Genomic DNA, 72,089 nt, shown 5'->3' with positions numbered 1-72,089 from the left:
CACATCTTCTCTTATCAGATACTCCACCAGGTGGAAAGATTTCCTGGCTCGTTCACAAAATTCAACATGACCCACGGTTTAGCTTGCTCTATATGTGAGTAGAGCTTAAGTGGCAATCACCCATCAGGTAAAATACTTTCTATAGAAAAATGCATTTTCTACCCTGTCTCAGGTTTTCAGAAGCGCTTCCACCTCTGGGACCATAGGTGTAGCTAGGGGTTGAAGGGAGGCCAGAAGGACAGAGTAGTTAATTTTTGACCACCATTAACTCCTAAATTTTCTAGTATTGTTCAAAACAATAATATAATAACTTTCACACAAATATACAATGAACTCATGCCAAAGATTTTTAGCTCATTAATTAGTGAGACAAGTAGGATATTACCATAGGGTCAAATAATTCAAGGAACCACACATATATGGACTACAAGGAGTGCTGAGATGAATTTGCACAGAAATGCTAAAGGCTCTAAGCATATGGCAATAATCAATTACATTTCATCAGACCAAATTAGTTTGCTTTTTAATAGGTAAGAGTCATTTTCATTATTATCGGCTTTCTACAACTTGCAGAATTATAAAGAAGCTTAAAAACAGTGAAGAGTGGATATAACAACAAGAGTACATTAGATGGGACACCCAGTAACTTCTCTTTTATCTGTTTAAAGTGTTTCACAATTTGTCCCAACATTTTAACAACAGTCCTTTCAGGTCACTCATATCCCTGAAATACTGAATTCCAGATAGCAGTTCCCACACTGTCTCTAGGGTTGTCCAATAGAAATATAACATAAACCACAAATGCAGCCATATATGGTATTTTTAATTTTCTGGAAACCACTGTAGGGGGATGACCACCCCATACTACATTTTAAAAAATCAGTTACAATTAATTTTAATAAAATATTTAAGAAAACATGCAAAATATCATTTCAACATGTAATCATAAGAATGAAATATTAATAAAGTATTTTGTATCCTCTTTTTCATGCTAAGTTTTCAAAAGCCAGTGTATGTTTTGCAATTACAGCACATCTTAATTCAGAAAAACCACATTTCAGATGTTTTACTGGCCACATGTGGCCCATGGCTACCAGACAGCACAGGGCTATATAAATCAAACATTCGTGAGCTAGCCAAGTTTTGCATTTCTTGAAATATTAATTAAAATGTTTAGGTATGTCCCAACTCTTCCATGCCCATTGTTTTCAAGGTAGCTGGGTTACCGGGTTTCCTCACATGGGAATGAAGCATGATCAATGCCCAAGGAAACCATAATTTGAAATGTTTGTCTAGTGTGGCCCCATGAATTTTCTCATTAGCAGTCTGCACCATTGTCTTTTCCCAGGGAGACCATACATACCCCTGTGATGTGAGAGAGAGAGAGAGTAATGAGCACACAGGGACTCGGTGGGAACCATAATAATAAACATAAGGTTGCCTTGCCTGTCACCTGAGCAAGACGGTGCCTGTCAAAAATATTAGCTTTTTCATTTTCATATCACCCTTCTGAAGTAAAGAGAGAAGGGACTTTTCTCATAATCTCTCTTTCACTGCAGAAAGAAAAGAGAAATTTTTCTTCTTAGCAAGGAAGTAACTTAAGTGTACCCACTCAGCGTCTTATGTATTGCACAGGTCTCAACTGGGCACAGATAAATCCAATTCAAAGTCCTGCCTCTAGGAGGGAGGAAGACCCATCCTTATAGCGAGGCCGCCAGAGCAGCCTGCCGGGTGCAGCACCACGTCACTAGAGCCGGGCAGGGGTGAGGAAGAGGGAAAAGCAGGGAACTCAGCTCCACCGCAGAGCAGGGAGGACACTGGGTCCCTCCCTCTTTAAGCCAGCATGCTCAGAATCTCTGTTTATGTATTTGCTTCTCTTTGTGGGCTCTTCTTGTCACAGGGATTTCTGAAAAAAGGGATGAAAGTTTCAGGGCCAGACAACACACTAGGATCCCCAATAAAAACTTTATTTCAGAGAATTCCAGAATAACACTTACTGTATTCTGGCATTTTATATAACCTGAGCTAGGAGAATAAGCCATAGGGCTGGGTGTAAATGTGTGTGTGGGGTGGGGAGAGAGAGAGAGAAAGAATAGCTCAAGACTGTCCTGAGCTCCAACATCTTTCTTCCCTCCTCATTTTCTTAGGACCCCAGGGACCAAAATCAGTGCTCCAGGAACTTGTGGCTCCCAAAACAACCTTTCACAGTCCTCCCCTCATACCATTTTTTGAACTTTCAGAAGAATATACAAACTTTTCTGTTCCCCAGCTATTTTGACTCTGACGGCCAGCATTTACAATTGTCACTTCCTGTGCATGAATGGCACTTTTACACCTGGGGGACAGTCATCCCATTCAACTGGCAAGTTTTCATCTGTATTTAACATTAGCTGCTAAATAATAACCTATTGAAGGACTAGGCCTGATCATGTTTGTATAAGGAGGGGAGCCGTTAAGAGAAGACTACATGTGCTGAATTCAAGAAGGGGGCTATTTCTTTCCTACTATAAACAGAAATGATTATAAAACCAGAACCCAGAAGAGTTCCTCACCCTTCACTTTGGCGTGAGGGGTTTCATTTCTCTGCAGAGGCCTCCTCTCTGAGTGCTGACTTCCCCAGGTTTTTACTGCATTCCAGGGAGGGAGATAGAAACCAAAGCAAACAGAGTGCCCCCAAAGGACCCTCTCCTCCCTCCAAAAAGCTTCTATTTTTAATTCTCTGCAGCTTTTAAAACAGTGAAATGGGAAGGTTTCAACAGTCTGTGGTGGAAGAGAATTCCTGCTTTCTCTAAGGACACCCTCTTTAGATAATCCCCCACTGGCAGCGGGACCCTGGGGCAAGGACTGGGCAAAGGGGTTTTCCTGGCAGCTTCTCTTCAGCACACTCTGTCATCTCAACTTTTAACATCTATGTTTTACTCTCTGGGCAGGAGTAGAAGGCATGTTTTGAACTGGTGGCAAAATGTACCTACCTTTCTGTCTGAGCATCTGTCTCTAATGCTAAAAAGTGGTGCTTGGTACTTTGTATGGGTACTTGACTTTCAGCCAGGGATCCCTAAGCTCTCTGTAGGACTTCTCACATCCACCCCACATCCACCCCACAAGGTGGGTGGCAAACGGCGAGCCCAGTTTTTTTGTCAGGTGGGGAAACAGGGCAGACCCATAGCACATGGTAAGTTAGTTTTCCCAAGCATGTATGGGGGAATGTTACGGCAAATGTAAACATTCTTTGCATGGCTCTGTCTGGTTTGTGGGCTCATAGTTACTCTGACCCAAACACACATTACAGCATATCGTCACGTAGGCATCAGATATGCCTTTTCTGCCCAGGTTCCAGGACATTCATTTGGCAAATGGTCCCTAAACTTCAGCCACATACCATGCCCTCTGATTCCCAGTAGCCTGCCCTGTCCCCACACAGGTCTTCTGAGGTTGAAACAGCACTGGACACGCCTGATCACAGGAACCACAAGGAAGAACAGAATGTCTTAGTGTTTCCTCTGCTTCATCCCCGGCTGCCGTTGTAGAGCTACTCCCGTGTACCCCCAGGGCCCACTTTCAGTAAAGCATACTCAAGGCAATTGGCCACAGAAAGTACTAGACCCAAATAACCGCTCAGGGTTCTTAAGGACAGGTCTTGAAGCATAGGAGGATGCGCCAAGTAAGCTGTAGGCATGAAAGTGATGAGAAGGGCTCCAACATAGTGGAGAGCTAGGCAGCCGAGATTTCAAAGCTATTTCTACCTCCTAATGTTACAACCATTAAATCAAGAATTTAATTCTTTAGCCAAAATGCCCTGTTTCCTAATAGAGTTCTTACTTGGCAAAACATTGCTTATAAATATCTCCTGCTCTTTTCTCTTCTCTCTAGCTTCCAGAGTTCAACCAAAGCCCATTTTATATTAAATAAGGAACAAAGCAACAGAAACTAAAAGAACAAATGTGTTTGGGCTCATCCCTTGTCATGTCATTTCATATCAACTTTGAATCCAAGAAAGCTTAATAGTAATTCAGCCATGAACCTGCTGCATAACCTGGGGGAAATTTGGAGCATACGTTTTTGACTCATTTATTCTTGACGCATCACAAAAGGTTGCTGCTTTAAAAAAAAAAAGTTCTATTTGATGTTTAAGAAAATATTTCAACCTTTTAAAATAAACCTTTTAAAGTCTTTCTCTATTCACAATAGGATGCTACAGAATGCTAAGAGAATAGGAACTCGAAGGCAGGAAGGTTCAGGGACAGTTCAAAACTTGGAGCCATGAATCTACAGAGTTCAAAAGTTGGCAAAGTGAACCCTCTCATCCGTACCCACAAATAATAAATAACAATCACAACAAGGAAAAGGAGGAAGGGGAAAGCCACTGGAAAGCTATAACTTATCCCGTCTCCAGCCTTACAGCTCTCTCCAATAAAACAGGATTCTTCGGAGAATTTAGGCTGTGCTGCCTGCAGGGAGCTGACATTGTCTTCTGTCGTAAATTACCTTGCTGGGGTAAGCTTTCCTCCAGGTCCAGCAGACAGGCAGCTCTGTAAGACCCATCACCCAGCTCCGTGCTTCTTAAATTATCCTTCATCTGGCTGTGACATCTGAAAAGCTAGAGGGAGAATGATCACCCCCAAATTTGACCTTCCCACTAGGTCTTTTTTTATAAAGCAATACAAGAGATAGACACAATAGCATTCAATTTGCAAACAAAAATTGAAGGAAAAATAGGGCTTTCTATGTACTTCTTCAAATAAACAGTACAATGTTTTCAAACTTGTTCACCTAAAGAGTTTTTTCATTAAAAATGTGACCCTAAGTCCTTTTCTCAACTAAGATAGCCATAGTGACACAGAAAATCATTAGAAGCGGGGACTGGAGGGAGCCTTAACTTTTCCCCTTCGTTCTCACTTTGCAATCAACAGCCTTGCTGCAGCTTCCCCACCGTATTCAGAAGTGTACACACACAGACAGATGTGTGCATACAAACATCTGAGGACCTAGAATATTTGAGTAGATGACTGTAGTACCTTGAAATGCGATCAAGCCTGGAGAGTAGGTACCAGGCCAAGAGAAATAACTCCTATGCATAAAAAGCTCCTCAATAAATCAGTAAGTCTTTTCTTCCATATGTCACCTGACATGTTTAATTTGTCTGCTTTGACGGGACTGTGGCGAGTGGAGCTGACCGCTGGTAAAATTAGAATGGGCTTTTGTGAAGGGCAGGCCATCAGGTGTGGATGGACACAGTGAAGGGCTACAGAGAGTAGGCATCTTACAAATGCCTGCAGGCCAGCTTTGTGTGATGGATGCCCCAAAAGAAGGGAACAAATATTTCAGATGTTACCAGTTTAAAGCACATCAAGCTAATGGGCAGACACGGTAATAGTCACGTTGTCCAAGAAATTCAACTTCTTCCTTCCCTCATTTACTTCTCCTTGGAATTCAGTCTTTGTCACAGATAATGAGAAATGTGATAGATCCATTCACTTCCACGTTAGCATTTTAATTCTGGAACACAACTTACTCCAGAGACAGGGAAATGTACTTTTCGCAATGTCTGCACCTTCTGAACAAGGAGGTGGATTCATTTGTGTCAGGCTGGCTAATCTTGGATCTGGTCATACAGCTTGTGGTAAAGGAAAGAGCTTTTTACTTGAAGAAGGAACACACCTAGACTCTGCCAATGAAATGGCTTTTAAATATCTGTACTTTGCTTAAGAAGCAGAATCCTGGTCACTAGCCATGAAGCCCAGTGCTTATTCCCCTGCACCTGCTGGGACACCCTGGTTGCCCTCACCACCTTAGCATCAAAGAAGGTGAGATTATCTCCACTTCCAAGTCTTTATATAAAGTGATCGTTCAATCCTACCCTGCAATGTAGGAATCAGCCATACCCAGTTTTGCAGAGAAATAAACCGAGAGATAGAGATCAAGTCATTACGCAAAATTATCTAGCAGTGAGACCTCCACTCAAATCCAGGGCACCTGCCCAGCTACCTACATATGGGAAAAATTCCCTCAGAGACTCTTTTGACAAGATTATTTAAGGCAAATGACTATTCAGTTTTCCCGCACCATATATATTTCCATATATATATATATATATATGGAAATGAGCAAAAATAATTAAGATATTTATGCTCATTTCCTTTTTCTCTTTTAATTCAATTGAAGTGTAATGCACACTTTGGATTTAAAAATACAGAGGAACCAGAGATCAAATTTCTAGCATCTGTTGGATCATAGAAAAAGCAAGGGAATTCCAGAAAACATCTGCTTCATTGACTTTGCTAAAGCCTTTGACTGTGTGGATCAAAACAAACTGTAGAAAATTCTTAAAGAGATGGAAATACCAGACCACTCACCAGTCTCCTGAGAAACCTGTATGTAGGACAAGAAGCAATAGTTAGAACTGGACATAGAACAACAGACTGGTTCAACATTGGGAAAGGAGTATGTCAAGGCTGTATATTGTCACCCTGCTTATTTAACTATACACAGAGTACATCATTCAAAATGCCAGGCTGGATGGATCACAAGTTGGAATCAAGATTGCTGGGAGAAATATCAATAACCTCAGATATGCAGATGATACCACTCTAATGGCAGAAAGCAATGAGGAACTAATGAGCCTCTTGACAAAGGTAAAAGAGGAGAATAGAAAAGCTGGCCTAAAACTCAATATTAAAAAATGAAGATCATGTCATCTGGTCCATCACTTCATGGCAAATAGATGGGGAGAAAGTGGAAATAGTGACAGATTTTATTTTCTTGGGCTCCCAAATCACAGCAGATGGTGACTGCAGCCATGAAATTAAAAGACGCTTGCTTCTTGGAAGAAAAGCTATGACAAACTGAGACAGAGTTTTAAAAAGAAGAGACAGCACTTTGTCAACAAAGGTCCATATAGTCAAAGCTATGGTTTTTCCAGTAGTCATGTACAGATATGAGAGTTGGACCATAAAGAAGGCTGAGCCCTGAAGAATTGATGCTTTCAAATTGTGTTGCTGGAGAAAACTCTTGAGAGTCCTTTGAAGAGCAAGATCAAACCAGTCAATTCTAAAGGAAATCAATCCTGAATATTCACTAGGAAGGTCTGATGGTAAGCTGAAGCTCCAATATTTTGGCCACCTGATGCAAAGAGCTGACTCATTAGAAAAGACCTTGATGCTAAGAAAGATTGAGGGCAGGAGATGGGGGCGACAGAGGATGAAATGGTTGGATGGCATCACTGACTCAATGGACATGAGTTTGAGCAAACTCCAGGAGATAGTGAAGGACAGAGAAGCCTGGTGTGCTGCAGCTCATAGGGTCACAAAGAGTTGGACACGACTTAGCAACTGAACAACAGTACATACATAAAAGTGCACGAGTAGTCAGTGCCCCAGGGTCATGTATGCATGTGAGAGTTGGACTGTGAAGAAAGCTGAGCACCTAAGAATTGATGCTTTTGAACTGTGGTGTTGGAGAAGACTCTTGAGAGTCCCTTGGACTGCAAGGAGATCCAACCAGTCCATTCTGAAGGAGATCAGTCCTGGGTGTTCATTGGAAGGACTGATGTTGAAGCTGAAACTCCAACACTTTGGCCACCTGATGCAAAGAGCTGACTCATTTAAAAAGACCCTGATGCTGGGAAAGATTGAGGGCAGGAGGAGTAGGGGATGACAGAGGATGAGATGGTTGGATGGCATCACCAACTCAATGGACATGGGTTTGGGTGGACTCTGGGAGTTGGTGATGGACAGGGAGGCCTGGCGTGCTGCAGTTCATGGGGTCGCAAAGAGTTGGACATGACTGAGCGACTGAACTGAATGGAACTGAGTCAGTGCCACAGATTTTTACAAGATGCCTGAACCCAGCAGCTGGATCAAGAAACAGGTCATTTCCAACAAGCCTCTCTTCTGCCCTCCTTCAAGTCATTACTCTCCCATCCCGCCAACCATTATATTCCTGTCTCCTTTTTTGCCAGGGGTGATGGGTTTCTCTGTGTGTGTGTAGTATTTGGTTGTGTGTGTGTGTGTGTGTGTGTGTGTGTGTGTGTGTGTGTGAATGTATAGTATTTCGTTATAAGCATGTACTTTGGAGCCAGGCTGGGCTGCCTGGGTTGAAATCCTGCTATACGGTTTACAAACTATATATTGTTGGGCAACTTACTTCCCCTATGACTCAATTTCCTCAACTTTAAAATGGGAATATTAACAGAACCTATCTCGAAAGCTCGCAGTAAAGATTAAATGCTGTGGTTCATTTAAAGAGCTTAGATCAAGGTAGATAGAGAAGCTCAGAGTAAGCCCTCAGAAAGCACTGGCTATTTTGGTTGGACACTTCTCCCTTCTCAGAGACTGTTTATGGAAGACCAAGACGGTTCAAAGACAGTAGAGCAAGGGAGAGGAAGAGAGAGGAATTCCAACCAAGCATGTGCTTTCTGTTATATATCTCTAGGTTGGGGAGAGGATCAGAGTTGAACAGGTGGAAGAAGAGCTAAACCAAACAGTTCTCCAGTCATACAGAATCAAGTGTTTAGAGTAAAACTGATATTTGAAACATTATATATTTTCTCTTCAGTCCTATATATGCTTCCTACATGTGAAGGTATAACAGAAATACTTTTTGAGACAATCCATGAACTTTCCATGACTCCCAGTGGTCCAGAATTGAATGCATTTTAAAATTTCCTACAATAGAAAAAGAAAATGAGTGTGAGGTTTTTTTTCTACCCATTTCACAATTAATTCCCAACATAACTTTTTAGGTAGGACAGACTCAGGTATTTTTCCATATCACATTTCTTTATATTTTTGCATCATTTGAAACATTTTTTACCTATTTAATTTAAAACTTCTCAAAATCATCTGCTGTGTAAATCAAAAGTAAATAGCTCATTTAAAGAGCATTTTCCAAGAAATCAGGAGCTTAAAAAAAAAAAAAAAAAAAACCAAAAACGTAAGATTGACAATTTGCTGGGCAAATTTCCTTTTTCACCTCCAGTCCAAAAAATGCATTCACTGAGGCATCTATATATTTTATGAAATGCTTAACCAAGTTATGTTGGTTAAAAAAGAAAACAGAAGAATAAAAACACATTTCATGTAACATTGAAAATGATACGCCTATAATAGCAATTTGAATAATGAGTTGATTACAATAAAGAATTGGCACCACTTAGGTTTCCAACAATTATGAAGTAGGTTGAAGCCTGATGTATTGATTTGTTGTTTTACTTGGATGTAGGGAAACTCAAAATGGATAGGAAAAGAGACATGAACTTGATTCCATCTGTCTGTCTCTCTGTTTCTGTCTCTCTCACCATTGCTTCTCCAAGTTTTCTTTTGATACTTGATTTCAAGGTAAGCAGATCAGAGATAACTATTAAACTCTAACGCTGCACACTTTCCAGTTCTTGACCTTTTTAATGCAGCAAAAAGAATCTTCTTTAATATGCACAGAGCTTTTCAACAACGTGGCCACTGGCTAGCCAGGCCCTCTGTCTGAAAGGAATGAAATGCTTCCTTCCTGGGTGGCTGCCTATGAGCTGGAACAGCACATGATGTTCAAGATAAGAAAACGGAAGTTCCAAGCATGGAGCTTGCGTGGTTTAGCCAAATGAGGTAAAATAAGAAAAGAAGGACAGTAAGAAGCTGCCTTATTTGCAGCACAGTGTCAGAGCCAGCACAGGGGTTTGGGGTTGGTTAGCATCTTTCTCATCCTAAGTGGGAAGACCTTGTCCCTGCTCCTTAGCTCTGCGTGGATATAAATATGAGATGAAGCAGCCTTGTTGCCTTTTAGGGATATCATAAACACCGAAGAGATCATTATAAAGTGATTCTTAATGCCCTTGAACTTGCTTTGAAAGATAAAGTAAATTGAGTTTATAATTTCCAGTCCAGCAGCTGAAGGTTGTGTTCACTCATTTCTAAAACCAGGGATTAAGATTTGAGCCCTTGGATCCCTCCACCCTCTTAGATCAGCAGTCCCCAAGCTTTTTGGCCCCAGGGACCGGATTCATGGAAGACAATTTTTCCACTGCCAGCAGGGAGAAAGGGATGGTTTAATGTTCATCCTCTGCTCACCTCCTGCTGTGTGGCCTGGTTCCTAACAGGTCATGGATTGGTACTATGGGTTGGGGACCCCTGTTAGACAGCTGGGTTCACTCTGAACAGGATGCTGGCCAGCATCTCAGTCATGGCAACTGGTCTCTAGACTGACTCAGGCTGACACACTCAGGGACCACAAGCCCAGCTCCTGTCCAGAACAAATTCTGGTCATTACAGCCTTCTTCTGAACCTCTGGCTTTCTCATTTGTAAAATGGGGATGATGACTATTAATTCCTGCCACATGGGGGTATCTCTGCTCAACCTGCTGCAACCTATAGGTGAACAGGGTAACAGAACCATGACCCTCAGCAAGTCACTTCATGCCCTGGCTCTCCATTTCCTCATCTGTAAAGACCCACTTCATAGTGAGCTCAACAGCATAAAAGTCAATAAATTGTTACTACTGACTTGGCTCCTTTTGCTTTGCTTTGAATTTTTCAGTCGTTCTTCTGCTCACAGGAATCCAACAAGAGCCAGTGATGCCCAAGCTTTATTCCTGGGTCTCTTCCATGGACGCAACTTAAATTCTTCCCCTTGTAAATCAAGGAGCTCCCACCTACTCAAGTCCCCCTGTCCAGCTGAAGCTCACATAGGACTGCTGACCTCACATCAGGGGAAGGTGGGGTTGGGATATGGGCTGACCCCAGCCAGGGTGCTGGTTTGTCTCCACTTTCTACTCAGTCTTGTCTCAGGAAGCCATTGCTAAGTAAACAAAATAGGCATCTCCTCAGTCCCCAGACACTCCTTGATTCATTCCTTATGCTGTCTTCTGGGGCTGGTGCCTTCCAATTGTTCTTTCCAGAACTCCTTACAGTAAAACATTTTTGAGTGCACACATCAGTGTATGTTTATATATTTATAAATTTTATACATGTGGTACTCTGCTGATATGTTTTACACATTCTGAAAATATATAACACCGCATGGAAATTTTTAAAGAATGAGATTAAAAAGTAAGTAGATAAATGAGTTAAATAATTTCTTTTGTGCACCCCAACAGATCACCATGGGCTCCCTCTGCTGCTGTCTTATCTCCCTGGCACTGTGAGAAGAGCATTCTCCCATGGGATCCTGGACCTCTGACCTTTGAGAGATTTACACACACCATAACCCAGAGCATGTAGGCTGGCCAGAATGAGCCTCCACCATCAGCTCAGGAGCCTCACCTCCAAGTCAGGCTCAGCTTCATGGGTTTGTAATCTGTGCAGTCAGATAGGACCGCATGCCCCATTCTCAGTAGGGGCCCATGCTTGGTTAAACCACAGCTATTGCCATCTTGAAATTTTCAAAAATTTTATCCTTGAACTTGTGAGGTCCAATGAGACAAAGGAGCATGTGTGCAAGCAGAGAAGATATACACAGTAATGCACATCTCCGGTTCCCTGCTGCCCCATTCACATATAGCTTTGGCAATGCCTTTCAAGTATAGCATTCTGGTGGACCAACTTTGTGTGGGACTTTAATGAGACTCAAAGTGAGTACAAGGTTAGCATATTATGGAAAAAGCCATCTGCTTCCCAAATGTGGCAGAACATGCATGTCTCAAGAAGTGAAATACAAATAACTGAGTTTTGTGAAGTGTTTCCACTGTTCTGGTAAGAATTAAATTTATATGCATGTTCAGTTCAGTTCAGTCGCTCAGTCGTGTCCAACTCTTTGCAACCCCATGAATCGCAGCACACCAGGCCTCCCAGTCCATCACCAACTCCCTGAGTTCACTCAGACTCACGTCCATCGAGTCGGTGATGCCATCCAGCCATCTCATCCTCTGTCGTCCCCTTCTCCTCCTGCCCCCAATCCCTCCCAGCATCAGAGTCTTTTCCAATGAGTCAACTCTTCGCATGAGGTGGCCAAAGTACTAGAGTTTCAGCTTTAGCATCATTCCTTTCAAAGAAATCCCAGGACTGATCTCCTTCAGAATGGACTGGTTGGATCTCCTTGCAGTCCAAGGGACTCTCAAGAGTCTTCTCCAACACCACAGTTCAAAAGCATCAATTCTTCGATGCTCAGCTTTCTTCACAGTCCAACTCTCACATCCATACATAACCACAGGAAAAACCATAGCCTTGACCAGACAGACCTTTGTTGGCAAAGTAATGTCTCTGCTTTTCAATATGCTGTCTAGGTTGGTCATAACTTTCCTTCCAAGGTGTAAACATCTTTTAATTTCATGGCTGCAGTCACCATCTGCAGTGATTTTGGAGCCCCAAAAAATAAAGTTTGACACTGTTTCCACTGTTTTCCCATCTATTTCCCATGAAGTGAAGGGACCAGATGCCATGATCTTCATTTTCTGAATGTTGAGCTTTAAACCAACTTTTTCACTCTCCACTTTCATCAAGAGGCTTTTTAGTTCCTCTTCACTTTCTGCCATAAGGGTCGTGTCATCTGCATATCTGAGGTTATTGATATTTCTCCCGCAATCTTGATTCCAGCTTGTGCTTCTTCCAGCCCAGCGTTTCTCATGATGTACTCTGCATAGAAGTTAAATAAGCATGGTGACAATGTACATACTATGAAAAACAAATTGTATCATTTCAGTGATTCTGCACACAAGTTAAATGTTCTTCCATTTGCATTTAAAACTGGCATTCTAAAATATAAAGACAAGTAGTATAATTCATTCCAATAATTTAAAATTTTTATTTTTACTTACCAAGAATACTAGAGCGGGTTGCCATTTTCTTCTCCAGGGGATCTTCCTGACCCAGGGATCAAACCCAGGTCTCCCACATTGTAGGCAGACGCTTTACCATCTGAGCTACCAGGGAAGCCCCACTTAAAAAGATATCAGATAGTAAATGAAAACTGTGACAAGTTGAGAGATTGTGAAAGAAAGGAAAGCATTCTATATTTTACTACTTTTAATGCCCTTTATTCTTGCTTTTTGAACAAAGGGCTTTGCATTGGTATTTTATATGGTATTTATTGGTATTTTATCTATTTCCCGATGGCCCCTGATTCACCTCTAAATGACTAACTTATTTCTATCAAGAGTGAGTCCACCCCACTTCTTTCTGTCTTTCTGGAAGAGAGAAGATCTTCCTCAATTTTGCCTTAAGAAAAGATCTGTCCTTTCAATACCATGGTTAATACATTCAGTCGATTTCATGCTTCAAATTTCATTCATTCAACAAGTAAATATTTGTGTATTTGTATAGTTAAACTTTAAATAAGAAAATAGTAAATATTCGCCCAAGAGAATAGCTGCCTCTTCTACCCTGTTTGTGACAGCAGAAAATTCCTGCTGAAATGAAGAGATCTCAGTTCAAAAGAATAATGCTATTGAAACTCAAGGACTGAGATTTGGAGCAACCACCCTTCAGAATTCTTCACCCACACCCAGAAGCTAATGATTTCCAGAGATGGCCACAGCAACGAATTCACAGGAACATGGGTCACTGTGTCAAGGATCATGTCAAAAAGACAAGGTCACCAGTTCCAAATATTTCAGGGGTGAAAAGGTCATTCTTATAAATACCGTATCCTTCACATTCAGCACACCATGGTACGTGCTTTGTCATAATATGGTGGGTCACCAGCTGTCACCAGCGGAGCCTCCATCCAAGTGAAATTCCTCAGTCTTCAAGAGCCAGATGTCACTCTTGTGTCTTGGTTGATAGCTTCTTCCAAGAGTGGACAAAGTTAGGTTTTTGTCTCTAGAATCTGAAAAGTCAGTGGTTCACAAAATACAGTCCAGGGACCCCTGGAAGTACTGGAGACTCTACCAAGGCGTTCATTCAGCTGAAATTATTTTCATAATAATATCAAAATGTTATTTGCCTTTTTCACTTTCACTTAGTTGACAGTGGAGTTTTCTAAAGGCTATAATCATTGTTCTGTTAGGGGTTTCCTGGTGGCTCAGACAGTAAGAATCTGCCTGCAGTGCAGGAGACCTGGGTTCAATCCCTGGGATTGGGAAGATCCCCTGGAGAAGGGAATGGCAACCCACTCCAATATTTTTGCCTGGAGAATTACATGGACAGAGGAGTCTGGTGGGCTATAGTCCGTGGGGTCGCAAAGAGCTGGATACAAATAACACACTGGAGTGACTAACACACACGCACACCCATTGTTCTGTTGGTTAACAAATGGAATGTGCATTCTTAAATTTTAAAGAATTCTTCATTTAAATTTCCAATATAGTTAATATGTATAACCAGATAAGCATAAGTTCTCTCGGGTCATCAGTAATTTAAAGAATGTAAAGAGGTCCTAAGACCAGAGAGTTTGAGAAGTGCTAGACTTAAGTGAAGTAGGTATCCATCACATTTTGCATTTTCTTCAAAGATGGGTCTACCCTCTCCTTCCCAAGATAAATTCTTCCTCACAGTCTCAGCAGTCACCACTGACTCTTATAACTCACTAACAGATTGCCATGCCAATGACCAATGGGCAGATATTATAATTCAGTCTTGGTCACTTTGACAACCAAAATACTAAAGCTATACAACTATAGGGCTTTGTAAAGTGATTCTTCATATGACATAAACATCAATTATGTTTTATGTGAGCAACAAGATTTTAAATGTCTTTGCATAAGAAGGGTCCAGTATAGGAATTAATTTTAAAGTACATTTAGAAAATATTACCTTGTTTCCCCAAACCAAAAAAAAAAAAAAAAATCAGTTAAATAAATTGCATCTGACAGAGAATGTACGTGAAAAAGGAATTCACTACTACTTCATAGAGAATATCAACACACAGGCACGTGCGTGCGCGCACGCACACACACACACACACACACAAAACCCTTCATGAATACATATGGTATTTAATGCATACCTGTTATACAACAACCAACACTTTTACCTTTTCATGAACTATGAGTCATTCCCCTGTTCCAGAGAGTGTTTCCTGAGCTTCATAAATATTAATCATACTCCCTAAATTCTAACAGACAGTTTCCTCAAATGTGAATGATGCTTCTCAACTTCACTCTGTATTTTCTCTATTCAGTCACATTGTTGACTACCATGGAAGAAAACGATTTTCCATATAGATGAACACTCCTGATAACCAAACTTTAGCCGCTTCAAACCCCAAGACATGCTTTCGTTCATTCACCCAAAAACATTCCTGGACCACAAACCAGGAATTGTGCTGGGCCTTGAATACAGTGATAAATAAAGCAAAATATGCCCTCAAAATAGCTTACATTCTAGTGGATCTTGAATAGAATTTGGCCTAAAATTTATCCCAAGAGTCTTAAAAGGGGGTATATGTGTAGAAAATGTTAGAACTTCTAATTTCATTAGAAGTAGAACTTCTAATTTCATTTTTATCTTGTATATGTTTTTATGATAAAACAATATGAGTTTAGAACACATGTATAAATAAATAAATCTATAAATAAATAAAAATACACATCTATTCAAAGTGGGTATCCCCAAAATTTTTACCAAGGAGGTGTACCATTATAAAAAGGTTAGAGACCCTGACTGAGCACACTTTGGGAGGCCTCCTTTTTGAAAAAAGCATCAGTCTGTTATCCTCACGAACACTTTCCTGACTGCTCAGCAGCTGCCTGGGAGTTGATCATAAAAATTAGTATATGCTTTTAGCTGGTCTGGCTGAATTTAGAGATCATATGCTAGGGGTTTTCTTTCACAGAAGCAGTAGGGCTCAGAACAAGACATGATTCAAGGAAGCCATTTCCCAGTTTGGCAAAGGAATAAGCCGTGTTTTTGAAAGTGTGATTCTGAGTCACCATCACTGTGGGAAGGGCCTTGTGAAAATGCAGAATCCTGGGCTGAGGATCCGGATGTTTTAGATCAGAATCCCCCAGGGCAGGGCCTCAATTCTGGGCTCTTATTAACAGCAAGGTCCCAAGGAGATTGCCAAGCACTCTAGGGGTAGACAACCTAGGAAGGAGGAGATGGACACTTGGCCAGGGTCTCTGTGTTCCCAGCACAGGATTGCTCCTTCATACGGGTCATCTCTGCTGTTGGAGCGGGAACCATGGTGCTCAAGAACAGCTGCGCCATGCTTTGACCCCAAGCGCTGTGGACTGCTGATCTTGCTAATTTGGGGGCTGCTTTTAAGGGGCTTGTTTTTATCTCTTCCTTTGATTTCAGACTGTCATCATTGCTGACTGCCTTCAGTGTGATCACTACTAATCTCTCTGCCATTCTTCCTCATCCCCCTCTAATTTTCTGCTTTTAATTCGCTGTGGGCTGGGAGACCACAGAAATGGGCTTGTTAGGAGTGTGTGTTAATTAAGAGTCAATTAGACATAGTTAAAGTGCATTGCTTTGTGACTGGTGTTTCCGCTGCTTCAAGCCTGTTTTGCTTCCTTCCTGCTTCTCAACGGAGTTCCAGAAGGCGGATTGAGGGACGCCTGACCTCTAGAGAAGTGGGGCACCAGGATATTTACTTTCTTGTCACATTTCACTGCTGTCAAAACTCAGAGGGTCTAGCTGGCCCCCCAGAGGAGCCAGCAAGCTTAATGATTCAGGACACCTGGGTCTGACCCGCTCCCCTTACGTTTCTCTGGGCTCAGAGTGATTTACGGGAAGAGGGCCTAGGATCCAAGAGACAGGAGACAGGGCGCACTCTCCGGTGTGGACCAGAAAGTAGGAATCCGCTCCTCTGAGAAATACACTAATTTCCAGTTCTCCAAGGGCCCAGATCCGTCCCCATCTAGTAGCTATGGAGACTCAGCCATGACACCCACAGGGATATCTGAATAGGGGTTGTAGAGGTGGGGGCAACTAAGTGATTGACATGGGAGGAGGGCAGAGAGCTATCTCTAGCCTGGAAGGCATAATCAAAATATTTAACATTAACGTTCATTCTGTACAAAAATACTGCTATTTAAAAAAAAAAAAAACCTTCCAGTGTAGAACAATATCTTTAGAGCCTAAGCTTTATCTGTGATGCTATTGTTAAATGATGTAAAGACAGTAGTGAAGATCATAAAATTTTCCTCCTCATTGTGTATTGGGAAATAAAACTTAATCATCCTTCCAATACCCCAGGATCTTTCACCCTTCCTTTTTTATACATAAACATACAATCTTTTGAACGGAGACATCTCTTTTGTCTTTCCAAAGTTATAAAATGAAAAAAACAAAACAAAAAAAAACAAAATGGGAACCCAAAGTCAATGTTATTTTACTTCACGGGGTTCTAGGTTCGTTGTGGGCTAATTTCTTGTTTTTTTTTCCAAAAAAAAAAAAGTAATATCCTTAGCTAATATCCCAGGTCAGGACATGCATGACTAAAGCTGAAAAGTGTGTTTATTTCAGGGAAAAAAAATAAAAGGAATTTTGAAAAGAGGCGAAAAATGAAAGGTACTTATATGCAGGGAGGGATCATACTGATCCATTTTCAATGCTTAATTACAAATCTGCTCCAACTAATTTCCTTATTGTGCCCACAGCTGCTGTTCTTTTGTCACCAGTTTATTTTTCTTTGAAAATCTGAAAGGCATCAAGGCTGGCCCTGAAAGTCATCAGGAGCAGAACTGGTGTCCCAGATGCCTCATTACTGGTCTCGTTTGCCAGCTTGTTTGGTTGTTTATGTCTTGCATTCAAATCATTTATTTTGTTCAGACCTTCTTTGCTTTGAAAATGATTGTAGAACACAGGACTTTTATCACTCAACGGTTTGCCCTGCTGGGTAACAGGAACATCATGGTTTAATCAACATCACAATTCCCTATAATCTCTGGGCAGGCCTTGTTTAGTAAATATCAAAAAGTGTAGAGCTCCAAAGACTCTTTCACAGTGACCCAGGGGTCTGAGTTTCTTTGCTGGAAGGCAGAAAATGTTGTTCACATGAAATCATAGTGGTTTTGGAAGATTTTCATCTGTAAGTCTAAATGTCATATGGAATGGTTTGGAACTTGCAAAGGTTTTGCTTTCACATCCAAGATAATTGGCTGCTAAAACCAGCCAAAACCCTGGGTGAAGAGAGGGGGGCACAGTATGGCTATTAATAAAATGCATAGTACTACAAGCAGCATGATGGAAAACCAAAACGCTGGTGCCTGGGAGTCAGAGAGACTCAAGTTCAAATACTGACTTGAGCAAGTTGTCTTAACCTTTTGTACCTCAATGGTCCCAAATGTAAAAGAGAAATGAGTAACATTTAATTTCTAGAGTTTAATGAAAAATCACATTAGCTAATGCTTGGAAAGGCCTAGACAAGAAGGCCAGGCACATGGTCAACTTAAAAAACAAGAGCTGTTATTATTACTATTGTTTGTTTCTTGGAAGAAAACAAACTAGTTGTTCAACTAAATATTTCTCTTGCCTTTTTGATTAAAACCTGTACTGTGGAAAACAGTCTAAGCAAGTGTGAAGGGAAATTGTTATAGTAACTGTTATAGGTAGGGTGACCACATAGTTTATGGTCCAAACCAGGGTACTCTGAGAGTGAAAATGTGCATTGTGAATAATCACAGTGGCATAAATCAGGACCATTGCAGGCAAATCACAACATGCTGTTCCTTGTCATTAGAACCTCAAACTGACAAAGTATTAGAACTGGAAATAACCTTTGATATTAATATTTCTAGTTCAAAGTTCCATCCAGTCTTACAGATGAGGAAAATAAAGTCCAGAGAAGCAATGTAACTTTCCGAGGTCACTCAGCTACTAGTTGAAAACCAGAGTCTGGAATATTGTTCTTTAATTTTAACTCCAGTGACTGTAGTTCTGTTTTCGATTCTCTTTAGCAAGACTGAGCACTTTTCTTTTTCCTTATTTCTTCTACTGAAAGAGTCCCAAATCATCCTACTTTTTCTGCCTCCATTTCATCTGCCTCTTTGAGCAGATGAAACCTGAACAAAGCTATCCTCAGAAAGGAAGGCTTGTCATTTTGTTAACCTAAATCCCTTATGCTTTTGTTAAAGGCTGTTTTCTCTATTTATTCAGTCCTGGGCTGAGAGAGAATGAGAGCAACTATTTCCTACCATCTTTCTATTAAGGAAGTTCTTTTAGGTCTCTCTTGATTATTCTTTACTCTATTTTCCTTTGGGATCAGTGAGTTACAGTTAGTTCTTAACCAGGATACCCTCTTTTAAATCATTTTTCCAAAATATCTCACCAGGATGTATCTGTTTCTAAGACCCTGGAAATTGCACACGTGAATATCCATCTTTAATCCCTATTAATTATACAGTAGGTATTATATTTACCTCATCTAGATTTCAGTGGCTTTCACTCCAGGCAATTTTGTTGCATTATTTAGACAAGGCAAATATTCCATGTACAGGACGGCTTCAAAGAGACAAGGGAACCAGATGATCAGAAATCATTGGCGTCAGGCCCTCCTAAAGGTACATCACCAGCCTCTCTTTAATGAAGACCACATTTTACAACAATGCTCCCATGCACATGCAAATTTATGTAGATTGTTTACTTAGACTAGCGCTTTTGTACATCATTCTCGCTGTGCACCCTCCTCTCCTTTTTGCCTTAAAAGAGATAATGTGGCTATTCCAGTCATCTGTCTTCGGGTTTTATGGTCTGGAGTGCCCATAAAGAAGACAAGGGCTGCGTTTCACAGGCAGCAGCCTTCCACGGCCCTGGCTGTGTTGTGTTGAACTAGATGAGACACAGTGCTGAACCGGATAGGGTCCGTGCTCTCCTCCAGGATGTATAGTTCGGTGACAAGTGAGGCACCAACTTGGACAGTCATGCAAGTCCTGGCTGCTGCTGAGCATTGCTGGGGGGATATCCACGGAACACTCTTCTGCACCCTTCAAAGTTGGCCAGTCCGACACACTGCCAGTCCACGCTGTTCTTCTCACTTAGATTTACCTTGGGATGGGGTGGTGTGGGGCATCTTTCCATAGTTCTGATTACAAGCCCATTTTTGGAAGAAAGGGCTAAGACATCCAAATGACAAATTGTTTATTTACCACAAACCTGGTTAGAACTGAAGGGGACCCCAAAACTACACCTGCTGAGAAGATACCATTTCAATGATTTATTTCATTTTAAGAAGCACCGTGAGTCCCGGTTAAGAATTCAGACTGATGTCAGATAGATTTGAGTTTAATCCCAATGTCTTCCACTGTATGACAAGGTTCTTAATGTCCCTCTGACTCAGTTTCTCCATCTGTAAATTGGGAATGGAATCTGCCTTGTGGGAGTCTGTGTGGGTTAAATGCAATGAAGCACATAAATCTCTTAGCATAATGATTAGCATGTTACAAAAACAAAAAAAGACTTTGGCAATGATTTCATTTTTTAATAGGGTACTGTGAAATAAAGGTACCTGATTTTGTTTGGTTGTTTTTTTAAAAAAAAAAAACAAAAAAACTCAAGACTCGGGAAGCAGAGTTCTGACTGTGTGGCCTCTCCCCTGCATGGAGTCTGGGGGAGGAGGGCAGTGTGGCTGACCACACCACATCCACATGCAGAGGGATGAAAGGGAATGTCTATAACCAGAGGTCTAGGTGGCTTGGAGACAGAGGCCAACAGGGCACCCTTTCTACACAGAAAGTGCATGCACCAACCACTCTGCTCAGCATTGGAGACTTCCCCTCGAGCCCCTGACCATGTTTTTAGGCTCACTGTGGATTTCCCTCATTCATGGTCCTACTAACACTGCATGCATCCCCATGTCCACACCTTGGCCTTCTGAGCGCTTATTCTCTTTATCGAGAACACTCTCCCTTCCAACCTTTGTCTAAAATTCAGTCCATTAAAATGCCTTTCAGTGAAGACCTTTCTTGGCATTTTTTTTTTTGAAGGTTAGGGTTTTAAACAAATAATAGTAAAAATCATCTCCTGTGAACACCCCCAATCCAGAAGGGGTTTCCTTCCCCTCCTGAGAGCACTAACTGTGAGAAGTGCTTTGCGGGAGACTGTCTTCTTATACTATTCTCTTTGGAAGACCATAAACTCCTGACAGCAAGGAAGCCTGTGTGAGAGGCTGAGGACAGTGATTTTAGGAACTGAGCAGCAGGGACAATAGGAGACAGAGACAAATGATACTGCATGGCCAGACAAAAGCAAAAGGGGAGGACAGTAAGAGAGGAAGACGTGCTCAAAATTGCCTAGCTGATCAGGATTATGTCGACCCCATTTCCACTCCAGGCTCATCTCTAGTTTAATATGGTGACCTTACCTCTACGGGCTTCCCTGGTGACTCAGATGGTAAAGAATTTGCCTGCAATGTGGGAGACCCAGGTTTGATCCCTGGATCAGGAAGATGCCCTGAAGAAGGGAATGACAACCTACTCAGTATTCTTGTCTGGAGAATTCCATGGACAGAAGAGCCTGGCTGGCTACAATCCATGGGGTCACAAAGAGTCAGACCTGACTGAGCGACTAACACTTTCACTATCTCTATATATACAGCAAGATCTAGTAACTCAATTCATAGCATACTTAATAAACGGTTGCCTGAGAGTTCATGAGGAACCACAGCTTCCAGAACCAAGTAGGAGAAGGGTCCCCTCCCAGGACCACCAGGTGTCCATCCCTGGGGACATCAGTGAGCAGGATACATCAGCTCATGCAGACAACATTCACTTTGATTCTCAGCCATGAAGAAACCACAGGCCTCTCTGTGTTTATTGAAACCCTGGGCCTCAGTGCACCTGGTTTACAATCCCTGAGCTGAAAGCAGAGACAGCCCTGTTGCCCTCACAGCTCTGTGCACTCCATCCATAGCCAAAGAGTCAGGGTGGGCTCAGGTTTCATGGTCAGACACGGAGGCCCTCCAGGTATATTCCAATGGTCCATTTGATATGAAATCTTGCAGCTTGACCAAGAGTCAATGACCTCGAGAGTGGCCATTTAACCTCCATTATTTGGTTTATATTGGTAATATTTACACTGGGAACTTGATTAAAGCTGCCCTCTTGGTAAAAACGGAATCCGATACGTATCTGAAACCCCCGCCTTCTCCACCCAGTGTCAGGTGTCGTCTGCTTCACTTCTCCCCTAATTGGCAGACTGGCCTCCACTTTCCCTGCGTCCACCTCTCTCTCTGAATGTGTGCAGTGCCTTGCACTGGGCTCTGTACCTTCATCCCCCACCTCTATGCTTGAAAGTGAACCAGGTTAGGAGCTGCTGCTAAGTTGAGTCTGAGGACAGTTAGTCTCTTGTAAAGTGGTCCTAGTCATTGTAAGGTGCAGGAAAAACTTCAAATATCCTCCTCCTCTGTGTTCTGAGTAACAGTATCAATGTGCAGCCCTGTACACAGCCCAGCTCCCACCTTCACAAGGGCACTGCTCTCTCAGAGGAAGGAACGCAGTGGCCATTGGTTCAAGATAACCCTCCTCTACCTACCTGAAAATTTTATCCATATCACAGATCAATATGTCTGTAAAATTGAAGGGGAAGCTACTTGAAATGTTTGTCTGCTGCCATGTCTAGGAATTCCTCCTTCTCTCGACTGGCCCAGTTCAGCAAGTTTTCATCGATTACTCCCTTCAAATGCAGGACAGCCTGTGAGCAGATATGCCTGGAGGGAACTTTAAAAACCAGTGTGGGCACATTCGGGGTGGATGCTGAGGTAGGAGTCACACGTGAAAACACAGAAGTTAAATAATATTGTGAGACTGGGTTAGGGAAAACTCTGCTGTCCTCTGCATCTGGAGACCAAGCTTTGCCACGAGTGAGCTTTGGTGTTTGCAGTAAGTCACACAACCTTCTGGGTCTCCTGGACTTCCCTTCTAAAGGGGAAGGATTAGCCCAGAAAGTAAATTAGATCAATTTCAGCCTGACAAAATTTGTGACTCCAATGATATTAATATCAAACAACAACCTAAGGGTATTGCAAGACTGAGTATGATGAAGGTGCAAATGCAAAGTTGCATCAGAGGAGGGGAAGATGGATTTCATGGGCTGCTGGTGCTGGGAAGGGGCTACCCTACAGAGCATGGATGACCCAGCAGCACTTGTCCTGTGTCCTTGGCTTTATGGTTCCTGCTCCAGCTGTGTGGTGTGAGACACAGATGGTATGATATTCCGGGTGGGATGGCTTTCCTTTTGCAGAGATCAGGGGTCAAACTTTCAACTAGGGAGTGTTTTTCCTATGTCTCAGGCATTTGATTTCATGTCATCCTTACAATCCTCTGAGTCTGGTATAATTGTTCCCATTTTACAGATGAAATTGGGCATGCAGAGGGTCTGTTTCCTCCTGTCACATAGAACAGCGGTCCTCAACTTTTTTGGCACCAGCCAGGGACCAATATCGTGGAAGACAATTTTTCCCCAGATTTGGTGTGTGTGTGCCAGGGGTGGGGGGAAGAGGGGGCAGGGATGATTTGGGGATGATTTGAGCACATTTATTCTGACTTTATTTCTAATCTAATGCTGCCACTAATCTGGCAGGAGGTATGGGCCCATGGCCCAGAGGTTGGAGACCCTGACATAGAAGATAGAAGCAGGATGTGAGTCTAGCTGTGTCCTTCCAGCCAAGTCACAGTGCAGGCCCCCAGTGTCCCCAAGGAGCAGCCCAAAGTGAGACCAATGCCTTCACCAAGGGAGCCAGCTGTGGCCTCGCTCACCACAAATACTGCACACCACGGAAAACAAAAGGCACACACAATACACTAAAGAAGCACCCAGTCTATCTCCTGCAAAATGAAAGAGCCTATGCTTCTCCAGAAGGCAGGAGCAAAGCCAAGTGCTTGGAAAGAAAGAAAAGCGATGAGCATAGCAACATGTTAAAAGCCTGTATCAAAAGGAAAAAAAGCTACCGGCTAAAAAATACCCGGACCACTGATGCCTTTTCATTGAACCCAGGAGAGTGGATGTACCTCACAGAAAGTGAAAGGCAAGGAAACTTCTCTCTGCTCTGCCCTCCCATCCACCTGCCATCAGCAGCTGCTCACAGTTTGGGCTGACCAGGCAGAGGCCTAAAGAGGAGGTAGAGACTCCTGTGTAAGTCACTTGACTACATGTTCTTTGGCAACCCCACCCCCACCCCGTAAGGACACCCCGGTGATGTTCACACAGCCAGACTTTACGATCCCTTTGGGAGCTAAATTGTGAGTGTGCAACCAAGAAAGTGAGTGAGTGTGTGTGTGTGTGGTGGGGTGGGAGTGGTGGGGTGGTAGGTGCCTCTTCAGATGCTGGACAGCTGCTCCCATACACTATAGAAGAAATAGCAAATTATTGGTAATTGTGTGATAAATTACAATTTTTCAAGATCATAGTCTTTTTTCTATTTCTAGCCAAAGACTCTCTTTCCCCTTATCTAAACAATCAGGATTTGGTTCTCTCAAATCCCAACCTTCTCTGCGAAGGTTATTATTGGCTTGGTTAAACAAAGTACTTGTTTATAATAGATATAATAGATGATGGAGTCATTTTGAAATTACACAGTTGGTGTAATAAAACCAGTTAAAACCTTATTTAAAAAATGTCACAGCTGGTCAAATGTATTAATGGCATATGGTTTAGTTTTCTCTCTTTTTTTTTCCCCAGAACAATATGTGCATTCTCATTTCACAGAGTGAGTAGAGGATTAATGGAGCAAGATAAACTTTCTCCTGGCTTTTCTTCTAGACAATCTACACTTTCATTAACTGCCTCGAGCTTTATTTATCTCCTTTCTCCATCTTCTCCGTCTTGTCTTTCTCTTCCCCATAGCACCCAATTATGGAATTCCTAAAATTCTGGGTAATGTAAGAGATAAATATTATATCATGTAGAGCATGTTTGAGAGGAAAAAGTTAATGCAGAAATTACACACTACATAAACAGAATGCCCACAACTGGCAGGCATAATTATTTTTCTCCTGTTGATATTACCAACTGTAATACTAAAGTTTAAAATGTGCCTCAAAACATAATATTTCAGCTGCATGTAGTCATCATACCAGTGAAGAATGTAATTGCATTATTTGTCTCCTCTGAAAGCTCTCACTCATAGCTATACCTTTTCTAAGATTTCTATTTGGAGATTTGCTTGATAGTTTCTAGAGATAATGCATCAATGGAAGTTTTGAAGTCAGGGCTCGTCAGGCTAAGCAGGCTGTACCTGGTCAAGTGGGTCACCCCAGAACGGTGCCAGGGCTCTGCCTGGAGCTTGGAGATGCCATCTCTAATCTACAGTTCTGCCATGAATTTGTTTTTTGTCATAAATGAAGCATGGGGCTGTGCTTTAATTTTCCTCACTGCCCTCTGTCAAGTAATAACCATAAATATTGTCCTGAATCATTAAGTCACAACCTGAAACGTGATCCTGCCCAGCTCCCAATCAGACGGCCATCTGGAAGATGAAAGAAGTCTATTTGGGTTTCAGAATGATCCAGACTCTAATTTGTAGTAACAGTCTTAACAGGCTGTTTCAGAGACATTAACCAGTGACTTGTCTCAGATTCTCAAGGAAGGTCCATTATCCACAGTTGGAGGTATTTGCTTCAAGCAGAACTGTGAATTGTAACTGTTGGAAAACTACCAGACTCTGTGGCTTTCAATCAAATGCCATGTTCTTCCATGGACACTAGATTTCTACCTAAAGGCAAGAATATATGCATAAAGCAGATGCATACATAATATATGTCCAAATATTCTCCATGTCACAAAGAAAGCAAATATTTCAAGAGAAGAAAACAAATTGCAGCTTCTACAAGCAAACAACAAAGCAACATGATAGATATATAATTTTTCCTATCACCCTGAGGTTACTTTTGTGGAGAAAAATAAATTGTACTCTTGTTTTGCTATAGAAATAATCCTGTAAACACAAAGAGAAAGACTTTATCAGAAGTCTGGAAACACATGCTTAAGCATGAGTATACCACTGATCAAAGGGATCAAGCAATTGCATCGAATATCTGAACTTCCTGGTCATTAGAGAAGCAAGCAATATCAATAGGAGATGCCTTTCCATTTCTACTTGGCTTTGAATTGGAAGACCAAAGAAAGAAAACAACAGGGGGAGATCATGTTTCTTCTCTTCTCTGAATTACACATTGCATCATTCTCGACAAGGGAGTGTGATGAATTTAACTTTTGAACATTACAAGTGCACTAAAAAATAAAATAACAATTTTCATGTATAAATGCATGAAGTAAATGATATTTTAGACAAATGAGTGTGTCAGTGGTGAGCTGGAGCAAAACTAAACCAACATTAACAGCAAAAGAGTGTTTATCACCTTCAGGGAAGAAAATTTCATACCAACTTTCAGAATTCTTTTTTATTTGCCTCAAAATTTGTTCAGCATCTCTCACTGTCAGTAACTGGAAATACATATTAAATATTAATAATAATTAACAGCATGGACAAGATAGATAAAAAGAAATTTAAATGCATTTCATAGTCTTATTTAATCCTGATTTGAGCAAACAGATTTCAAGGCAAAGTCCATAGTTTAAGGCAATCATGGAAATCTGTACATCGACTGAGTATTAGTGTTAAGGAATAATTATTAACCTTGTTAGATGTGATGCTATTATGATAACACTTTTTCTATACAGTTCTTATCTTTTACATACCAAAGTATTTAGGAATGACATGACATGTTGCCTGAGATTTGCTTTAAAATACTCCAGAAAGATAGTAGGTGATGGGAGATGAAACATAATATAAATAATATTTGTAAAATATCAATGGTTATTGAAGAGCAGTGGTGGATACTTATGGTTTGTTACCCCCTTCTTTTTCTACTTATATGTTTGCTTGTAATTTTTTTTGTAATAAAATACGTTGAAAGGTATTGATTAAGATTCTAGAACAGTGGTTCCCAACCAAGGTGACTTGGCTCCCTTATTCCTCCTAAATTCATAAAGTAAATTCTGGAGAAATTTTTGGTTGTATAATAACAGTTGGAAGGTAGAATGGTACTGGCATCTAGTGTATGAAGCGAGGCCAGAGATGCTGCTGAATAACCGGCAATGAAGAGGACAACCCCCCAACAAAGAATTATCACCCAGCCCCGAAAGTCCACAGTGCCGAGATTGAGAAACTCTGGCCTAGACTGTGTCCTGTTAGGATAGAGTTGATAAATAGATTAAAAACTCTACACCTTTATAGAGTTTATAGTCTTCCAAAGAGAACAGGACAAGACAAATAGCTATCCTTCAAGGCACTCTGCCCTGGCCTCTGGTGGGGATGACTTCTCATAGTCAGTGCTCTGCAGGATGAACTCCTTCTAGTTGGGATGTTCAAGGAGGAACCATTGCTAGTACTTAATTATAACGCTATCCTCCAAAGAGGTTAAGAAGGGTCTTCCTCAGGAAGTCATTTTAATGGACAACTGCTGGTGCTAAGTTGCTTCAGTTGTGTCCGACTCTTTTCAACCGCACAGACTGTAGCCCACCAGGCTCCTCCATCCATGGCATTCTCTAGGCAAGAATACTGGAGTGGGCTGCCATTTCCTTCTCCAGGGAATCTTCCCCACCCAGGGATTGAACCCTGGTCTCTTAAGTCTCCTTCATTGCAGGCATGTTCTTTACCACTAGTGCCACGTGGGAAGCCCCTTAATGGACTGTTTAGTTCAGTCGCTCAGTCCGACTCTTTGTGACCCCATGGACTGCAGTGCACCAGGCTTACCTGTCCATCACCAACTCCCAGAGGTTGCTCAAACTCATGTCCATCGAGTTGGTGATGCCATCCAACCGTCTCATCCTCTGTCGTCCCCTTCTCCTCCTGCCTTCAATCTTTCCCAGCCTCAGGGTCTTTTCCAATGAGTCAGCTCTTTGCATGAGGTGGCCAAAGTATTGAAGTTTCAGCTTCAGCATCAGTCCTTCCAATGAATATTCAGGATTGATCTCCTTTAGGATGGACTGGTTGGATCTCCTTGCAGTCCAAGCGACTCTCAAGAGTCTTCTCCAACACCACAGTTCAAAAGCTGGGAGAAGATAATAGCAAATGAAGCAACTGACAAACAACTAATCTCGAGAATACACAAGCAACTCCTACAGCTCAACTCCAGAAAAATAAATGACCCAATCAAAAAATGGGCCAAAGAACTAAATAGACATTTCTCCAAAGAAGACATACAGATGGCTAACAAACACATGAAAAGATGCTCAACATCACTCATTATCAGAGAAATGCAAATCAAAACCACTATGAGGTACCATTTCACACCAGTCAGAATGGCTGCCATCCAAAAGTCTACAAGTAATAAATGCTGGAGAGGGTGTGGAGAAAAGGGAACCCTCTTACACTGTTGGTGGGAATGCAAACTAGTCCAGCCACTATGGAGAACAGTGTGGAGATTCCTTAAAAAACTGGAAATAGACCTGCCTTATGATCCAGCAATCCCACTGCTGGGCATACACACTGAGGAAACCAAAAGGGAAAGAGACACGTGTACCCCAATGTTCATCGCAGCACTGTTTATAATAGCCAGGACATGGAAGCAACCTAGATGTCCATCAGCAGATGAATGGATAAGAAAGCTGTGGTACATATACACAATGGAGTATTATTCAGCCATTAAAAAGAATACATTTGAATCAGTTCTAATGAGGTGGATGAAACTGGAGCCTATTATACAGAGTGAAGTAAGCCAGAAAGAAAAACACCAATACAGTATACTAACGCATATATATGGAATTTAGAAAGATGGTAACAATAACCCTGTGTACGAGACAGCAAAAGAGACACTGATGTATAGAACAGTCTTATGGACTCTGTGGGAGAGGGAGAGGGTGGGAAGATTTGGGAGAATGGCATTGAAACATGTAAAATATCATGTATGAAACGAGTTGCCAGTCCAGGTTCGATGCACGATACTGGATGCTTGGGGCTGGTGCACTGGGACGACCCAGAGGGATGGAATGGGGAGGGAGGAGGGAGGGGGGTTCGGGATGGGGAACACATGTATACCTGTGGCGGATTCATTTTGATATTTGGCAAAACTAATACAGTTATGTAAAGTTTAAAAATAAAATAAAATTAAAAAAAAAAAAAAGCTCAGCTTCAGTGCTCAGCTTTCTTTATAGTCCAACTCTCACATCCATACATGACTACTGGAAGAACCATAGCTTTGACTAGACGGACCTTTGTTGGCAAAGTAATGTCTCTGCTTTTTAATATGCTGTCTAGGTTAATGGACTGAGTTTTAGACAAAGATTGGAAGGAAAGGTGTTCCCGATAAAGAGAATAAAGAGCATAGAAGACCAAGATGTGAAGGCAGGGAAGCACACAGTGCTAGTGGGAACCACGAATGAGGGAAATCCATGATGTGCCTGAAAACATGGTCAGGGGCTCAAGGGGGAGTCTCAACACTGAGCAGAATGGTTGGTGCTTGTACTTTCTGTGTAGAGAGGGTGCCCTATTGGTCTCTGTCTTCAAGCCACCTGGAGCTCTGCTTATAGATGTTCCCTTTCAGCCAACTGCATATGGGCGTGGTGTGGTCAGCTCCCCGAGGACTCCACACAGGAGAGAGAGCAGAAACAGCAGGAAGAGGTAGAGCTGAGTGTGCTCAAGTGGGCGGCAGACATTCCCACCCCTGGAGTGCTTGTTATGCCCTGCTCTAGGCACCTTCCGGGCAACAGCATCTTTACTCCATATAACAACCCTGAGAGGGAGGTAGCATCAGCCCCATCGTGAGTTAAAGACTCTCTAACTTGGTGAGAAAGGTGGCTTTTCCTAAGGTCCCATGGCTCCTAAGTGTCATATGTGCGGTTTGGAGCCAGAACTGACTGATTCTAAAGGCACACACTGAGCCTCACCCTAGCCTTGCCATCTTCATGGGGCAGTAATAGCAGCCATGACAGTGAGTGAGATGCTCCAGGCTGGAAGCTCCTTGCTGGCCTGGCTGTGGAGGTGGGCAGTCCTGGTACAAATCCTCACAGGCTGAGACTGAGGCCAGGTGGACCAGGAGGGAGGGAGCAGGCACCACTGTTTCAGGTCAGGCTACTGGCGCTGTCACCTAACTGAAGGAAGGGAAACTGCACACCCCAGCTGAGGGCTATGTCATCGACCCTGGGAGTGTGCTGGTCTTGGGGCTTTGAGACGCTTATGTTACAGGGGCATTTGGACAGGGAATTATCAGGAAGTAGAGAAAGAGCAGGAAAGCTGCCAACTCCAGGTCAGAGCTCCCTAATGGAGCCCTGGCTAAGAGGCACTTTGGGTGGTCCAGAATTGGTGCCTTCACAAAACAAGCAGGAGATACCTCTGTTCCCAGCTGACTCTCCCTGTGGCCCTAATCTGGCACCTGAGGCCACTGCCTCAGCTTTGAGGGTTCATTAGTGTCCCTGTCTGGGCAGAGTGGGCTGGAAGAGCAGTTGGGAGGGACAAGAAAAGCTGGAAGCCACTCACTCGAGGACTTGACAGAGCTGACAATGGGCAGAGGGAAGGATCCTGGAGCGGGAGCCCATGATGCTGCTCCCCAAATGCATTGCAGACAGACTTCGATGCCTTTGAATAAGGGCTTAGAGTTAACCAGCTCTGGCACTAACTAGCTCTGCGACCAATCACTTGACCTCTCTGAATTCTTTTTCTTATCAACAAAATGATAGAAAAGTGACTTCTTCATAGGGTTGCTGTGAGAATTAAACAGTGAGCATTCATAGACTGCTCGGCCCAGTGCCCTACACATCTCAAGTATTCAATAGATGGGAGATTTTACTCTTGTCATAGTTTTTCTCACATAGATAATGCCTCAGGCTCTGTCTCAGCAAGAGGTTGTTACAATGATCCAATGAGCTCGTCTACACATATGAAAGTACAGCTTAGGCTGCAAAGCACCACAGAGACAATGGTTAGTCTTCTAAGTGGGGATATGCTGTCGTGGTTCCCTCATCTTCTTTCCTGGGTTCAAGGAAATGCCCACTGGAACATCCACTGAGTTAGGAACATCCATTGAGATAGATATCTGTTAAGGGTAATTGACTGTCACATTGGATGATTATTGGAAGAATAATCCTGACTTCAGAGAAGTTACCTGCCATGGGCAGCTTGCTTTCTACATATACCCAACATGAGAGAAGAAGCTCTGCTCACAGAAGACATTGGTTTCAGAGCCTGGGGGCCTCAGGATGGAGCAACTGCTTCATCGTTCTTGTTTTCCTTACCTACCAGCCTTCCTTCCACCCCAGCTTCCTGTCTTAAACAGAACTTTTTCCCATACATGTTTGTTAGACAAGTGATTTTCTTTTTTTAACTTTTTAACAAATTGCTCAGGCAACCTAGTGAGCCAGGCTCAGGGTTGTGTGTGTAACCCTCCGCTGACCCCAACCCTGGGAGGCTCCGGGGGACACAGTGAGGAAGCCCAGGACGCCCAGCCATTTGCCTCTTCAGACCTTTGCAGTCTAGAAACTTCAGTGAGAAGCTCTGGAGAGAAGAGTCCTCGTGATTGTTTACTCTTCCCTGCTTCCTGTGGGGCCTGCGGCCTCCAGCGGCCTCACAGATGGCGCCTCTGAGTTCTATTCTTCAGACAACTGAACCTTCACAGAAATCTGGAGAGACGGCATGACGGTCTGAAAATGTCTTCTTTTCAATCTGCCGAAAGTTTGGCTTTAGGTTTGGGACAAAGGTCAGGTCAGTGTTGAAGCTCCCCGTCCCGGGTCACCCCAAGCTGTGAAGGTGGCCCTTCGGGTCTGCTCTGATACAGCCATTGCCATTCTCCTTGTCATCACCCCATCCTGCACCTTGGAGGCTGTGCTCTGAATGTTTTGCTTCTCCTGATGTTACTTAAGCCCTGTGGTCACTGGCCCGTTCTGGCCTCTTGTCCACCACATCTGTCTTTCTGTCTGGTCTGCCCAAACCCATCCCCATGTGTCAACCTTCCCACTTCCGGGTTGGTCTCTGAGCCCACAGCAGGCTTGGCTGCTCCCTGGTTCTGAGGACCATGCCTGGGAGGACTTCTCTGGGTCCTCGTGGAGAAGGTGTTGCCTCTCTAGTCAGGGAGAGCTGCCTGGCAATGCTATAACGTGGGGCGGCCTTGTCCTCATTTGGATTAAAGCCCATTGGATGGACTTAGCACCACAGCCTGTGCTGTCTGGCTATAGGAGCTCCCCATAAACCTGATTCAACGCTCTGGGGTCATTGGGAGCCACAGGGCCTGAGAGCAGGCCTCCTGAGCCTGAACTCTGAGCCTCTTGTGAGCAGTCTGTGGTCCACCATGATGTGTTCCAGAGACCCAGCTACCACCCCGTTTCCTGGCTTCCTTATGGCCACTGGATAGTCCCCCAAACCCAGCAGCACAACTGGCCTCGACTGCTACCAGGCACCAGGTAAAGTGTGTCAGATTCTGAACTCAGACTGTCTAGGTTTGAACCCTGGCTCTGCTGCTTATTAGCTGTGTGGCCTCAGGCAAGTTGCTCAACCTCTCTGTGCTTCCACGGCCTCATCCATAAAGTGGAAGTGATAATAGGACCTACCTGCTTTGGTTGTTGTAAGAATCAAATGAGTTCACATCTGGAAAGTGCTTGTATCAGCACCTGGCATACAGTAAGAATTCATAAAATATAATATTCAGGGATCCAATGTCAATTTTTGCATGGGATAATAGGAGTAATTACTGGGCAGATGCTATGAACTTTCTAAGTGGTGAGGTTGAAATTCACCTAGAATACAGTGGGGAAAGAAAAAGCAGTTGACATCCTCAGCGCTAGAGAGACATAGATTATTTGCCTTGGTTTCTTCTATTGTAAAACAGGAAACAGAGACCTCCACATAGAATTTTTTAATTAAATAAAATAATCCAAATAACTCTCAGTACCAGGGAAAATATTTAATACACACTTAGCTATACTTATTACTGTTATTAATGTAGCTGAGACGGCCAAGGAAAGCGTTGTTCTCGGATTCCAGCCCTCCAGGGCAGTGGATCCCCAACATTTTCGGCACCAGGGATTGATTTCACGGGAGAGAGTTTTTCCACAGATCGGGCGTGGGGGAGGTGGTCTCAAGATGATTCAGGCACTCTACACTTACTGTGCACTTTCTCTCTAATCTAACACTGCCGCTGATCTAACACAAGGGATCCTCGGCCCAGAGCTTGGGGACCCCTGTTCCACGGGATATTGTCAATGTCTGGAGTAATTTTGGGTCATTATAAGTGAGGCGTATCTGGTGGGTAAAGGCCAGGGATGCTGCCAACCATCCTACAATGTACAGTTCAGCCCCACCCAACAAAGAATCACCCAGCCCCAAACCTCCATAGTGCCGAGGCTCACTGCTCTGAGCCTAGATAGTGCCACATTCCCAACTATTGTGAAATCCCCCTCAGAGCAGAAATACCTCTGAACAGACTTTCCACATCTTGCACAGAGAAAAGAAGGAGAAAATAATTAGATTTATTGGGTTAATTAACTTTAGGTTTTACAAACGCCAGAGTCAGGGAAGCCCATGAAAGCAATATTGACTCTGGACCATGTTCCCAGAACAGCCGCTTGATTGAATTCTCCCTAACAGTGATCAGAGGCTCATCAGATGTGGGTTCTGGCTCAGCGGGCTTCTACAGGTCAAACTCTCCCTGCTCCTTGCTTAGAAGGGCCCATGCTTGGTTCAAAATTTCTCTGTTATTATTCTGAAATTCTTAATATTTTTTTTTATCAAGGGGCCACACATTTTCATTTTGTATTGGACTCCCCAAATATGTAGCTTGTTAGTACAAGCTACTGAGTTTTACATGCTTTATGTTCTTTCTGCATGGTATCTATCAACTTCTGAAATTGTGTGTTTCACTTGTTTACTTGTTTTCCACTGTCTCCTCCAAACAGAAGAAAAACTCCTTAACAGGAAGCACCTTGTTTGTCTTGAGAGTCTTTGTAGATAAACAAGTGAACAACCGCTATAGCTTCTAAAACCAGGCAAAGATCTGGGAACACTTCATGCACAAAAGCGTTGGTTTTTCTCAAAGGAAGGTGCCTTAAAAACCAATGCTTAAGCATGGTCATTTCTCATACTCACCCTTTCCTATCGCTTATCTACCCAGAGTATCTGGAACCTCAGTGAAATTAGGACCCCTGTAAAATCACCTTCTGTATTCATCATCTAGGAAATGAACTGGAGGACAGGATAAGAAAGGCTTTTTTTTTTCTTGAGTTATTCCAAGAATAAGTTCCTTTCTTCAAGTGTGATTGGAGTAGAGACTGTTCACTGTCCTCTAGATTCATTCTTCCTCTTTATTTTAGCAACATGATGTCCAGAATTTTTTCTGGGCACCAGCCACTCAGCTTGGGCCCCCCTTGAATCTAGCTGTGCTGTGTACCTCATTATAGCCAATAAGATATAAGCAGAAATAAATTGTAGAATAACATTAATTCCACAGAGTGACTTGAAGAATGCAGTAAGCTAGCATGTCCCATAACGGATTTAGAGCAGCGCCTGACTCTAAGTGAGCACTCAATACATGTCGGTCACAGTCGTCATTATTATTTGAATTTCCAATTTTTTGCTTGTTTCAGAAAGATTAATTATGACTCTTCCACTGTTCTTATAACCAAGTGGTATCACAAGCTTCTCATTATTGATTCAGAGGCAGTTTGTTTATTGTCATTTGTTATTGTCTTTGTTTCGTTGCTAAGTTGTATCTGCCTCTTTGTGACCCCAGGGACTGCAGCATGCTAGGATCCCCTGTCCTTCACTATCTCTCTGAGTTTGCTCAAATTCATGTCCATTGAGTCATCTAATCATCTCATCCTTTGCTTCCCTCTTCTCCTTTTGCCTGCTATCTTTCCCAGCATCAAGGGCATTAATATTCATTGAATATTCATAGGAAGCACTGATGCTGAAGAAGGAGCTCCAATACTTTGGCTATCTGATGTGAAAAGCCAACCCGCCGTAAAAGACCCCGATGCTGGGAAGGATTGAAGGCAAAAGGAGAAGAGAGCAGCAGAGGATGAAATAATTAGATGGCATCACTGACTCAATGGTCAAGAATTTGAGCAAACTCTGGGAGATAGTGATAGACAGGGAAGCCTGGTACGCTGCAGTCCATGGGGTCACAAATAGCCATACATGACTTAATGATGGAGCAGCAATAATTGTCATTTAGCAGAGTTCATTATCTTTGAGGAGACATTGCAGTGGACTAAGTATTAACAATCAACAAAGCATCTTCCTATCAGATTCCAATTCTTATGGGCAAAGTTATCCCTGGGGCCTGGGAAAACACATCCCAGCTTAGATCTGCTGTTAATACTCTGTCCTCTGTATGAGGCTTTACCCAGCGCAGGCATTTCCAAAGGCACTTAGAGCCTCAGTGGAAGTAGCCAGAAGCCTGTGTTTTAGCAATAACAGCTTCCTATTTACAATATTTCCAAAGCACTATGCCATAAAACTGGGATGAGTTATGAGAGAGAGAAATAGAACAAAATAAATACATTTCCCTCAGAAAGCAACTGAATCTAAGGTCTGGCAAAGGATGCAGCATCAGTAGTTCAAGCACCTGACCTTGAATTCCGACAACCAGGATTTCAGTCCCAGCTCCGCCCTTCCAGCTGGGTGACCTTGGGCAAGTCACGTCTCACCAAGTGTTCGTGTGTGGAATAGCAATGCCCACCTCATACAGTTGTGGTTGATTTAACAAGTGAATCACAGTGAGAGGGTGCATGCACAGTGTTTACAACAGCATCTGGAGCACAGTGGGCTGCCCTGGTTGTTACTGTCGGCTCGTTCAGAACTAATCAACCCCAAATCTTCCTTGTCACATAACTTCCAACAGAGCTTCCTGATGACAGAACAAGTTCCGCAGGTCCCCCACAAGCGACAGAGCCAGTGGGCCAGCAATTTCTATTCTCCCAGAGAGAGAGACAATTTCCTGTTTTTCTGGTCAGTTATAGAAGTCATAATCACCTCCTATCCTCAGTGTTCAGCATCTTAAACCATGCTCCGTAAATAGAACACATTCTGTCGCCTTTTAGCCCAGCCCCTCCCAGCCAGGACCATCTTATGGAATGTTTCCATCCATTTCTTTATGTTGTCTGATTTGGAGTCTGATTCAGAACTTCAATTTGGTGTCTGATTCAGAGCCTTGGGAATCACATCCTCCATTCATTTCTCACCCTAGGTGACTCTCTGTGAACAGGCCTCACAGAGGGACTCTGACAATCTCCTGGACTGAGATGTGGACCCAACACATTTTAAGCAGGGAGGGAATCCCTTTGAGCTGCATAGACCATGATGAATGTTCATGAGAAAGTGCTTTAATACGTGCAGACTCAAAGGATTTCTAAACCCAGAAGGGGTAGGAGCAGAGCTCATGAGAAATAGGATAAGCATTCGGATCTAAGACCCCCATTCTTTCAGAGATCCACACCCTTCCTTGTGTTTTCTCCCAGAAAGCAGCAAAAAGCATCCTAAACCACAAGAGTGCTTTAAGCTCAGGCTGGACACACACATGCACGATAACAACTCTCTCATGGCCCCATTATATAGAGCTCACCTCTTGGTCTAGCTTGAAAATATCTATAATAATACAATTCAGAAATAAGTCATCTCATTTTCTATTGGTCTTTGTTATTGAATCAATAAGAAGTTTCCCATTTTAAATAAATACACTACTCTCCTGAAAATAATGGTCACAGGGTTTTAGAAATAAGTACATTCCTTAATCGCACATAACCTGCCATCCAAAGAAAGTGGGAGGAACCAGGCTATGCCTTGGACAAGCAGTTGCTTGTATACATGGGTCTCAGTGGGTCTCTCTGCTTCTCTGAGTGCAATAATGAAGGCATTAAATTACCAGGTCAGAGGCCCCAATTCACAAAGAAATAATATCAGTTTATTATTTCTAATTTTATTAAGTTAGAAAATAGTCTTGAGATGTAATGTCATCCCAGAAGGGCTAAAGTATTGATTATGTGAAGCTGCATTCATGGATAATTCAAGGAGCCTGATTTCATTTAATTTCAGTGACTTAAAGCATTCCAACAAATTTCCTATAAAGCAAATAATCCTAAATTATTCCCATAAATAATGTAGCTATATGTTCAGATTTACTTAGTATTTACCCATTACACATTTTGCATTATGACTTAGAAAAAAAGGATTATTTTTAATCCCGTTTTCCTGATCCCCAGTGTCTTCCTGGAGGCAAACAGGCCTTTAAAAGAATATATTGCCATTTAAAAAGATGAATATGGATGTTATCCATATAGGACTTGTGATAATCTATTGATGCTGTCATTTCCTTGTAATTCTATTATGTCTGAAGTTGAAACTAAATACTCAATAATGTGAGATTATGACTACAAGGAAAAGCATACAGCCAAGCATCGCCTTGTGGACCTACTTTAGGCAGACTTACAGAGAACACTGAAGCCTCCAGGAGCCTCATTCTCCCCTGCCTTCTGGCAAGCTCTAACTTGAGGGGGACCAAAAAGTAGCCTTTGTTTCACTAGCTGCAAACCACATTCTCCCACACTCTCCAGGAAGAGACCCCAGGGCCACAGGATCTGGCGAATAGGACATCCCCATACCAAAGGCAACAGCTTAATCAACATTTAATGAACACTGACTACATTCCAAGATCCAGGCAAGGCTCTGAGGGATGTAAGATTAACCAAATCATATTTCCACCCTTCAAGAAGTTCCCAATTTGCTGTGTGTCCAGATAGTGAGAGGCTCAGGGCAATGATGTGCAGGGTGGCTGGGGGCCTCTTCTCCCTGAGCAGAGATTGTCAAGGTGAAAAACTCACTGTCCTCTCCAACCACTGCCACATTTATGGCATTGCTTTCCATTTCCTTCTTCTCTTGAGCACAGGCATTCATTTTTTTCATTAATCAGGCAGCTAGTCAACCCCTGCCTGCCATGTACCAGGTGCTACTTTAGGCATTAGGAATACAGTGCCCAGTGAGCTGCACACCAGGCCCTTGAGAGATTTACAGTCTAGCAGAGAACACAGACAAGTCAATGAACACTTTTTGGTGTGTTCCACAGTGCAAGCATAAATGCTTGGTGTCATAGGGTTGTGGATGGCTGTGTGGGGGAGGTGGCGTCTAAGTTGAGTCTTCAAATATGTGTATGTGCTAAGTCGCTTCAGTTGTATCCAACTGTTTATGACCCTATGGACTGCAGCCCACCTGGCTCCTCTGTCCATGGGATTCTCCAGACAAGAATACTGGAGTGGGTTGCCATATTCTCCTCCAGGGGATCTTCCAGACCCATGGATCAAACCAACATCTCTTATGTCTCCTGCATTGGCAGTGGGTTCTTTACCACTAGCACCACCTGGGAAGCCCCCCAAACATAATAACACCTTACTAAAGGGGAGGTGAGAATGGATATAGCCTTCTAGACAGAAAGGAGCCTCAAGTGCCAAGACCCAGAAATGAGAGAGAGTGACATGTCAGGAACTTCACGGGTGGTCTTTCGGGAATACCCAGTTGAGAGAGAAAAGCAGAGCCAACTCCAAGAAGGCCTGGTCTCTGGATGCTGTGTTGCCGGGGTGGGGCCCTGGCTGACTCGCCTGTTTGGCCACGGCTCTGTTCCACCGACCCACCCACCCACCAGCATACCTCCTTGGTATGCTGCGCCCCATAGGCCAGAGAATCCAGTGGACATGCCCTCCTTCATCTCTCACTCACAACCCCCAGGTTATTAATTAGACTTTTGCCATCTCTGCTGCCAAGGTTTTGTGAGCAATAGGCAAAGTACCTTCACACATAATGAGCCTGCAGTTACTGATCTAAACCTGAGACTCACACCCTCAAGACCGTTTCCTCTCAGGATATTTATTAGCTCAGAAGACATGTGTGGGCAGAGCATGTTATTTAGTGACCTGTAATGCCTGAATAATGATCACAATAAATCAGACCTCATTATTATGTGCGGGAGAGCTGGACGGCCCAACTGGCTAGGTAATGAGGTCTAATTTAATGCCCTTGTATTATTCTCCACATGTTGGCTGTGAAGTCAGGAGCAGGGGGCAGGTCTCATAGGTCCAGATGCCCTGAATGTGCAGCAGTTACATGGGGAGGCTAGTGGCCAGGCATATGTTAGGAGTCAGGAAAAGAGCGCTCTGTCCCTCTGAGTGGCTTTCTACCAAGGTCTGGTCCTCTCACACTCCCTTAAACAGGAAAAACTAATAGCTAGAGCTAATTATAACAAACCGCAGCACCCTGGGATCTATTTCTTAGGCATTCAAGGCAAGTTATAGAGACAAGAAATGCCAGCATAGACAGAGAAAGCAGACTCTGCATGAAAAGAAATACAGCCGTCAGAGGGCTTACTTTGTGAGCCACGCTTCTCCAAATGGTCTCTAAAAGCACCTGTTCAGGGTACCAGAGCCAGGGGAGATAGCCCTGGGTCCAGTCTTCTCTGGATGTGGCCAGCCCTCATTTGTTTCTTGCTGTGAGGAGCAATCCATTATTGTGGTTTTTAATTCTTCATACACAGCCTGTTCTCATTGATTACCTAACATCATTAGTTTGGGCCCATCCCATACAAAAGTCAATGGAGTGATCAATTTTGACCATATGAGATACAAAAATTTTCTCTTAAAGCATCCAGAGACTGAGATCATTTATCTTTTGCCCACCAAATTGTAAATCTTTTCCTGATATTGGTTTCTTGTTGGGTAGCAGACATAAAGAAGGAGCCAGCCAGAGACCTTTATGTAAGGTGGCCTTCTCCAGCTCCCTATGGAGCAATCATCCATGAAACCTCTGACAGCTGACGGCAGTTACAAAGTCTAATATCTGTGTGTGACATCAGGTACCAAACAGGCTGTAACGCTGGACACTCTGTAAGCTATAGCTCTCTCACTCCCCTCCTCTGTGATTTCCAACCTTCTCATTTCTAACGGTGGAACAGGTTACACCCAGCAAAGCAGCAGGCACCACCACATGTTTGGGGCTTGCTGCTGCTGCTGCTGCTAAGTCGCTCCAGTCGTGTCCGACTCTGTGCAAGGGGTGATGTAGCTCCCATTAAAAACAATGTTTAGTCAAGTCCTTCTTGTCCTCCATGGCAACAAAATAGCAGGGTTCTCTTGCATTCTCCTGAGCTACATCTTGAGCATTTATTTCTTTGGGGCCCAGAGAAAAAGCTTTCTCTGTGTCACCACTTGACTCAGGTTCCTAGGCCTGCTTCTCTTAGATCTGGGATCTCCAGGCTCATAATCAGACAGGAAATCTTTTAATAATACACACTATGATGCAGGATGGTCATCCCAAGTATAGGAGGGCAACTTCTGGGAGAAATTCAATTGTGTTTAAAACACTCAGAAAAATAGAAAAAGAATATTTGTTCCCTTCCAAAATCTCCTGTGTTACAGGTTGTCTAGCTAGAGTTTTAGATGAATGTGACAGGTATGTACAACATAAAACAAATCATTGAGAAGGGGCTAAGTGTATGCTGGGCTACCGAGGCAGTTTTTCTTGTTTAGAAGACAAAACAGTGAGATGGAAGGGAGCAGACTAGTAGAGTAGAATCTATTGGAGGTTCAAAGTGATCACAATGAGGTGAAAACTAATTATAGTCAAAATTATCCTTGAACATCATTCAGTATAGTGTCTACTGGAAGTGGACAGCCTGGATCTCAGTACAGTCAACCCAGCTAGCTTTTCTCTGGTCTTGAAATACACGACTGTGTCCTCTCTTGAGCTTTTATTTAGGGACCAGTTGGCATGAAAGTATGTGTGTCCCTAACACTAGACTGTCACAGAGTGTAAAAGGAGGCTGATTCTGTGAGGGAAGAGGAAAGCTGAAGTCACCTGCAAGAGAACAAGGTCGAGCTTCCACTCCACAGACACTGTAGCACGATGGCTCTCAGAATTCACCTCCATTAGAATCACCAGAGGCTGGTTGAAGGACGGACTGATGGACCCACCCCCGAGTTCTGATTCAGTAGGTCTGAGGGCCTGAGAATCTACATCCCTTGCGATGCTACAGCTAGTGCAATGAACACACTTTGATAACCACTGCTTTAGGGTGGACCTTGTTTTGTGGACTGATGGTGGAGAGCTTCTGTCCTAACTGTGCATTATTGGCACATTACTGCCACACTCCCGTTTACCCAAAGCAATCACCTGTCTCTGGCTGTCGTTTCTATCAGCTTCACTTCATTCTATTATTGGTCTATTTTCCCAGGCTGAGGATGAATATATAATAGCCTTCACACTGCCAAATGAGTTCATCTTTAATTCCTTGTGATATTGGCCTACAGTCTTTTCCATCATTTCACCGACAGTACCTAGATTTGCCAGAATGTTCAATATTTTTATATGTAGGCAATACTGTTTTTGTTTCTATGTCAGGCATTGCCACATGCGCATATTTCATTAGCTATTATCAGTCAAACTTACCCACAGAAAAAGAAGCCATAAAAGAGTAAATAACACAAGTTGCAGAATATATTCAACTCAAAGGGTTGAAGCAATGGCTTATGACAAGATTCAGAGCATGCATATTAATCAAGTGCAAGTTAGATATATATAACATTTCAGAGACAAATAATTAAAACATTATTTGACATACAACATTCCTTCACAGGTAGGGCTTAAATATTAAATTCATGCTAAGCGCGCATAGTTGAACCACATAAATTGCATCAGTGAGGTATTCCATTGAATATCTTTTACTGTTATAAGGAAAATATAAGTTAGACTATTCAAAGGAATAAAAAGAAGAAAGGCAGAAATCTACCTCACAGCTAATTCCCTGGCTTCAGAAGGTGACCAATAAAGCAAAGTAAACTAATAAAAGGCAATTTACACAGTGGAAAGAAAAAGACACTGAACAAAATTTATTTCACTTGTGGCCCCATCAGGACCAGAAAAGCTTCTCTCCCAAAGCCCAGAAATCCTAAACTATGAAAAACTTCAGAATTAGGTTTCATCTTTTGTGTAGATTCATTTAAGAAATTTTGGTTGAGCTTTGTTTTGTGCCTGGATTTCTAAGAATATTATATGCAACATACTACAACATTCTTTTTCTCTATATGTCTTTTCCCTCCTGCTGCTGCTGCTGCTAAGTCGCTTCAGTCGTGTCCAACTCTGTGCGACCCCATAGATGGTAGCCCACAAGGCTCCCACGTCCCTGAGATTCTCCAGGCAAGAACACTGGAGTGGGTTGCCATTGCCTTCTCCAATGCAGGAAAGTGAAAAGTGAAAGCAAAGTTGCTAAGTCTTGTCCGACTCTTAGCAACCCCATGGACTGCGGCCCACCAGGCTCCTCCATCCATGGGATTTTCCAGGCAAGAGTACTGGAGTGGGGTGCCATCGCCTTCTCCGCTTTTCCCTCCTACTCTGTAATTAAAATATCCAGCATATAAATACTTTCTCTTGTCTCCGGCTTTTCATGGGTAAAAGCTGTAATTCTAGGAGAGACCTAATTACATAGTCCATGTTGCACTCTGTGCCAATTTAAACTTTAGCAAGAATTTTACAGTCTCAACTTACGACATTTCCCAAGTGAACATCCACAGGTATCATTGGTTCCTAATTGCCTGAAAAGGGTCAATATCTTCAAGTTACCAGGATTTAAAGTTCGGAGAATATATGGTGAGCCCTGACGGATCCACACTAAATATTATTCTTCTATTCTGGACATTAATCTACACTGAGGACTGGGGAGGCCCTGCGGTTCTTGTTTTCCTCCTTTAGCTATCATAAGCACCATTCTCCAGCTCCTATAGGCTGTTCCTAGGCCTTATTTCCCTATCTCCTTCTTTCAGAAAGCCCCAAATTAATGTCTGTATTTTTCAAAGCTACACTAATTGATAGAAATGAAGAACCCGGAAATCTCAATGGTTTAACAAATTTTTTTCTCACTCATGTCACAGCCCGCTGAGATTGTTCTTGATTGGAAGGTTCCCCTCATATGATGATTTACGGACCCAGACGCTTTCCATCTTGTGGCTCAGCATTTTCATTAGGCAGCTCCCAAAGTTGTTCTAGAAGTCATTTCCACCTAACCAGCTGAAGGGGCAATAAGCATGGAGAACCTCTCATGGATAGTGGGGCACATCACTGCCACTCATGTTGCTCTGGCCCAAGCGCAGTTGTACAGTCACCCAATTGCAATGGAGGCTGGAAGTGTTGCAATGGAGGCTGGAAGTGCAGTTATGTCTGAAAGCCCAGGAGGAAGAGGAAGCAGGTTTGGGTGATTTCCCAGCAGCCTCTGCCACAGTGATCTTTGGACATTCTTTCATGATTGAAGATGGAAGTAGGGAGGAAACGTGGCTGACCTGCTGTCTGTAGCCTCTGTCATTCCTAGTGTTTGGACTTCTTGGTAAGAGAAATCCTAGGCTTGCCCATGGGAAGAGTCTTCTAAGGGATGAGAGGAAAGAAAAAAATGACAAAATGAATACCAAGAAATTATAGCTCCTTTGTTGCTATTGATGTATGTGCATGAATTTAAAACAATTAAGCAGACATAACAGAAAGTTAGGAATTCATTGTGAGAAGCTCAGAGAAATAACTGATAGCCCACAAAATTTTAGCACCTTCTTAGTATACAACTGAGGCTGGCCTTTTGCTTCCCATTGTAAGAGAGAGGCTCATCTAAGGATTCTGATTTTGCCAAGCTACATAATGCGATTTGTTGGTGTCATCTCGTATGTTAGCAACTGTGAGATGTCAGCACAATGCATGCTGTAGACCCAGGTGGTACCTGCTCAGATGCACAGGGAATGCCAACAACAAAACATCTGAAGAATTGCGAGAAGGACTCTCTAGTACTAATGGCTCTGTGTGAGGCAAGGATCTCAGAGAATCAATAGTCACTGAGTTCCTAGGAGTAATTTAATTTTTATGGTAAACTCTAAGGTAGCTTTTCCATGACTATTCCTATTTTGGGTGTAACTTTATCTTATTTGCTTTTATGAACACAGTCAAGACTGGAAACCTTTATCACTGAGAAAGAGTTCTCAGATTTTATTTGGCCATCATTTCATCAGATTTGCCAATCCAAACCAGATCTGGGGACCCCAGGCAGAGAAGGGGTCTGGAATCCGGGAGAACACACAAATGCACAATCACTTCTTCCTCCCAGACAACATCACAAAGGCCAAAGAAACCGAGATGAATCAAGAAAGGGCTGTGTTTCCTCCCTTAGGTCCAGTTTCCATTCTTATAAGACTTCTGAGAAGAATGACCTTATATGGGTTCAGTCCTGCTCCCTAAAAATATAATAAACTAGATCCCAGAAAAGACCAGAGATCTGACAGAGTTCTCCTCTCACTGATTTCAGGGCCCACCACCTTCAGCCTACCTCAGAAATGTTTCATTGCCTAGGTGAGAGACGTTATAAGAGCTCTATAGTCCCTATGGAGCAAAGTATCTGGGCTATTTTATGTAGTTCTCAGGATTAGAATGCCTGCTGCTGCTGGTGCTTAGCTGCTCTGTCTTCTGACTCTTTGTGACCCCATGGATTGTAGCCCTCCAGGCTCGTCTGTCCATGGAATTTTCCAGGCAAGAATACTGGAGAGGGTTGCCATTTTCCTCCTCCAGGTGATCTTCCAAACCCAGGAATCAAACCCAAGTCTTCTGTGTCTCCTGGATTGCAGGTGGATTCTTTACCTGCTGAGCCATCAGAGAAGCCTCATTAGAATGCCTAGCACTCTCTGGTGGAGAAGGCAATGGCACCCCATTCCAGAACTCTTGCCTGAAAAATCCCATGGATGGAGGAGCCTGGTGGGCTGCAGTCCATGGGGTCACTAAGAGTCAGACATGACTGAGTGACTTTACTTTCACTTTTCACTTTCATGCATTGGAGAAGGAAACGGCAACCCACTCCAGTGTTCTTGCCTGGAGAATCCCAGGGACAGGGGAGCCTGGTGGGCTGCTGTCTGTGGGGTCACACAGAGTCGGACTGAAGTGACTTAGCAGCAGCAGCAGCAGTACTCCCTGGTGGTTCAGCGGTAAAGAATCTGCCTGCAAGGCAAGGAACTTGCAAGAGATATGGGTTCAATCCCTGGGTTGGGAAGAGCCCCTGGAGAAGGAAATGGAAACCCACTACAGTATTCTTGGCTGGAAATCCCCATGGACAGAGGAGCCTGGCAGGTTACAGTTCCTGAGGTCACAAAGAGTGGTACACATCTGAGTAAACAACAAACAACAGCAGTACTATTCAAATCTTTAGAAAGATTTTCTGCGACATCATGACAGTGCTCTATGCAGTTCAGCTGCTCAAGATTTATTTGCAGATTTGTTAGTCTTTGCTTCTTTGTTGTGCCTCCTGGTCTCCCATCTCATGTTCCTTTCAGTAATTGTTACCTTTACGGTCAATGGACACAAATAGGAAATTAAAAAGCTACCTCCTTCCCTCTGTGAATGAAATGGGGCTTCCTCCAGACTTTCCTTACTCAGTCCTGAGTGACATTTTATTCCAAGTTGATCAGGAAGGTCTTAGTTCATAGTCAACACCCAAGTTTCTATAAAATAGCATTAAGAAGAGTTTCACCATCAATGATGAATAGGAGGGCAATTAGGAAACTTCAGGAAGCTCTGTGATATGGTAGAGGTCACATATTGAAAGGCTAATGGGGGTGGGGAGGCTGGAGGGTCAACAAAGCTGGATGGAACATGGGGTCGTCACCTGCTGCATCTGCTGTGGCCACCAACCCACCCAATGTTACCAGATCTACTGGGTTTTTTTTCCCCCCAAGAGAAACTGGGAATAAATACTTTTGTATGAATTTATCCCAATCCTACAATGATGAAAATCAATTCATTTGAAATATTTTGCTAGCTTACCCAATCGTATCTGATGGTGGCTGTCCATAGGGCCTCTGGTTCATAACCACTACAATTATATCCCTCTGCAAGTAATTGAAAGCCAACTATTGTTTTGCTTTTAATTTTTACTGGAGTATAGTTGATTTACAATATTGTGTTAGTTTCATGTATACAGCAAAGTGGAGAACCAGCTACTACTGAAATGTTCCATTTGTTCATTGGTGCAATTTCAGGTCATAGGATTTCCATGTCCAAAATAAACCAATACACATTCAGAACTTATTACTAGAAATAGAGATAAACAAAATAAATACAACCTATAGGGAGAAGTAAGAATCTTTGTGTGTTTTGCCTTTTCTAAAAGTGTGATCGTTCCTCCACATTGTAAGTTACTCAACGTGACTAGATACAATTTTCACTGAAAAGGGAAGGTTTTTTTTAAAATTGGCATATAGTTGATTTACAATATTAAATTAGTATGAGGCATTCTGCATAGTGATTCAGTATTTTTATAGATAATACTCCATTAAAAGTTATTACAAGATAATGGCTATAATTATGCTATATAATTTATCTTAGCTGCTTATCTATTTTATATGAAGTAGTTTGTGTCTCTTAATCCTATACCCATGTCTTGCCCCTCTCTCCTTCTCTCTCCCCACTAGTAACCACTGGTTTGTTTTCTATTTCTGGGTTTGTTTCTGTTTGGCTATATACTTCTGTTTGTTTTATTTTTTAAAAGCCACATATAAGTGATATCGTATGATATTTACCTTTCTCTGATTTACTTCACTTAGTATAATAATCTCTAGGTCCATCCATGTTGCTGCAAATGGCAATATCTCATTCTTTTTTATAGCTAAGTAGTCTTCCATTTCAGAGAAGGCAATGGCACCCCACTCCAGTACTCTTGCCTGGAAAATCCCATGGACGGAGGAGCCTGGTGGGCTGCAGTCCACGGGGTCACTAAGAGTTGGACACGACTGAGTGACTTCACTTTCACTTTTCACTTTCATGTATTGGAGAAGGAAATGGCAACCCACTCCAGTGTTCTTGCCTGGAGAATCCCGGGGACGGGGGAGCCTGGTGGGCTGCCGTCTGTAGGGTCACACAGAGTCAGACACGACTGAAGCGACTTAGCAGCAGGAGCAGTCTTCCATTTGGATAAGGGACTGGCTGCCCACTCCAGGATTCTTGCCTGGGGATTCCCATAGACAGAGGAGCCTGGCAGGCTACACATGGTGTTACACAGAGACAGACACAACTGAGCACCTAACACTACTAGATTTCACTGTATATATACCACATCTTCTTTATTGATTCATGTATCGATGTACACTTAGATTGCTTCCACATCTTGGGTATTGCAAATAGTGCTGCTATGAACGTCAGGGTACATGTACCTTTTCAAATTAGCATTCTTATTTTTTCTGAATACATACCTAAGAGTAGAATTGCTGGGTCATATGATAGCTCTATTTTTAGCTTTTTGAGGAAGCTCCATACTATTTTCCACAGTGGTTGTACCAATTTAAGTTCAAACACATTGTAAAAGATCTACGTTTTTTACTCTCCCCCGTCGCATTTTGTGTTTTTTGATGTTTTACATCAAAAATTTTACAATTTAAGTTTGTACCAATTTAAGTTCAAACACATTGTAAAAGATCTACATTTTTTTTACTCTCCCCCCTCCCGTTTTGTGTTTTTTGATGTTTTACATCAAAAATTTTACAATTTTACATGAAATTTTACAATTTCATGTTTATCTCTTACTTATTTATTATAGCTGCTTTTACAATTTGCTTGTCATTTAATCTTCATGCTGGCTTAATTAAGTAATTGATCCTCAAGTCCTTACTGTCTAATTGCTTTTTCTAGTGGAATTTTCTCTTTCCTGGGATTCTAACTTCTTTTCCATTTAGAGAAGACCTATTAACATTTCTTTTAGGTTAGAAAGAGTATTGCAGAACTTGCTTACTTTTTGCTTGTCTGAGAAATTCTTTATCTTTCCTTTGATTCTAAATGATGATATTGCTGGATATTGTATCCTAGATTTCAGGGTTTTCCCTTTCAGTACTTTGACTATATCACACCATTTGCTTCTGGCCTGCAGAGTTTCTGCAGAGAAATCTTCTGATAAGCTTATGGGAATTCCCTTGTATACTACTCTGTTCTTCTCTTGCTCCCTTTAGAAGTCCTTCTTTAACTTTTGCCATTTTAATTATGATATGTCTTGGTGTGAGTCTGTTTGTGTTCATTTTGTTTGGGAACCTCTGTGTTTTCTGTACCTGGATATCTGTTTTCTTCTTCAGGTTTGGGAAGTATCCAGTCATAATTTCCTCAACCACTTTTGATCCCATTCTCTTGCTCTTCTCTTTCTGGGACCTCTATAATGTGAACGTTTGTATGCTTAATGTTAGCCCAGAGATCTCTCAAACTGTTCGCATTTTTTTTTTAATTTGTTTTTCTTTTTGCTGTTATGATTGGGTGATTTTCTTTATTCTGTCTTCCAGCTGACTTAGGCATTCTTCTTTCTGTATCATTTAGTCTGCTATTCATTCCTTCTAGTGTTGTTTTTTTTTTTTCCCCCCCAGCTATTGAATTCTTCATTTCCGATTGGGTCTTTTTTTATATATTCTGGTTCCTTGTTAAAAATTTCAGTGTGTATATTTATTCTTTTCTCTAATTCAGTTGACATTTTTATTATCAATGCTTTGAATTCTTTATCTGGTAAATTGTTTATTTCTGTTTTATTATTTTTTTTCCCCAGGGGTTTTCTCTTGCTGTTTCAATTGAGAGCAGTTCCTCTGCTTTTTCATTTTGCTTAGCTTTCTCTGCCTCTATGAATTTAGGTTAAATAGTTAGCTATTGCACACTTAAAGGGGTGTTCTTATATGAGAGTGTTGTGGATTTGATGTGGATGCAAGTCACATTTTTTCCTCAGGGTGTGCTGGCAGCTATCACAATGGTAAGGGCTGGGGCTGGAACTAGGGGCTGGAGCAAGAGCTGGGTGTGAGTGGAACAACCCCTTTGCTCAGTGGTCATCACCACTGTATCAGGGCAGGGTCTGATACCAAGTTGCTGGACCAGGTCCAAGCTGGCTCTGTTCCCTTTCTGTGTGTGTTTCTCCCTCTTCGCACATGGGGACACTGCCCCATGGCAGGCAGTGCTGAAGCAAGGGAGCTCTTGTGTACAAATCTCCTGTGTCCTTCATAATCAGTCACTGCCCCTAACCTCCACCGCCCCCATCCTGTTGTGGAGTTACAACACAGGGCAGGCAGGGGCCATATAGACTCAACATGTATTGGGGATGAACTAGTTTTGTGGCTGCTGCCAAAGATCTGCGCTTCTTTTGATGAGTAAGTTGACTTACTAAGTGGCAACACTGGTCACCACCTGCCCCCACCCCCACACACACACCCTCCATCCAGGACCAGGTCAGGTCTGCATCCCGCAGTGGAGTTTTCTCCCTAGAGGTGGCAATCCTAGATGGGGTAAGCAGGGCTGGAGTGTTGGCTCGCTGGGGCTGGGGTGTCCATAAAGGTGGCTGTGGGCAAGCTAGAAGCCCTCTCTAGAACATAATGTTTCCAGCCTGGCTCAGGTGCAAACCAACACAGGTGCATTCCTGGATGAAATCCAGTCTTTCAAGTCTTTCCTGTTAGTCCCGCTGGCCCACTCACCAGCCAAGGGGGCTCATCTCCCCACATAAAGCTCCAGGACTGAGGCATCAAATCTGTGGCTCTCATTACTTCCTCCCAGGTTGGGGCTCCCTTTTCCTCTGAGTCCTCTCCCAGGGGTCTAGGTCCCGATTCCGTTGCTTCTTCCCTTCCTACCCAATTATATGTGTAACTTTCTTACAGCCTTAATTGTACAGGAGTCCTTCCACCAGTGTCCAGTTAATTTTCTGAGAACTGTTCCACATATAAATGTATTTTTGATGTATTCATGGGGCGAGTTGAGCTCCACATCCTCTTGCGCCACCATTTTAATTGATCTTCTGGAAGAGAATATCTTTAAAGGTGCTTGTGCATGCATGTTCAGGGTCTTAAGTCGTGTCAGCTCTTTGTGACTCTGAAATGCAGCCTGCCAGGCTCCTCTGTCTATAGGATTCTCCAGGCAAGAATACTGGAGTGGGTTGCCATGCCCTCCTCCAGGGGATCTTCCTGACCAGGGATTGAAGCAGAGTGTCTCCTACATTGCAGGCAGATTATTTACCTGCTGAGCCACCTGGGAAACTCAAATGGTCATTAGGCAATGTGAATACACTTAATGCCATTGAACAATATGCTTAAAAATGGTTTAAATGGCAATTTTTTATGTTATGTGTATTTTACCACAATTTAGGGGAGGAAAAAAAGGTCATAAATTTCCAGGATTTTGGTCAGCAGAAGAGCCTACAAACATTACTAATCAACAGCTTTGGGCAGGAGTGGAGGATTCCACTCAATTATACCTCAAGAAAAATCTGTTGATTGATTGGAACGGGAGAATTGTTTAAATACTGCCTCAAGGGGAAGATAGAGAGGATTTTATAAAGGTGTTGAAAACCTGAAACAAAGCCAAAGTCCTGTAAACACCCTAGAGAATGGAGCAGACAGCCCTGTCTGGCTCATGAAGGAACAAGACCCATACGAGACCAGTTCCCATGAAAGATGGACAAGACTTTCAACAGGGAAAATTGGTAGATGTGCAAGTAGTGATAAGTCCCTTTGGCTGAAACCTTGGGCTGGACCAGCTTATAAATGTTGGAGTTTGGGGATTGATTGTTTCAAACATAGGAGCCTAAAGTACTGGACAAAGTCTTCTTTATCAGAAATGGACTTTACCTTCACCCCACCACTACCCTCCATAGGTTGGGAACCAATAATATAAGTAATTAACCTGAATTCATAGTCACTGGACACGGTCAATGGACATTAGCTGATTTCATTATCACATTTGTTAAAATTCTAGTTAAAGAACTTAATTATCTAGACTTTATTTTTATTGATATACAAATGATTTATATTATTTGTTTCAGGTGTATGATATAGTAATTCAGTATTTTTATAGATTATACTCCATTGAAAGTTATTACATAACAATGGCTATATTTCTGATAATCCAGGTTTTAATAGGCTGCATTCTTTTTTTTTTTTCCTTTTGAACTTTTTATTTTGTATTGGGGTATAGCCAATTAACAATGTTGCGATAGGTTCAGGTGAACAGCAAAGGGACTCAGCCATACATGGGGGAGAATGGATATACGTGTATATACATTTTACACGTATATACACATTTACACGTATATCCATCCTCCCCCAAACTCTGCTCCCATTCAGGCTGCTGCTGCTGCTGTTGCGGCTGCTAAGTCGCTTCAGTCGTGTCTGACTCGGTGTGACCCCATAGACGGCAGCCCACCAGGCTTTGCCATCCCTGGGATTCTCCAGGCAAGAACATTGGAGTGGGCTGCCATTTCCTTCTCCAATGCATGAAAGTGAAAAGTGAAAGTGAAGTTGCTCAGTCGTGTCCAATTCTTAGTGACCCCAGGGCCTGCAGCACACCCAGGCTGAATGGTCTGCATTTCTTTATCTCTAAAGAAATGAAACTGAAGAAAAATTGAAAATACTACTGAAGAGTTTGATAATTTTTAATCCACATAAATTTAAGATAACTCAGGTGATTGTTGTATAGCTCTTTGATAGGAGAATGTGAAATCAGGAACACACAAAACCAGGCAATTCTCCCTGCCCTCATGAAACTTTCTTCTAAGTCTTCATCTTTATTTATTTCCTAATGGAAAAATGTTCTCCCTTAAGGCTTATTTGTAGTTCCTATTAATCACTGTAGAGTTTGAGAGTTTGGGAAAGTTGGGATTCAGGTTCCAGCACAGTTTATAACACCAACTGATACTGCATCAGCTCCTGTTCTCTTAGGTCCTTAAATCTCCTAAGATCAAGAAGACTTTTACTCTTTCAATTACTCTTCTTGTCATTACGAAAGTGCTTCTCTTGTTGTTGTTGTTGTTTTCTAAATTAAATCCTAAAGTGGGCTTTCAAAATACGTAATTAGTAATAACTGTAACAGCAATTTTTAAAAAGTTTACAAAAGGGTAGAAAATACAAGAAATCACACCAATGCAAAATTTAATGCCCCTCCCAATATAAATGCATAGGAAAAAATACTCAAATATTTAAAGCAATTTTCCTAGGTCATGGGAGATTTTACAGTTTTCTCTCTATAGCAAATCAAAGTGAAATGCCACTTAAATTCACAGAAAGGGATGAATTTTTTTCCTATTATGAAAGCAAAGAATGGAAATTAATTAGAACAGAATCCTATTGAATTTAACTTTTCTACATTTGAGCATCAGTTCTTTTTATAACAAAAATTTATTTTATAATTTACACATTTTAAATTCATGGGCATGCTTGTCACCTGGCCCAGTCATCTGTAGGAGAAAAGGGGACAGGATGTTATGAATGGAGTGTCCCCATGGTCCCGGGTGCTCAGAGTCCAGGGAGACACTGGTGCTGGACACTGTGGCTCAACGTCAGCACTGAGCTACATAGTCTCAGAGGACTGAGTGATAAGAATTCTTTCTCTACCGTTTTTAAAAAGCCAAGTTCCTGATTTACACAGGTGGGGGGCGGGTTGGGGGAAGTTTACCACATTACATTTCACATTTTCATCTATCATAATTTAGATCTTTACATTTCTTGAGTTGGTGATTGATAGCCTCCAAACACATAAACACTCTCCACCTGTACAAAATGCACCAGGGACTTTTGTCTCATAAAGGCAGGATCAAGGTGGAAGTGAATCAAATTCTAAAACCCGATCCTTAGCAGAAGTAAGTCCCAGGATTGACTGTGGCCACAGAAGGTGACAGTTTCTGGATGCTGTTAGTTTGTAGCAAATTGAAGTTTTGTAGTCTTATCTATTACCAGAAAAACCCTCAAAAAAAAAAAAAAATGTAGCCGGTGGGGGAGAAAGCAGGAGCCCCACCGTCTCATTTTTAACTAGGACCAGCTGAAAAATGAAGGCAAGCACCACACAGACCATCTTATGTCTGCCAATTCATTTCCTGGCCCCAAAAGAAAAAAAAAGGGAAAAAAGGAAAAAAAAAAAAAAAAACACCTCGTGTTTCCTCTCATGCAGGCCAAACATGGCAAAGCACCAGGGGAATTCTGAATGGAATCAATTGCACTTGTTACTAACTGAGTTTTCTTTTATTCTTATATTACCAAGGGCTGGATACTCAGCTGCAAGCAATTATAACGAAGAGTTACTGAGTAATGGTTTCCAGATTGCTCCATGATGGGGCATTAATTGAAAGGGACAATTTAAGAGCTTAGGCCATGTAAATGCATTTCTTATTCTGTCAGATTGAGAAATTTCTGGATGCAAAAGGCTGAAATGCTCAGAACTGATAAAGACTTAATAATGCCCATTTAAACCAACATTTTCAAAATGAGTTTCATGTTTTTAAAAGAACAAATATAAAATGGTGAACCTGTGAGCTTGTTCATTCAATCAGAAAAATATTTGAAATAGCACATTTGCATGCAGCACTCATAGGCATGTATCTTATACAAAATGTTACTTGATTAGTTGGATGCATTGCAAAGTTAAGCTTTCAGGTAAACTTATATTTTTCAGGTTGCATGCTGATATAATCTACACTAAGTGCTCTGTGTGTGTGTGTATAAACTTAAAATTTTTAAATAGTATTTAAAACACACAAATGAGTTATATACATATACATATACACACAGTTTAACCTTTAAAACAGAATTTTAAACAGAATTGCATGCCTGTGAAAATGGACATACTATGAAAATGGACAAGCCATATCACAAAGCTTCATTTTATCCTTTTAAAGGGCTTTTATTTCCCTGGGTCCCATTAAACAGAAACATTTACAAAGAGGTTCCTTGATATATCATATTAAGGACAAGTATCAGAATAGAGAGACTTAAAGCCAAACAAGGAAAAAAAACCTCACTCCTCTGAAATAAGAGTAGTACTAGCTTTTAAAGTCTAATTTCAGACTTCTGCGATAGTATGAGTTTTATTGCTGAAAAGGAAAGAAAGAAGGAGGAAGAGAAAGGGAGGAAGAGATAAGAAAATAGATGATAGATTTGATAGATTGACAGAAATAAATGCAGATACATTTTAAGAGTTAAATTCAAAGTTGAAGGTGGAAGAAGTCGTAAGATGGCTACCACCACTCTTCTTCATTCTGTTTTCTAAATCTGAACTGCCATCTGAGAATTGAACTTTTACCCTTCCTTCTGCCTAAGCGTCTCTCTTTCTCTAGTCTGGATTTGTGCCTTGGATCTGCGGTGCTGATGGTGGACTTCCCTGGAGCCTTGACACAAACCATGACATGGAAGGCAAAGTAGGCAGAAGAGAGAAGTTGTCAACCTATGTAAATTGAGAACATCCTATCGAAAAGACTGACAAGGAAAGGCCTTGAAACTACTACTATTATTATATTGCCCACTTTCCTCATTCATTCGACAAGCTATGGTGTAACTTTTCCCCATCTATCACTTCAAATGCTGCCTAAGCAAAAAACCAGAATGAGGATATCTTATGAATAAGGATCTTACCCATTTGTTGGCATCTCTTGGCCTGTTAAGGCAATTCCTTGTCTATAGCTGGGGTCAAAATCTTCTTTCTTATTGGATTAGTCATTCAAAGAATGAAAACATTAGATTAATATCTGACTCTTCACTTTGGACTGTTGTTTATTTGGTGGAAGTGAAAGGAAGTTCAGTCACTGGTAAAAAATCTAGTTCTGTTTCCTCTAAAGTCAAGTTCAAGCCCCATCAGAATGTCCCACAGAGCAATCCTTACACTAAGATGCCTGAAATTAAATACAAAACCACTTGAAAAGGGGATGGTCAATTTAGGTCAGGGTTGAGTACTTTCATAAGTAATAAAGTCATCTAAATTAATTATTCAAACAGACTATCAAGAATCCAAGATGAGAAAGAGGAGAGCATTCTTTTCCACAAGATAAAATAGGAGTGTCTCATGACTGTTACCAAATAACATTGTCCAATATGGTCCCATTTTAGCCAAAAACATCTATACTATGTATCTGTCCTTTATTTTGCTTTGCTTTCCTCTTAAGTTTTTCTCAGTCTTTGTGAAATCTGAAGTTTTAACTACAAGTTTCAAAAATCCCATTATTTATTTCTGAGATTTGAGGGGAAAAGATTTCTTTTTAAACATCCTGAATTTAAAAATAAATAAACTTAACAGGAAGACATGACAGTCTATTTCAATCGCTCTTGTGATTTTTCATTTTGTGGCATGTACTGATAAATTATCCAAAGTCACATCGTAATTTTGCCTAAGAAATGTAAGCATTGTGGGATGTTTCTAAAATATAAGGGGGGGCAATCTTTCATCCAGCCAGTTACTGGCCTGCTGCTCTTCCTAATAGCAGCCAAACACCTGAACAAACCCAGTGAATTCCGGGCCAAATGGTTCTGATAACAGCAGATCTGGGACAGGATTGATTGGTAAAATAAGTCTTTTAAAATACTGTTTAATAAGTGTCCTTATTTTCAGTACTTCTCTTAGCTCAGGTAAATAAAGTAAGGATACATTCTCTTTTCAAAAACAGTTTAGGCTGGAAAAAAGTTTGAGCAAGTACATACATGCATAATTGAATAATACAGACTCAAAAGACGATCATTTTAACCTTGGATCCTGAATATATACTTAATTTCTGCAGTTTACAGAAAAGAATTAAAACTGCATTTGTAGGTGTGCAGTGAAAGATATAGAAGTTGAATTAGAGTGGTTGATTTTTGTTAACAGTGTTAAAGTTGCTGAAATATAGATAGTATTCAGAAGAGACCAAGATTTTCTACAATGACTGAAAATTCAGTGTCAGCCACTTCATGCTTATTACGCTAAGCAGTTTTGCTTGAATCAGTACCTGGAAAAACTAAGATAATTCCTGTTTTACGTACTCCTTTCAAGCAGGCCAGGAGCAACATTTGAAAGGGATTAGCAATCAAAAATTGAAAATCTACCATCACTACACAAGCTTGCCTTTTCATTTTTGAACAGATCATAAAACACATAACACCATCCAGACTCTAGTCCAGCAAACGGTTTGAATGCTAATTTTTAAAAATAGCTTTTATATGCAATTGTGCTCTTTTCAATAAAACAAAGATTTGTTTATAGCTACAATTTAATTAAGAGCCTTTTCAAAGAGGAGTATCTGGAAAACAGGGACTTTTTTTTTTCCACCAGGGTTGTTTGTTTATTGGTTTAATTTTCCCTGAAGTAAAAATACACTTTGAAATGTAACATGTCATTATGTAATTTGTAGTAACAAAGTGCAGGCCCTTGCACACGACAGCAAACAGGGCCACTCCAGCTCACAGACAGTCCCCACATCCATTCCCCTCTCCTCATCTGATTAACAGGCTGTGTAAACATTCAGCCAACCAGAACCCCGGCCAGTGCAGTTTGGTCAGCCATAAAACTGCCAGCCAAACACAGACACGGGGGTTTTATGCAGAAATCTTAATTTGAGGGAAATGATCAAAACCAAGACAACATGGCCCCAGTGGAGATGGAGAAGGGCTGACCTATATTTTCATTAATCCCTCCCTCCCTCCCCCTGAACCAGTCAAGGATGAGATCACCACCAAGGGTGAAATGCTGAATATCATACCCCTAAGATGCAAGCTTGTGGAGGGAGTTGAGTCAGAAACCAACCCCCTAACAGGACATCTAGGAGAGAAACATAAGCTTCTGTTGCAAGGAGAAATTTTAAATTGTCTGAGTTGTTTGGAAAAGGTCTGATTTTGACATACCCAGGATGGGTTTCCTCCATCAACGTGCTTTCTGTTGGTACAAGAACAGCTAGTATGTGTTCTGATTATACAGATATTAATGAAATTTATACAAAGGAGGGGGGAGGTTGACTTTTTTCTTCCCACGATTCTCATTGCTCTTGGCAAAAGACTTTAGAGCCTTCACAAAATGGAAAATTTTAAATGTTCAATGTAAATAATAGTAATAATTAGCAAGAAAATTATTCAATTTTTTAGAAGAATACTCTCACAAGATGGCTAACTTTTCTCTTTTTTTTTTGGCTTAGGAAAGTATTTCATATCTCACTTTTGAAGCTGTAGAACACTCTTTTTATAGAATTTTTGAGTTTTTTTAAAAATCTTGAAAAATACGCTGGTAGCAATGGGAGTGATAGAATTAACTACAACTAAGATCATGCCATCTGGTCCCATCAGTTCATGGCAAATGGATGGGGAAACAGTGGAAACAGTGTCAGATTTTATTTTGGGGGGGCTCCAAAATCACTGCAGATGGTGATTGCAGCCATGAAATTAAAAGGCACTTACTCCTTGGAAGAAAAGTTTATGACCAACCTAGATAGCATATTGAAAAGCAGAGATATTACTTTGCCAACAAAGGTCCGTCTAGTCAAGGTTTTTCCAGGGGTCATGTATGGATGCGAGAGTTGGACTGTGAAGAAAAGAATTGATGCTTTTGAACTGTGGTGTTGGAGAAGACTCTTGAGAGTCCCTTGGACTGCAAGGAGATCCAACCAGTCCATCCTAAAGGAGATCAGTCCTGGGTGTTCATTGGAGGGACTGATGCTGAAGCTGAAACTCCAATACTTTGGCCACCTCATGCGAAGAGCTGACTCATTGGAAAAGACCCTGATGCTGGGAGGGATTGGGGGCAGGAGGAGAAAGGGACGACAGAGGATGAGATGGCTGGATGGCATCACCGACTCGATGGATGTGAGTCTGAGTGAACTCAGGGAGTTGGTGATGGACTGGGAGGCCTGGCGTGCTGCAATTCATGGGATTGCAAAGAGTCGGACATGACTGAGCGACTGAACTGAACTGAACTGAAGACGCATGGGCTTCCCAGGTAGCTCAGTGGTAAAAATCTGCCTACAATTACAAGAGACATATAGGAGATGTGGGTTCTATCCCTGGGTTGGGAAAATCCCCTGGAGGAGGAAATGGCAACTCACTCAAATGTTCTTGCTGGAAAATCCCACGGACAGAGGAGCCTGGCAGGCTACAGTCCTTGGGGCCGTGGAGAGTAGGACACGACAGCACACATGGAACAGCAAGGCACGTGACTTAGTCCAGTTCATCTCCTTAGTAGCGCTTCAGTAACTGGTTACTAACAGGATACTGGGCTTCATGGCAATTGCTTATAATGTTCACCTTTGTTCTAGGCTCATTTCTTAATTTTTAACCTCTATTTTGTTTGAAAAAAATATGGTCAGCCATGTCATGATGCTCTCTAGGATTACCCATATCTTCTTTGTTGTATCTAATCATGCTCACAGATGTTCATTTTGCCTTTCATAAGAATCTCCGTGTTTTATTCTGGCAGGTCTTATGCTAAAGAAATAACTAAACACAATTTAAGTTCCAAGTAGAATGAGGAAAGTTATACACATGTTGAACTTTTTTTCTCAGGCCCTGGGCAGACCCTTTCTATTTCACTTAATGCTCATGAAACCCTATGAATTGGGCATAAGTATTATACCCTTTATTAAGGAATCAGAAAAGTGAGATCCAAAGGGTCCCAGTAATTTGTCCCAAGGCACACAGCTGGTAAACAGCAGGGCTGGAGTCCTAGTAGTCCAGGTAGCCTAATTCTAGACCCAGTTGACTTTGCCTCCTTGTTGTATCATCATTGCCTTAGTCAGGAGGCAGCTTTGTCTCCGATCCTTAGAGGCATTGGCAAGAGGCAGATTGGAAACTTTCCATGATGATTGCTCCTAGATAATGAGTGAGGTGTGTGCTAAGTCGCTTCAGTCGTGTCCAACTCTGTGTGACCCTAAGGACTGTAGCCTACCAGGCTCCTCTGTCCATGGGATTCTCCAGGTATGAATACTTGAGTGGGTTGCCATGTGCTCCTCCAGGGGATCTTCCAAATCCAGGGATCAAACCCTCATCTCTTATGTCTCCTGCACTTGCAGGTGGATTCTTTTTTTTTTTTTTTTTTTTAAATGAAATTATTTTATTTATATTTGCAACCTTGAAATTCTGTGAAAAGGTTTACAACAGACAAGGAAACACTTGACAAAATTAAATTTTATACAATTAGTTTCATAGTCTTTTAAGCCCTAACTTAAAAAACACTTTAAATTACATATTATGGGATTACTCTGTAATGAAGAATCAGCTTACAAGATGTAAAAGAATGTCAATAAATAAAACATACTGAGTAACCAAATACTAATTTCAGATTCACAAGAAATTGCAAAAAATAGTATAGAAGGCTCCTACATTACCTTCACCCAGTTTTCCCTAAAGATGATGTATTATATAACCATAGCTCATTTTCAAATCCAGGAACTTGACATTGGTACAATCCTAAACTACAGATCTGATTAAGATTTCACTAGGTTTCACATGCATTCTTGTTTGTGTATGTGTACAGTTTATAAAATCTTAACGGTGTACAGATTTGTGCAACTACCACAATCAAGATATAGAACCGTTCCATCACCACCAAGACAGCTTTTTGTGAAAATTCTTTCTATTTACACTATCTTTCACCTTCATCCCTAAACCTCTGACAACCATTTTAATATATTTCAAAACTACATATATTTTTAATTCCAAGGATATTATATAATTAGAATCACATAGAATATAACCATTTGCAACTGGTTTTTTACCTTCAGTGTGACCCCCCTTGAAATCCATGCAAATTGTTGTCTGACTGCTACTGCTGCTGCTAAGTCACTTCAGTCGTGTCTGACTCTGTGTGACCCCATAGACAGCAGCCCACCAGGCTCCCCAGTCACTGGGATTCTCCAGGCAAGAACACTGGAGTGGGTTGCCATTTCCTTCTCCAAGGCATGAAAGTGAAAAGTGAAAAGTGAAGTCGCTCAGTCATGTCTGACTCTTAGCAACCCCATGGACTGCAGCCTACCAGGCTTCTCCATCCATGGGATTTTCCAGGCAAGAGTACTGGAGTGGGGTGCCATTGCCTTCTCCATGCAGGTGGATTCTTTACCACTAGCACCACCTGGGAAGCCCAAGTGAGTGAGGTAGCCTGGTGAATTGGAAGAGCATTAGTTTCAAAGTTTGAAAGCCATGATTCCATTTCAAGTTCACCACTGATTAGTTGTATCTTAGAAATGTTTACTCACATCTCTAAGCCTCTATTTCCTCGCCTGTGAAAAGGAGAAAATTCTGTAAGATCTAAATGAAAGAACATTTTGTAAGGCTTAACACATTTATATATGTTCCAGGTCTTCTTTTCTCCCTCCCAAGCTAATCTGTTTACATCACCTTGTGATAGGTTTTCATCACTATAACTTTACTAAACAATGTCTAAAATTCTGTCATCTGGGTGTAGTTTGATGGAAGGAGTTAAGCATCTTAAAAATTTTTTTAAGTTTAAAACTCCTTGGGTCACACTGAATTGCATGTGCTCTAATTCAGAAAAACAAGTTAAGTCTTCCATTCTAAGTACTGTTAAAAGGTAGGCACTTCTGTCTTCACAAACAAGTAAGATAATTTCTAACATTCAGAATTCAAGCATATTCATTTCAAAAGCATGTAGTCACTACATCTGGGCAACTGTTTAATCAAAAAGTTGAAGAGCACAGATGTCAAAGACACTTTCTCTGATGGAACATTTACAACTTGTGGTTGTTGGACCTTCACTATCATAGTCTGCCTTTGACCAATTCTCTTTCCTTTTTGGAATAAGGGCAAATGAGCATAAACTCTGACATGAAATACATCAGATAGCTACCCAAAATACTCTTCCAAATCTGTGAGTTATTTAACCTTAATCTATCTTGAAAACCACAATAGATTTCCATCTTCTTGAGAAGAAAGAAAGCAAGTGGATATTCTAAATGATCTTTTCAGGCTTACATATCTCTTTCAAAACATTTCACAGTTTTCCCCACTTCATTCCTAACCCCACCTCCATCCGCCCCGTGAGTACTTGCATAGAGTAGGGCCTTAAATGCTTTTGATGATAAATGAGTTGTCAGTGCACAGATAAATCCCCTTTTCCAAAGCCTCCTGGAGTAGGAGCATATTCTACTTCCTCCCAAAGACCCCAGAACTTCCTGTGCACTGGCACGCACAGAAGAAAACTTTTATTCACAAATTTAAGCTACATTAATCTGCTGAAAGGAGGATAGATACTTAAATGGAGTTTCAAATAACCCTCGCCTTTGAGATCATCTGTGCTCACAGCCCAATATTTGTACAAGATGAAATGATTTACAGAATCAAGCCTGGAAAAATTGGAGGGCAACTCCAAAAGGCAAGAACATGCTGCTGAGTCCATCACTCATCCTGCCAGGGAAACTTTTTGTAGTCTCCAAACTGTTATGAGACACTACTCTCTCTCCAGGACAGAGAAATCATCGAAAAGGCGGGAGGTGTGTTGGCTGCACAGCCAGAGTAAAGAACTGGAGTTCTTGGCAGGGCACTTCCACCTCAAAAGCAGACAGAGTCCTGGAAGGACTCTCACGTAAACAAAGCAGGGAGACAGCTTCAGCTCTGCAGCGAGGCTCATCCTTTCCCAGATCAAAGCCTGCGCCAGAGAGACAGCCCTACAGAACAGAGTGTCCTTTTTGGAACATCCAGCTCCAGGGGGGAGGCTTGAACTGGAGCCACAACCTTACCACCTGTATCCAATGGCTTAGATGCAAAGGCTTTCACAGGTTGGGGAGCCCACAGCTGCTCCAATGACAGACAATCAATGGAAAGATAAGACAAGGCAAGCAAGAGAAGTTTCTACCTTGCAAGCTCAGATCAGCTACTCTGAGAAAAAGAAAATGCGTCAAGCCAACCCCGGCTCTCTCTACAGTGTCGAAAGCAGGTGGCAATCAGTACAGGCTCGTGGCCGAGCTGTTTGCCTGGCTCTCTGCCACTTACTTGCTAACTGGGTGAGCTAGGCAGGCTACTGGATGTTTCTATGCCTTGGTTTCCTCACCTGCAAAAGGAACCTAATCGTACCTGCTCCACAGGCTTTAATGAATGACTGGTACAGAAGAAAGCTCTAAAAATGTTGCAATGATCATTTGAAAGTCCCACTGTCCTGCATTTGAACAAGTTCTGCTAATTGGCAGTTTTGTGAACTTGGGGAAACAATATGGGATGACTTCCCCCATCTGTAAAATGGAATTTCACCCAACCCTGATGGGATTGCCAGGGAGATTTGACTTCATTTAGCACAGAGTAGGAATTCAGTAAATGCCACCTCTGTTTATTATCATTTTTCCTGACTTCGAAAGGAGAAAGCCCACAGGACTGGTCAGATGGGAAGAGATACAGCTAGTAAAACAGAATCCTCTTAAACCCCCAAACCTTCATCCATATGCAAAAGAGATACATCCCTGGGGATGATTGGATCCTGGTGTTTTAAATACACAGCTAATTATATTTTAAGAGAGAAGAGGGAGCCTGGAAGTATTCCCAAATTTAACATCTGCAAGCAGAGAGGATGACGAAATGCATTAGTACTGAGGAATAACTTTCTCCCATCTTCTCAGAAAACATCTGGGGTATTACCCTCCCCTCTACTCATTCCCTCACCTCCCACCCCAAAGCTGACTCTTGGCTGACAGTTTATCAGAGATAAATGGAAACACCTGGGAACCAGATAAGGCCAACTGAGTGTGATCAGCTGAGGAGACCTTGGGAACTCATGCCACTCAATATTTCTCTTTCCACACCAGGTGGGGCTAGGAGTACCATCTAGCCTGTGATGGATGGCAAGGCTCACTTTCACATCCACTCTTTTCTTCAGTCATTCCAAACCACCTCAAGAGGTCAGCTGGCCCAGGTTCCTGCCTGAGGTAGGTCAGCACTGAAACCGTCATGTAGCTTAGATGGTTATTGACCCCGCTTTTAACCACTTCCACCAAAAGTCTTTCAGGACTAACTGTATTTGTTCAAAATTTTAATCACCTTTTCCTTTATCAAACCAAGCCCATTCCAGCTAAAATTTCTCATCCCTAAGGAAATATAAGACCTAAGATTGTCTTTTGTACCCTGTGGTCAGGCAAAAAAAAAAAAAAATATATATATATATGTATATATATTGCCATTACACTGTAATAACCTCCTCAACTTGAAAACTTTAAATCTCCTTTTCTTCCCATGTCCATTGCATTATCCCAAACTATTCTCTTTTAACCTTTCTTCAAAGGCCTTACTTGCCTTTCTTTTAATTAGCATGTTCCTTTTCTCTCAACTCACTCCAGCTTCACACATTATTTAGAGACCAGAATTTAACAGGAGATCTAGCTATTATTATAGTGAGATAATTCCAGTGTGTGTTTCAGCACACCCACTACCTGGATGCATGATACCCATACAAGTTATATAGCATTCCTGGGCATCAGTTTCCTTAGCTACAGAGTTGTTTCAACCATAAAGAACAAGAACTGTGAGCAGGTCAATAGGAAGACGTACCAGCAGCCAATGGAGACATTTTAAAAGAATTAAATTTAGAGAGACACATCACAATTAGCTAATTCTAACCATCAGAATTAGCTAGTTGAAGAAAAGAAAAGAGCAATCCTACCAGATGGAACTGCATGTGCAAAGGTCCTAGGGCCCAGACTCCTGGACCAGTATAGCTAGATCTCAGAGAACAAGGGGAAGAGGATTGGAAATGAGGCTGGTGAAGGAGGTATGGGCCAGTAACATTATAATCCTTATAAGCCGTGGTGAGGACTTTAGTCTTTATTCTAAAGGCATTGGGAAGGTGATACAGTTATAAACAGATTGGTTTATTTTTATGGAATACTGACCACAGAATGGATTGGACACGGAGTAGACCTGGGGGGAATAGAAGGCTTTGGAGGCAATCCAGGGATGGGACTGTGAGAACCTGGACTGTGGTGGCAGCTGTGAAGAGGAAGAGACATGGATAGAGTTGGAAATGAGAGTCAGCAACACTTCCTGACCCAGTGAACATGGTGGGAATGGAGAAAGAGGTGTCACGGATGGCTGCCAACTGTCTGGCTCACTCGTCTTTGGGTGTAGGTGCTATTTATTGGGGGGATGCTGGAGGAGGAAGGAGTTTGAGGGGAAAGCTATGAGTTCAGTTTTGGGACATGCAGAGTTTGAAGCACTGTGAGATGGCCAAGTTGAGATGTTGAAGAGGCAACTGGATTTATGATTGGGAGCTCTGAGGAGAGTCTAGCCTAGAGATATAAATTTAAGAGTCATCAACGTATAGATAATAATTAAAACCATAAGCATGGACGAGATCACAGAGGGAGGGTGTAGAATGTGAAGGAGAAGAGAGCCTTGCAATTTTCCAATATTTAATAGCTCAGAGAAAGAAGATGAGCCAGGAAAAAGACTGAAGAGAAGCCCCAGAGGTAGAAGAAAATTAGGAGAGTGTTAGGTCATGGAATTCAAAGGAGGAGGTGTTTTGAAAAGAGAATGTCAACAGCAAGGCTGTTACATATGCTTATCCTAATGACCTAGTCCAAGTGACATTCCTATTGAATTTTCATGTTTGTGTGCAGTCCTGGGTTTTTCCAGCTTGGAATTTTGCCATCTTCCTATGCACACAATGGCTTACTGATGGTTGCTGTGACCAAACTTTCTATCTAACGTGATTAGTATAAGAACACTGGGTTACGTCTCATTTGTCCAGATGCCTTGGCAATCCAGAATGCAGTCAAGAATTAAGTAGGAAAAAAAATCTGAAAAACTCAATGATTATTCAAAAGTCTGGTTACTAGTATTTATGTATTTACTAATACAAGCCCTTGTTTAGCTCTCATGGGTAAAACCGTTCTTTTGTAAGTTTTAAAAAGTTGATATTTGGTTTCTCAATCCACAATAAAATGGAAAAAGCCTTGAAGGGAGGGGCTAGGGTGGAGGAAGATCTCAGAGGCTACAGAAGTTCTTACAGTATTATTACTGGTTATTAGAAAGTAGATTAAAACCTACCCAAAGTAGGCAATGAAACAAAAACATAGAAATCAGAATCTATTTAGCGGATGAATATATCCTATACCTTAGTCATCTTCGGGGAAAATATCACAGTATATCGCCTGACAAAAACATAGTAACCAAACAAATTTTAAATAAATGTTTGCTATATTAAAATAGAACAAAAAGGCTTAGCATGTGATTTTTCATGTTTTTCTGTCCCTTGTATTTTCTATACACTGGTAGCGAGAGCTGGGGGCTTAGGGGACTCCAGTATAATTTTTTGGTAGGAGTGTATGATAGGAAGTGATGTGAATATCAGATTATTCTAAGATGTTAGGACATATTGGTGGCTTCAAGTCAAATCAGTTTTTTCATCTATTATAAAGTTTCTAATTGGCCTTTAACCCAGGGGGTTCACAGCCATTATCACTGCCTAGATTTATTATTGTTGTTGTTCTTCAGTCATTAAGTTGTGTCAGACACTTTGTGACCCCATGGGTTGCAGCATGCCAGGCTTCCCTGTCCTTCACTATCTCCCTGAGTTTGCTTAAACTCATGCCCATTGAGTTAGTGATACCATTCAATCATCTCATCCTCTGTTGCCCCCTTCTTCTCTTGTCCTCAATCTTTCCCAGCATCAAGGTCTTTTTCAATGAGTTGGCTCTTCACATCAAGTGGCCAAAGTATTGGAGCTTCAGCTTCAGCATCAATCTTACCAATGAGTATTTAAAGTTGGTTTCCTTCACTGGTTTGATCTCCTTGCTGTCCAAGGGACTCGCAAGAGTCTTCTCCAGCACCACCAATTCAAAAGCATCAATTCTTCGGCACTCAGCCTTCTTTATGGGCTTCCCAGGTGGTGCTAGTGGTAAAGAACCCGCCTGCTGGTGCAGGAGACATCAGAGATGCAGGCTCGATCTCTGGGTTGGGAAGATCCCCTGGAGGAGGGCATGGCAACCCACTCTAATATTCTTGCCTGGAGAATCCCAAGGACTGAGGAGCCTGGTAGGCTACAGTCCATAGGGTCACACAGATTTGGACACAACTGAAGTGACTTAGCATGAAATTATTTCATTAGGATCTGAAAAACCAACTGGTGAACTCTACAGCAGAAACAACAGTTTCTTCAACAAATTGCTAGGAGAAAAGGCAAGGGGGAACCTACAGAATACAAGAGACTTATGACAAACAATAACCAAATGCAGTGTGGAGGCTTTGTCCTGTTTTTTTGTTTGTTGTGCTGAGTCACTCAGTCATGTCTGACTGTTTGCAACCCCACAGACTGCAGCCTGCCAGGCTTCCCTGGTAGCTCAGCTGGTAAAGAATCTGCCTGCAATGCAGGAGACCCTGGTTCAATTCCTGGGTCAGGAAGATCCCTTGGAGAAGGGAGGCTTTGTCCTACTTATTAGCAAAGAAACATTTATGAGTCAACTAGGGAAGTTTTAGCACTGACCCAAAACGTGATTCAGTTAAGGAATTGTTATTTTCAGGTATGACAATGGGATTGTAATGGCATATGTTTAAAAGTCCTTATCTTACTGAGATAGTACTGAAATACTTGTGGATGAAATGATACGATGTCTGGGATTTACTTCAAAATAATCCTGGAGATGGGGCCGTGGGCCATGGAGATGCTGAGGAAGTTCTGCCTGGGGAGAGATGAGACAAGACGTTATTACAGCAGGATGGTGAGAGCCTGAGGTTCATGTGCCATGTACTCTACTCTCTGTAAATGCTTGAAATGTTCCTTTTAAAGAGCTTTAAAATAGAGAGAAAAAAAGTCATTTCTTTTCACCTTGTTGTTATGGAAGAGAATACTTCTAAAATGCTTGCTGTATCAATGTGATATCACAAAGCAGATTATTTGGAAATTCTGACAGTGAACACAAAGGGAAATCAGAAGAGAGGTGTCACCGAGTCTGAGGGCATGACTTTCGGTGCCTGAGTTTTTGAAACACCAAATTGAAGCCAGGGTCAGGGAGGAAATCACTCCCCATCAGACGGTCAGAACTTCAGCGCCTCAGCTAGAAACTAATTTCTAATTGAAGACACTTCTAGACTTCAGTTCAAGCTGCAAAACCCTATGAGCCTCAAACTCAGCTCCCTGTCTGAAAGGAGGGCTCCTGGCCACCAGGTCTCCTAGTTTGAAACCTGAGGCTCTTATCCTTCCTTCTTTGCTTCGTGTTTCTCTGCTCCAGAGAACTCACTCGTTCGTTTGCTAGCTCAGTGGTAGTCATGAGGATCTGGGGCAGCTGGGCGTGGCCAGTTCAGGGAATCCCCAGCATCTGCTGAGGCTTTTGCACCCTCCTTACCTGTATTTTCACTCATGCTGTTCCCTGAGTTCAAGAAGCTGATCCACCAAAATCTTAATCATCTTTTAAGGACCATTTTAAATGTCACCAAATACACAGGTCTTTTCCCAACCTGCTCCTCAGAGCTAAGGGACTCTTCCTCGAATTCCCCCCAATTCTTTGCTTGTAGACCTTTTATAAAATAGTTGAGTTCCTAGAGCCCCAACTGGACAGTTCATCCCTTGAGGGCCGGAATACGTCTCTACCTCTGTGACCAGCCCCTGAGCCACACACCCTTTCCTCGGCCTTCCCTTCCTGTGCAGAGCTGCCCTTGACCTTGCAACCCTCTTTGACCACTTGTCTCTGCCTTCCTATCCCCTCTGCCTCCTTCCTGCTACCTCGCCTTTTCAATATGGCCCATTCCCACACTGCCTCTGTCTCCCCCTAAGCCGAGAAGCGCGCGCATCAGGGAAGAGAAGGGTCGGTTTCATGCCAGGGTCTCAGCCCTATCTTTGGGTTTTTCTGCAGCAGGCCATTTGGCTGGTGACTGCTGAACTGGATGAGAAATCTCAGCCTGACACAGGAGTCCTCAGGCTCCCACTGCCTCGTGTGCCAATCACAGATTTCTGGATCAACAAACCCCTCCTTCAGTCAATAGAAGCTTTGTGAGCTGAACAACAGATGCCACAGGGCCTAGAAGGCAAATAAATATGGTTATTCAACATTCTATCGCACTGTGTATAATTCAGGAAATTCAATTATGGTTTCCCCAGCAACAGTAACCGAACTTCAGGCCTGGCACACAAGGGGTTGACCCTCACGCCTCCACATGTCGGGGACAGTGCAAATCTGGCAGACTTACAATTGCCATTGGAAATCTAACTGGAGCCTCCAAAAGCCTGGGCTTCCAAACTTAAAGCTGTTTTTCAGCAACTGGTATAAAGACTTGGGGGGAAAAAGTACTAACATGATCTCAGTCATGAATAGGTATGGGATGATTAAGCAGCATGGGCACAATTCCAGCATCAGCATACATTTGAGGCATAGAATGGCAGATCAGGACTTTATAATAGAATGTGAACTGTCAGGATGAGACCTGCAAACTGCCTGGAGCAGGGTTTATAACCTGGAGTCTGTGAAGTCTCTAAAGAGACCTATGCCATGGATTTGGAGCGTGGATTCTGAGGCCGGACTTTGCAGGTTCAAATCCTAGGTCTTCTGCATGACCTCAGGCAAGGTACTTTTGCCTTAGTTTCCCATCCATAAAATGGAGATGATGCAGTTGGTACATGATAGGGTTATTTGGTTAGTTTGCCTTTGAAGCAGAGAGTATTATTAGACCTCTTGGCGGGATTTACTCATGACAGCTCTGAGCTATTTTTCATGACCCCACTTGTGATTCTGTGCCTGAGCCAAGATCGCAATTGGGACATGTTGCATATGTACTACCTTGAGTTGATTCTTTTTTATTTTCTTAGCAAACCATATTTCTTCTTGCACTCCTCACTCCTCCGTGAACTCAAATTAAGCCCTCTCCCATCTAGAGAGCAAGGCAAGGGTTAGGTTTTGTTTTTGAAAAGACTCACAAGCTCGCACGGCAGCAGGTTTTTCCACAGTTTGACAGTTCCAGTTCAGCTCAATGCTGCTGATTTATAAGACACTGAGCTCACTGCCTTTCTCCCCTCTTCTCCCCCAGTCATTTCTCAATCAAGCTGCACTGGCTGGAAACATCTGAGAAAGAAATTTACTGAGAGATGCACAGACAGCCTATTCACATTCCAGAATTTCCAGGAGCCTTCCCCAGAGGACCCAGCGGTAAACTGTTAACTCATGCACATCCCCTGGCCAGTGTCCCTGCCCCTCATCACCCGGCTGGCTGGTGCAGACAGCACCCAGGCTTCCTGCTTCCAAACTCGGCTTCCTCAACTCTAAGGCTACGTGATGTAGCTAACACAGCACACACTGTTCTCAAGCCTTGCCCAGCCTTGCCTACGACAGCAAGATTAGACAGGAAACTGAGGACAGAAGGTACCCAATGGATTTAGTGAGTTAGTTGTCTGAGCACTTAAAAATTCTAAATTAATGACACTATACGTACATGTGGTTGATTCTTCCTCATTAGTGAAAGGGACTCTGATTAAAATAACTCATTTGAATAAAGGCTTAATGGAGGCTCAGAACAATGTCCTTGCTTAACTCAAGTACTTCCTCTTTCTTTCCCCTCTCCCCTAGCCAGCCTCTCTCCCACACCAATTTGGTCTTAACATAGAAAGTTCTAATCTGAAACTGGTGTTTACCACTAAGCTCTCCATTTCTGCTTGAAGTAATTTTCAAGGGCCACTTTCTGCATCTTGTTCTCAGACGTGTCTTGGTCAATTAGTGCAATGTTGCAGCCGTGTATAGTTATTGTAACTCCAGCTGCGAGCTGTTAATAATAAACTTACCCACAGGACAATCGTGCCATATGGTTGATGGTCAATCAAGACTAAAATATGCATTAGGAAGAAAAAAACTGCTGTCAATAGTGAGGTGGTGTAGGTCATTGATTAGGATGCTGGTTCCATAGAACGGAATTTGGGGTAGCAGTGTATGGAGGCATCTCTGCCTTGCCAGGGCCCTACCATGTTTGTCCTGGGACACAAAAGCATGATAACAAAAGTGACACAGCTGGAACCAGAAGACAAGCAGACAAAACATGCTGCAATGTGTAATGTGGGTTGGGGAATAGGGATTTGTTGAAAAGAAGCATAGCTCAGATTCTTTGCTAGGAAAAGGAGACAGATCTACATTGTGGTCATGGGAAATGACCTGTGTGCTACATGACGAATTTCATTTAATAGGAGTTTTGAGGCAAATAAAAATAAACTGATTTGTGGCTAATGAGTGAAGGAGGAGCTGTAACCCACTCAGGCAGTTTCAATTAACTTCTTGCCCAGGATCAAAGGACTTTTGGATTATTTTGATTTCCTTTTGAATTTTGAATGGGAGGTGGTGATTTGGCCGAGGGTGGAGGTGGGGTGGGTGCTGTCTTCAAAGTAGGCTCTTCAAGCTACTTACTGCTCCTGGCAAGTAGCTGAAACTTGACTTTTGTTCCCAGTCATAGCTGCCCTGGTAGAAAAGCAAAAGGCAGGGCCAATAAAGCATCTACGCATTTCAGAGGCAAAACTAAAGGTTCTACGTCAGTTTTACCGGAAATAGTAAAGAACCAGTGCAGAATGGTATCCTGTAAAGTAAAAAACCATGACAAATGTTTCCTTCAGCCTGTGCTTTTTTGTCTGTTTCCTTGTTTGTTTCAATGACAAGTTCTTTATACAACATCTATCACGGATCTCTCTCAATCACACACCAGGGTCCAGACCCTCCGCGCCATAGCAGTTATCTGTCAACATTTTCTAATTGGAAGTGCAGGTTAAATTCCTTCATGCAAACTTTCCTTTGAATTTAAATACTCCCTCCCGCCTCCTAGGAAAGATCCTCTCTTTCTTTTTTTTCTACTTTTTTTTTTCCCTCCTGGTCAAAAAATGTAATGATTCCATTCTTGCTGAGATTACTTTTCCATCGACATATTTTTTCTCCACTGAAAACAAAAGACCTTTTTCATTGCCATTTAAAGGGTGATCATACAATAAAGGCCTTATTAAAAGCCCAGAGCCCTGTTTACTTGCTGTGGAGCTTGATTTGATTACCTGATAATGAAAGTGCTCTGCTAACCATGGGACCAACCACAGGGTCGGCTATCCTGGGGTTGTGCCCCCTTCAGAGGAAGTGGTATTTGTGATTATACTTTTGTCTTTGAGAAGGCAGACTATTCTCAGCCCTCCATGGAAGTCTCAGGAAGACTGCTGTACTGTCAGGAAACATGTACACATACACACACAAATTCTCCTCTGTGCCAGTTAGTTGGCTGTTAAGGGTTTGCTGAATTTCCTGTCATTCTGACTGTTTAACTCACTCAGTGGTCCTCAGCTAGGGGTCCACTTTGCCACCAGCAGACATCAGTAATGTCTGAAGATGGTTTGGGGTGTCACAATATCACAGCTGGGGTAAAAGAGGGCTCCCTCTGGCATCCAGTGTATGCTGCTAAAGATCCTACAATGCACAGGGCACCCTCCTACCCCCCACCCTCCCCGCACACACACAAAGAATTATCTGGCCCAAAACGTCAGTAGTGCCAAGGTTGAGAAATACTCCACTGACTTAACCAACATAATTTGACGTGACTGGATAGATCGATGGATTTAGGCTCATATTAAAAGCAATGAGACAAAGGGCTACCAGATTCCTCTTTCATCATCGCCACTTTGCCCCACCAAAGACCTAGGTAGGCCTGATCACATCAGTTCCGACTAAGCCAGTTTTCTTTGTGATGTAACAAAGCAGGGGTAAGCAAAACACAGTCTGATAGGGCTGCCATCTGTTTTTGTATAGACAACTGGCTTTTACATTTTTAAATGGTTGATTTAAAAAAAAAAAATAATATGATGTGAAAATTATATGAAATGTATATTTCAGTGCACCCTGGCTCTGCTCATTTGTTTACAAGTTGTACGTGGCTGTTTTTACAAATACGGCAGCAGAGTAATTGCCACAGACAATATGGGCCTAAAGCCTAGAATATTTACTATCTGACCCTTTACAAAAATAGTTTACTGATCCATAATATAAAACTTAAGACCAATTATATGGCCTTCACAGCAGAGTCAATGATTTCATGGAGGGAGTGGATCCCACAAGTCACTGGAATATGTACATAAATAATGGTACATCATTTCTACACATTGTACACTCAGATATCATCAATTTGGTAAGGGGCCACTTATATACAAGTTATTTTTCCAATTTTTCCATCCATAACTTTCTTACTCCTAATAAAGCTTTCATCAATTGTGGCTTCAGAACTAGGCTCTCTTCTTAGTCTCTTTCCTCAGCTTTAACCTAAATTGGGGATAGGAAGCCAACAGGAGAAGACCAGAGGGTGTGGTTTATCCTCCAAGGGGATCCTTAGCCATGAGTGATGGAGAGAAAAACATATAAGCATGCCAACCACAAACTCCCATCACTCCCCACTGAGACTGACATCCTCTTACTCCGTCAAAAATGTGTGGGTGCCCAACAACGCTATCCTGCTGCAACTCCAGCAAGAACGGGTCTTTAGGGATGTCTGCACGTACTCACACAGACATGAAGAGGTTAGCTGGGACAGAACTCCGCAGACAAAGGAGTTATTGCTGCTTAAGCTCACCAATTAAATATCAGAAAAGTGTGGTAG

The 72,089-nt window shown here is 42.1% G+C and overlaps 3 long non-coding RNA genes across 5 annotated transcripts; 2 read left to right on the top strand and 1 right to left on the bottom strand.

The window, feature by feature from the left end:
- The first annotated feature begins 51,557 nt into the window (after positions 1-51,557).
- LOC123334896 lies at positions 51,558-55,193 on the top strand. The gene is made up of 2 exons (XR_006553089.2): positions 51,558-53,210; positions 53,891-55,193. It is a non-coding gene; the product is annotated as an uncharacterized LOC123334896 (long non-coding RNA).
- A 4,425-nt stretch (positions 55,194-59,618) lies between these two features.
- On the top strand, positions 59,619-69,270 carry LOC123334755. Of its 3 annotated transcripts, none has more exons than XR_006552863.2 (3): positions 59,639-62,431; positions 67,349-68,057; positions 68,517-69,270. It is a non-coding gene; the product is annotated as an uncharacterized LOC123334755 (long non-coding RNA). The 3 variants fall into 3 exon arrangements; XR_006552864.2 differs by lacking the exon at positions 67,349-68,057 and having other exon boundaries at positions 59,761-61,519; positions 62,312-62,431; XR_006552862.2 differs by lacking the exon at positions 67,349-68,057 and having other exon boundaries at positions 59,619-62,431.
- LOC123334756 lies at positions 66,003-68,500 on the bottom strand. Its single transcript, XR_006552865.2, has 3 exons — positions 68,270-68,500; positions 66,842-67,513; positions 66,003-66,178 (listed from the first exon to the last, which is right to left on the bottom strand). It is a non-coding gene; the product is annotated as an uncharacterized LOC123334756 (long non-coding RNA).
- Positions 69,271-72,089: the final 2,819 nt, after the last annotated feature.

Source organism: Bubalus bubalis, chromosome 8 (assembly GCF_019923935.1).
Source record: "Bubalus bubalis isolate 160015118507 breed Murrah chromosome 8, NDDB_SH_1, whole genome shotgun sequence".
NCBI classification, from domain to species: Eukaryota; Metazoa; Chordata; class Mammalia; order Artiodactyla; family Bovidae; genus Bubalus; species Bubalus bubalis.
Note: the sequence above shows the minus strand (reverse complement) of the source record. Positions and strands in the feature narration are given on the sequence as shown.